The sequence below is a fragment of the Schistosoma haematobium genome, chromosome 1 (assembly GCF_000699445.3).
Source record: "Schistosoma haematobium chromosome 1, whole genome shotgun sequence".
Classification (NCBI taxonomy): domain Eukaryota; kingdom Metazoa; phylum Platyhelminthes; class Trematoda; order Strigeidida; family Schistosomatidae; genus Schistosoma; species Schistosoma haematobium.
The window spans coordinates 67,583,988-67,656,076 of NC_067196.1; the positions used below are offsets into that span (position 1 = coordinate 67,583,988).

General features: G+C 35.3%; 2 protein-coding genes across 4 annotated transcripts in view; one reads left to right on the top strand and one right to left on the bottom strand.

Annotated features, from left to right (window-relative positions):
• ANK2_1 (Ankyrin-2) overlaps positions 1-4,180 on the top strand; it is a gene marked incomplete at its 5' end in the record, with an annotated part of 25,936 nt that extends 21,756 nt beyond the window's left edge. The window contains 4 exons of one of the 3 annotated variants that reach the window (XM_051209457.1): positions 573-755; positions 1,577-1,642; positions 2,310-2,430; positions 3,491-4,180. In XM_051209457.1, coding sequence (XP_051074912.1) covers positions 573-755; positions 1,577-1,642; positions 2,310-2,430; positions 3,491-3,645 — 525 coding nt within the window. Of the gene's footprint in view, positions 756-1,576; positions 1,643-2,309; positions 2,431-3,490 lie in introns of all 3 variants that reach the window. The other 2 variants (XM_051209456.1, XM_051209455.1) reach the window with 2 other exon arrangements.
• Positions 4,181-21,143: 16,963 nt separating this feature from the next.
• Positions 21,144-58,751, bottom strand: MS3_00001938 (uncharacterized protein). Its single transcript, XM_051209458.1, has 13 exons — positions 58,425-58,751; positions 58,066-58,290; positions 57,911-58,024; positions 57,540-57,865; positions 57,352-57,503; positions 56,866-57,314; positions 56,724-56,795; positions 52,008-53,369; positions 44,963-50,504; positions 40,817-41,560; positions 35,995-36,450; positions 30,712-34,275; positions 21,144-23,201 (listed from the first exon to the last, which is right to left on the bottom strand). Exons 1-12 carry the CDS (start codon positions 58,502-58,504, stop codon positions 34,141-34,143), a joined length of 9,657 nt encoding a protein of 3,218 aa, XP_051074914.1. The 5' UTR covers positions 58,505-58,751; the 3' UTR covers positions 21,144-23,201; positions 30,712-34,140.
• Between the last annotated feature and the right edge of the window lie 13,338 nt (positions 58,752-72,089).

A 72,089-nucleotide genomic window follows, 5' to 3' on the forward strand; every position in this document is an offset into this window, starting at 1 on the left:
TAAATAATCAAATAGTTTTCACTGTGTTCAGTTACATGATTTCTGTATAATATGTGTACTTTCACTCGATCACTCAGTTTGAATATAAAGGAAATTAAGCAACGTGTAGTTGTGAATTTCTAGTTTAAATTGTTTACCCTTTGTTATTCCAACTGTCTAACAATTGAATTTTCATCTACGCTACTCACTTTTTATATTAAAGACTGAAGTAAACATACTTTTCATTAGTATAGCAACTCTAGTTCTACAAAGAGCGAAATTTTGCTAGTGATAATCAAGTGGGAGTTGATGTAGAAAAAGGTATATGATGTTTTATTGATTCAATCATTCTTTATCCTTACTGCTCAGTTTTTCTGACTATCAAGCATTCAATCCCACGTTGATGTACAACATCTATGACGATAGATTCTCAGTAAGCACAGGACCAATTTTCTTTAAAAATCTAAGGTTTTTAAATATTAAACAAGTTCTACGGTAAAAATGTGAATACTTATAACTTACCCAACCATTAGTTAACCAAGTACATGACAGTTTTAATTAATCAAACAAAATTTTTCATGTATTATTTGTAGAACGAGAAACAAAGATCTGTATATGTCAGTCGAATGATCAATTTGAACCCAAACTCAAATGAATCACCACTTGTATCTGACACTGACCATCCAATTTTTAATATAATTAAACAAAATGATATAGATTCTTTAAATGGTTTATTATCAGCAAATGGTAACGAGGTTCATTCAACCGATGAAAATGTAAGGTACTTTTTCAAATCAGAATCGTTATTAAGGTCAACTTTACATTTTTTTTACCAAGTTCACATATAGTCGACTAATTACTTCCTTCCTAATGATATTACAAAATATTCTGTTCCGTCTTATAGGTCTCATCTTTGAATTATACATGTAATTTAATTTATAATGGATTACAATAAGGCAAAGTTAACCCACAATTAATTCATGTTTGTTTTTAAAATCTTATTATAGAAGAATTTCCAGGTGATTATTTAAAGCTAAATATTTATAGGTTTAAATAATGTACCTAAAGTTTGACAAATATTCATCACCTAAAATAAACAACCACTCTCAATCTCCCATTTTCTGCATGTACAAAGTTTTAGCCATCTCAAAGAGAGATTGTATTAGAGAAATGTGTTAAGAATAAGCAAAATTCACTATTCATTATTGGATATGTATATTTTCTTCTGGAAAAATTGTTTTACTATTACTGGACAATTACTGAATAAGAAATGAAATGTTGACTTGACAAACATTTACATTCAGAGTTTTGTTGAACTTTATCTGAATATGGTGTGTTTTTAATATTAAAACTAAAAGCATCAAGTATTTCTTGTAAATCTAGAGATTAAAACCTAATTTCAAGTCTGAATAAACCATTGGAATGGGTTGTAGTTAATATTGACCTTAGTGTATATTGTCACTCTTCTCTTGAATGTGAAAATAATGTACATTAATTAGAAACCGCCACTATTAAACCCTGATGTATCCATACTCCTGTTAAATTTATACAAATACTCGTCGGTAAACAAAGATCCCATTTCTGATTTCTTTTTCAGAATTTTCACTGTTGTAATGATCATATAGATTTACCTGTTTCGATCGGTTGCGTAATGTTAACCGTAGTAAGTCAAATGTGATAATAACTCATGTAGTGTAGAGGTGATCTGGTGGTTAAGGCTTTGAACTTTCGCTTACTAAGTTTCATGTTGAAATCTCTCCCTTCCTACCTGAACTCGGGAAACTGGTTAGCACTACCAGTCCTTGCGCACATAGTGTGGCCAAGTACATAAATCTATACCTGGTAAGGGAGAAACTGTTTGAACACAATCGTATATTAAGCTTTAAATTATAGACGTTATACGAAGGTCAACAGTGTTGCTCCATTGAAAATCTGTGAAGTGCTTAGGAAACCCATGACTTAGTTACTTAAAACACTAATGTTCATATTAGTTTAGGGTAATTAGTTTACAATCACATCTAGAGAAAAGTTACACACGTAATTATTATTCCATTAAACCAAATATTTTGTGGATCCACTCTCCATGGGTCCATATACTCCATAAAAAGTAATAAAAAGACAGCAAATTGTCTAAGGGACAATAATGAAACTCTTGCACTAACATTTATTAAGAAAATCGGTAAGTATTTCCATATTTCTAGTTTATTATCTTGCATCGATCACACGATTTCACCATCTAAAACAAACTCATTCTTCTGAAACAACGAAAATCATATATTTATTATCATTTTCTTATTATTTTCATATTTCCATCATACTAACCTGTCAAGGGAATGACTCCTCTTCATTGGGCATCGGATCGAGGATTCACTGATCTAGTTTCTACTTTGGTCAAATATAATGCAAATATAAATGCCAAAGATGCTGAAGGACAAACACCTCTTCATTATGGTAGGACGTTGCTTGTTTATTTATTTAAACATAAACATTGGTATAAGGAGGCACCAACACACAAATCATTCGATTTGTATGAGGGCTAGAATACTGCCTGGGTGCCCAAACCGAGGTTAAAATTTTCCTCAAAACTCTCGATTATGCAATGCTTTTTTATTAGACATTTGACCAAGAAATTAATTTGAACAATAAGTATACATCCTGCACTATGAACAATGCTACTGACCAACCAGGGCTGAACATCAAAAGCCCTAATGAGTTAATAAAATACAAACAGATACTGCCTACTTGTAAGCACAGTTATTTAGCTGGATGATTAATACTATTTCGTATTGAAAACCAGAAAATCCAGGATGTACTTTTCATTCTATTCAAAATCCATCAGTTAGATCTACTTTCATCTTCGTATTGATATCTTTTGTACCCAAAACGGAAAAATATAAACACTTATAGATAACAACAAATACCAGTGAAACAGTATTTTAGGTATGAACCAATCGGATTCAAGATAGGGATTTCTAGGTCATAACATACATGAAATAACAATACTAACTATAAATCCTTATTTATCTACTTTTAACTAGAATTTAATAGCTTAGTATTCGTAAGGCGTTGAACTAGTAAAAAAAAAACCGTTTCATGTGATTTTTGCGAGGAACGGAATGTAAACTAAGTTTAGGGAGACACGGTGAAATAATGACTTTATATAATATTGTGCTGATGGAAGTTATTGAGGAGAGATTTAATTCCGTTGACATACGTTCGGAGATTATGCTATCCTTAATAGGTACAGGCAGAATCATTGAACGGTTACCAGAAGAATGGTGTATAATAAGTGAAGTGTTAAAATACAGTGACCAAGTAGTAGTTCCTTACATTCACCCAAATAAGATCTCAGTGACGCAAGTCTGCATTTGTATACATTTTTATCTCATTTTTCCATTTGATTACCTTAAATCTCGTATTTTGTATAATTGTTTAATAATATTTTCCTTTTAAATCTGAATATTCTTCTTTTCAAGTATCGAATTAATTTGTTTATTTTGTATACTTACAGCTTGTTCTTGTGGTCATGATGAAGTTATACAAGTCTTATTAAAATCTAATGCTGATATCTATGCTAAAGACAATGAAGGAAATTGTACCTATGATCTGTATGATGGTGACTTTCATACATTATTTAACGATTACTTACATGGATCAACGTCCTAGTCTTAAGCTTGTGTGTGTATGTCTTTGTTACCATTTTGTTAATTTCATGATCACTTGATTTCAATAAATTTCATATTCTGATCATCCACTTCATATGCTCACCAATATTGTATTACTTATCAATAATATGAAATAAAATGTGTAATTATTTTAAGTATAGTTATTTCGTATAACTGTTATGATATTTTGATTTTCATCTCTTTCTCAATTTATTAATTTTCTACTATTGAACGTTGTATCTACCCATAATTATACGATTTATGAGTACAATTTGGCCTCAATATCAAATTATATACGGTAATTTATGTTCGAAACAATATTTCTTAAATCATATTGTCTCTTCGTATTTAATCAACCAACTAGTCTAGAGTAATACCATGTTATACTGTTGCTGTGCAATACATCTATTGAAACCTGAAGAATCCTGCGTACAATAGACAAATAACTCAACAGGAAATAATTATACACTATATCGTCAAAGAAATAACTTGAAATAAACTATTTACGATTCTTTTTGGAATCTATAGTCATTATTGGTTGACGATTATTTTAACTTGACAATACTCATTAACTGATTGTCTGTAACTAAGATTTAATGAACTTGAAGATCTGTCAACTTAGACTTGGAGCTATTCAGTCGGTTTATTTTGTGAAGCGCTTTATCTGATAGGTGTTAAAAAACAATCTGATTACTCACAGCATAACGACAAAGTTCGACTATATGAATGTATTACAAGCTGTCTATCATGATATAGTTTAGGTTTAAAAAAACTAAGTTTCATTTTTAATAATCAAGGTACTATATTTGTTAAGTTCCAATGAGTAGAAGCTAGATTTTTAACGTTTCGTGACTTAGAGTAAACCACTTCTTCACAGAATAAAAATACGTGAACTGAATTAACACAAGTTCAAGAGACACAAAGCAAAATATTTTTAATACAATCGAAATTAAGATAGGTCTAATCATGCAAATATTATTGTGTTCTCTGTAACAAGGTTATTTCCTATTGTGTAATACCTAGTTGCATGTAGTTGTGTGTGTGGAAAATGATATTTGTGATGTGGAAGAGTGGGGTTAGGAATATTTGTTTATTTTTCAGTGGCGTGAGATGTGAACAAAATCAGTTGTGTAAATATTTAATAATTGATCCACGTTGGATAAATCGTTAGGCCTTCCTTCCTCCTAAGCCCAGTAGGGTTTATCAAAACATGAAGGGCTTCAGCCACTCGCCTTTATAATTGGAAAATCCTTCATGAATAATTTTGGTGTTATTAATATTGGCTTGGTAGATGTTAGAAATAGCATGTACTGTTATTGCTGATTTGATTTGTAGGTTATCTGATTGCGCATAATCATTTGGAGGTCTTTTTGTGTAGCCTGAATGTTCACGAGAAGACTCCCCAGCATAAAATGCATCACAGTCAGTTTACACATCCTAGTCTGTAGACAAAATTCTGTGTTGAAGTGACAGGGATCTCATCCTTGATTTGAACTAAAGCCTTTCGAAATCAGTATTTTATAGAAAGTTTTAATTCTGTGTGATCTAAGGATTCGTTGTGGTCATTCTGTTTTTTCATGACGGTATGACAGAACTACAGTGCCAACCCATGATAATCCATTCAATTTATTATTGTTATTATTCATCAAAAGAACATTTCATCTTAGTATATTTTTGATAATATTCATGGGGAAGTTATCAAACAGTTGGATGTTTATATTTTTTATCACAATGTTTGACGCTCGTCTGAGTCAATTTAGAGACAAATGGATTTTTGCATTGAGTGGATGTACCGAGTTGAAATTGATACATCGATTTGTGTTAGATGGTTCGATTTAAACTTCTATTTGAAGTTATTTTGACTAAACAGTATAAAATTGGTAGTTTCATTTGTTTTCAAAAAAAATTGTTTGACCGGAACAGAGACTTAGTACGAAATAATCAGCAACTACAATTTAACTTAAAAGGTGTATTGTCTAACTAATAAAGATCATTGTAATGTACATAACTAAATATATATTACTGATATATTTCTTTATTTGATAAAAATTTGACTCTAATTAGAGTATAGATTTTTTAAAATTTAAACCCAACTCGTACGAATCTATGTTCCATTGTATAACGTGATAAGACGTAATATCTATGAATAATAATTAATTCAACTAGTTTAAGACTTTATTAAAAAAATAATATTTTCATTTATAACTCTGTTCCCTCGTAAATCTAATATACAACATTCATTCCTATCTTTTTCATAAAGTCATTCAAAGATTGTAACAAGGAATAAAAATCGTAAAATAAGTTCATCGAATAATTTATTTACAAGTGGATAGCTAATATTAAATTATATTTACTATATGATAATCTATTGAAATGTCTCATTCTTGTCAAACCTTTTAGCTTGACGTAAAAAATATAATATAATTATTGGAAGTATTCGAATTAATGTATTAACTAAGAACTCCCGAAACACTCAAGTTTAAGGCAGGTAGGACTAAATGAACACAAACTCATCGCATTTTGTATTCGTATTCAGCGGGCAATGAAGTACAGAATAATCATCAGTTAGTACAAATACCACAAAGAAGGGATTTTTCGTCTACATGATGTAGCCTACTAAAGCTGTACAATCGTATTTAACGTTATTTACTCAATGTTGACCTCAAGCATAGTATATCTGAAGCCTTCCTTGTATGGGTATCGGAATGTAAATACGCGTCAGTTAAATGTTTCACGTTTTACTGTCTAATCAATTGTCTCTATTAAACCATTATTTAAACTTATCTACAAAGTTAAACTGGCTCAAAGATAATATGATTTATAAATTTACACAGCAGAATTGTTAGCAATTTAAACCTGGTCATTATGTTCAAAAGAGATATTCAGTTGTTTATTTTATGAATTATTACTAATCATCCAGTGAACAATTATCTTTCACATTTATTATTATTATTATTTTTACTCTGCTAATATTACCTTTTCATCTTCTGTCCGTTATTTGAAATATTTGATAATAACCTAATACCTTATTCTGTTATAGATTAATATGTAGAAATTACTCTAAATAAGATCATACGTTTAAAAATTGAGGCCATCGAACAGAAATTCTCTCTGAACTATTTTTATTTAACTTAATAATATAATAATTACCAAAAAAGAGTGAATAATTAGACACTTAAACGCTTATTACTGTAAGATAAAAGGCGGTTATACATACTAATTACATCATTATAAGTTGGTTTTACATGAGTTATAAAAGGCTTTATCGTGCTTAAAATATAATCCTGTTTTATGCTAATAATAAGCCGTGGAGATAACGATATGTGAAAATGAGATAACATTAAGGGCCATATTTTACTAATGACCTAGTCACGATCGTGAATATGATTCTAAAATAAAATGTTTCGTTATGCTTACTAAACAGATAGAAAATAAACGTGGTAAATTATTTATAGATAGTGTACATATTCAAATATGATTGCAAATATGTGGTGTCAAAAATAATCTTCCACTTGTTTGAACGAATCTTGAAATATACTCCGTCAAACATAAATTCTAATTTCAGAAATTTCTGTGGAAGATTAGATACACAGAATAGTAAGTTATGAATAAGGCAGTGTGAAGTACGCTATCGAAAGACTAGTACTTTTAAGTTGACTCGAAATCGGGCTATCAAAAGATGAACACTACTTAACTCTTTATTAGTAACAATATGCCATGGATTGAAATTGCTTGGATACATAAAAAGACATCAAGTAAATCTGGTACGGTAAAAGTCAGATCCTTTCAAAACCGCCCGCCGTTGCGTTTCAGCGACATTGAACGGCCCGAAAAGAGGCGGTCATTCAGTATTACAATTTGTTGGTTTGTTGGGTGTCCTTTGGGTTACACGAATATCAGGTGATCTCATTAGTTAAGTTATCTTTTGCTGAAGCAAAACCACAAAATCACTGTGAAAAACATTGATTTAGCTCTCCCTGTCTTGTGGTGCACACCTTGAATAGATTGTTGCTTCGTAACTTCCAAATCTCCCTATTTCGGGGAAAATTTTGTCCGGTTTGGATAATTTTTCGAGATAATTTCGGTCGAGAGCGTCCTGTTCTGTTTGCCTGAAAGCGAAAGGAATTGCAAGCAGATGCAAGCCGGATGGTGGATAAATTGTGACATGCAGGTGTCACTGCCATCATATGCTACTGGCATACATAGGAAGACGAACTCTCGATCCATTAAGAAATGTAAACTGTAGAGTTCATCATATTCTTAGACATTGCAGTCGATGGAAGATAGATAACACTCACACCTTCAATATTAACAACACTTTCACTACCCAGACGAAACAAACAGTATGTACAGATTCAACGAAGCCGATTTTTCTTAATAATCATCAATAAGTAGGTAAGAATGTAGTTTCTCTAACGCTTGTCCTTGTGTAGTATTCTTTACGATAGAAAATATGGATCAAAATACAACAAAGCGTGGAGACATGACAGGAACTGTTTACTATAAGAATCTCTTTATAGTAGTATTGCGGTGTGTGCTACTTATATAGACATAAGTAGTATATGATGTTAGTCGTGAACAGAATGTCTGGCGACAAAGAGACAAGAGGACCGAACAGTAAAGAATGGAAACAGAATGCAATTTGTATGAAAATACAGGAACAATCAATTCTGAGTCATTTTGAGACAATTTATGGACATTTTGCAAATTAAGCATTTACTATATGGTTGTTAGATTTTACTAACAAGTCCTGTAATTTCGAGTTCAGTTGCCCTCACCCGTGTTCTGTTTACTACAGTATTTCTAACTTAACCATATATCCAACATGTAAACTGATTCCTTGCATCAAATGTTGCTCATCCTGTACCAGTAGTAATGCTGCGTCAATAAACTTTTTCTCAGTTTTTATTTTCGTCTTCGCAGTTTCTTGGAGAGTTATACCGATAATCTTAACGGGTAACTGTTTGTGAAGATTAAAAACTACTAAGTGTTTGCTTTATAAGTACCCGTTTAGTTATGAAAACTTTTAGTACTGCATCAGTTTAGACGTTTCGATAAGATGTTGCGTTGTATATATAAGTTTCTTCATTATGACAGTACATATTTTTCAGCTTTATTCAATATTATATTTTTGGTACAATATAAAATTCCCAGCATAAAGTATCCCCATTTTGGGGAAGCCGCTATAATAAATTTTGGGGAAATGAGAAAAAAAACCCAAAATTTCCCCAGGTCTGGGGAACTTTTGGGAAACCCCCAAAGTGAACTTCAGTTATTGGGAATACAACTGACTACTGAATTTTTGTAAGTAGTATAAAAGAATATACAAAAGAACAAATAACCTATGGTTACGTCTGTTAAAGCTTGCGAAGCCAGGTGAAAGGGAAACGAACACGATAGCTATATCATTTTGTGGAAGCTTCCCCAAACCTTTGGGTTTTCCTGGAAAACTGTTTTAACGCAAAAGCTTCACGAAAGCCTATCGACATCACGGAAGACCTAGGGAGAATGCTTACGTACATTTCTTACTGCGATGTTTTATTACTTTTCGTCAATCGCGCATTGCTAATCAAACCTAATGTTAACCGATTTATCGCGATTATGAAAAGACTGATTTATGAAATATATAAATGTTTATTACAGTTAATAAAATTACAAATGAATCATTTATACAAAGTTTTCCATTGCGTTGTAACAGCAACACCTTACGTAGACGTAGAACTGTCATTGATAATGTTCTAAAAAATAAATAAATAAATCATTTTTAGTGTATAATAACGTGTCAAGATATGTGAAAGGTTGATGATGTACCAACAGTATAACAATGTTCTTAATAATGCGAACAAAGAACTTACAGTTACGTCTGATAAAGCCTGCGAAGCCAGCTGAAAGGGAAACATACAAGAGACAAGTTATATCACTTTGAGTATTGATCACAAAGTAATAAGCTGTTACAGTAATTAAAGTACAGTGATTATAGTGATAAATACAATGATAATTAACATCCTGTGAATTTTGGGGAAATCCCCAAAGTGAACTTCAGTTATTGGGAATACAGCTGAATACTGAATTTTATTAAGTGGTATTAAACAATATACAAAAGAGTAGGAAGGGGAACGAGTAGGAACAATGTGTGACAAAGTTAATATATGTATTATAACAAACATATTAAGTAGTTTTAGCTCACCCCTTCTTTGGATCGCCATCCACGTTTATGTACTTTATCTCTTGCGTCATGCAAGAAGGCCTGGCTTGCTGTAGCCATGGCGTGTATTATTTCCTGTTCCAGGCAGCTTGCACTTCGGAAATGTGAACACAAAGCACCTACAAATATGTTAATACAGTAAAGTGGACTTACTTTGAACCGTCGAGTAAAATTTGTACTTACTAATACCAAATTTACTTCTGGTTCCGTGCAAGGTGTACGTGTTTGCCAGTTCCGGAGAAAGGAGGTATTTCAGACAGGCTTTTGCTGATTTCTGAAGATCATCACATAGTAGATGGTATAATCTCCCCATCTATAATTTCTTCAAACACCGGTTACAACTTACGAAATGATCCCGGAATTTTTTGTTCTCTAAAGCTGTCTCTAAAGAACGCAACTCGTCATGCGTTCGTAATGGGAAAGTGATTGCATCACTATCCGTATCTTCCATACGCCTTTCACTTACACCCATGACTAAGCGTTCGCATACAGCGATCAGTCTGTCCATCTTGCTAGATAGTTCAGTTACCGCTTTTAGGATATTTCTGAACATGTGATGTATATCACCGCTCAAACTTTTGTTATCAGGAATAAAGTAAATGCAACTTACGGTTTATCACCTTCAGTCGACGTACGTACGAAAACACTACTAACTAGTGGAGCTACTATGCGACCTAGGATCGGCCACAGCTGTTGGTTAGAGCTTTTGAACAAACTTAGACCATCGTAGTTTAACTGCAACTGCAATTCGTTGAAACGGATTCGCCGAAGCCAATGTCCTGAAATTCTCAAAAGACTGGATTTCAATCCTAAATGGTAATACGTTCCAGAATCTAGGATCTTATGCTCCACGTCGTTGCATCGACGTAGAACACTTCGGACGGACGTTGGGAGTTCTGGATACCGCGCACGAAAAATGTCCAATATTTGATCAGCCTTCTTTATGCTTATATAACCACCTTTCATCATTTCAATGACCACTTTGTCTAACTCGTCTTTCACCGAAAGATGAATGGCTGGGGACATTTCTGAAATCACACAACCTATAAAATTTTAATAATTAAACAGATACTACCGTTGATTGTGTTGTCTGAACACTGGACGTGACTACATGAAGCAGTAGCTGTATCTGTGACAATATTAGCCCACTGCTCTGTAGCTACGGTAGTACGCGATTCTGTGACGACAACTGGATTGTCTGTCTCTTCGTCACAGCTCGGTAACTGACACTTCTTTATAAACTGTGCTTTTATTTTCCTCAACCTTCTGTAACAGGTTGATCGGGAACAGCCAAACAACCTAGGGTATTTCGTGTCTGCTGCCCGCCTTTTCGCAATCTTATCGAGCTGTCTATTATTATTCTGAAAGAAATAATTCACTTAAGTAAAACTGAACATAGACAGCAACCAAATTTTCCGACCTGCACTGCTGACAACTCACCTGCATAGTTTTCAAATTTTGAGAAGGGCTTTAAAACCGACAACTCTTTGTCTACTGTTTGATTGTTGATGTATTAAAACAAGACCTGGAATTCGATCGATTATCCCTCATCAAAAGTCTGTATTGAATTAAAATGTAAATTTCTCTATTCAAATTTACTACTGTGAGGCTTATTTATATTATGTCGATGAAATGTTAGTGTGCAAAAATGCGCTGCGAAAATTTTGGGGATTTCCCCGAAATTTACCCAAAGATTGGGGAAGGTTTTTCACTTTGGGGATTCCCCCAAAATTTCCCCAGAATTTCCCCAAAATCCCCCAAAATTTCCCCGAAAATCCCCAAAATTCCCCCAAAGCTGGCAGCTTGGGATTTCAACAAGTTTCCGTTTCTTTCTTTTTGGTCGGTCCTGGCGATAAATATTGAGTGATCGCCAGTTAGATGTTAGCAGTTCAGTAAATTAACATCTGAATAATGTGCATTCTTTTCGTTGTATATTGCCAGCAACCACATTGTCTCTTATTGAGCTTTTTGTAACCTTGACGACGAAAGGTTGTACACTTTTCAGAAACGCAGCAGAACAGGTTATCCGATTAATAAACATAGTGATATATTATAACAAACAAAAATAGATAACTTGTTGAAATATCTGGATGTCAGGAACGGTAGCCCAGATGCTCAAGCAGGCCGCCCTTTATTCGGATGGGTACTTGTAGTGGCATTGTTTCGTAACCGCACAGCCATCGAAGCGGAGCATATAATGATTGAAAAGATGTATATATGGCATGTAACACTTGAAGAAGGTCGGTAGTGGTGGACTTGGAGATATTCATTCAATAGGATGTCATGGCTCAGCCTTGCAGATGTGATTATTATGTGTAACTTATTACTATTCACATTAAATATATTATTCTATCCCCAGCGCAAATGTGTTCTTCAGAAATACTAAGTATCATTGTTAATTGTCACGATACAATGAGTCAATGTAGATATTGATGCGACTTCCACTAAAGATCTTACAGATTAGGCAATCATATGATAAATTTGCCGTTTTTGGATTAGGTCTATTATCAAAGTAGTATTAGTACTGAAACAGACTATAATTATAGATACTAACAAGATTTATGATGCAAAAGAATGTATAGTTGTTATATTTATATTTAAATAACTCATTAGACGAATAAACGTGGAATTAGTCAATAGAAAACACAGTTGTCGTCAACCTGTAAATTGTTTCTCCACATAATCTTCCATATTCAGAAATTCACTAACACCGGTATGAAGTTGATTATTAGAAGGGTTTGAGTCTTTCAATTAGTTGACAGAAGCCATAAGGTGCATATCAGAAAACGTATGAAGGCCTTCTCAGCTTAATGCACTTTTGAAAAACAGAGAGTAAATCGTTAAACAAACGATTATACTTCGTTACCAGTATCAAATTCAATAAGTAAATAAGATAGCAGCTAACAGGATGCACCTACATGTGTCTTACTTGTAAACAGTGCTCTTCATTTTCTAACCCTCCCAGAATTTCACCTAGTTATTTGGTATTAACAAAGAAACGACAGGGACCAAATAAACGGATTCAAACACTTCAATTAGTAATATGAAATCCGAGAAATTTCTAATTACAGCGCTCGTAAAAATATTAGCGATTCAGTGTTTACATGGAATAACGACATCACTGGTAAGCACTACTTAGATATTGCTCGTCAATATGCATTATAACTTGGTTTATAACTTGGTCAGTGATTGCGGACTCTGTTTACAGAAATTCATCCGTAAACCCTATAACAGGCACATCGTAAACTAGTATTAATTAGGACATGGTTTAGTTACCATGGTGAAAACTTGTGAAGAATATGTGACTAAATAATGTGGCACTTGCAGTAATGTTACACGCAGTTTCTGTATATGTTCATAAAGCGGACAGAAAATGCTATCAACATCATTTGTTACTCATATAATTTTTCTCAGATACTTAACATGATAATATGTCAGTTCAGTCGAAAACGATGATAGTTATAATGGATAGAACTGTGTATGGCTGTATATTAGCAACTTATATTCATAAATAGTTTAACGCTTAATTGCTTCAACCTGCATTTTATAAACAACTACCAACATCCATGTTCATCACCACCATAATTATAAATGATGAATTTCACTTGCTTGAGTTTGCATTGTTACAAATAACAACATTAGGAGGACTAAACACTCACCCAGGTAGTGAGCAATAAATATTTCAAACTACTAATAAACTGGAATAAAAGCTACGTGACAAGTACAAACATTATGAAAATTGACATGTGATGGAAAAAAATGCTGTTAATAGCTGATAAATAACAACATCCAAAATCCTCGACAACGTGTAACATGTGCGTGACAACCCATGGCTTGACCTTGCGACTGTCCCGTAAATCCGAATTAAGCTTTTTAAATTATCTCCCGTGCCCCAACAAATATACAGAATTTTTTATTTATTCGTCTTCCACATACTTCAAAGGCTATTAGCATTCATATCCTCAGACCATACTTTCGGACCCGAAAGGAATTTATTCGACCCCTCTTCCAAACTTGAACGTCTTCATATATTATACCAGAAGAAGTCCTAACGGAATATTTACCCCTCTTTTTCCTTAATTTCTTCTGATTTTTTGTATTCCTACACATTTTTAATATTTGTATACCTACTCTTATGTAAATATTTTTTACTAAATGTTTGAATGGGGATTTTCAAATGTCTAAGATGATTATTATCAAAGTTGTGAAACCAGGCTTAAATTAGAACTTTTTAGACTATTCCATGAAAAACACTAAATTCACCTAATAAAAACCATACACATAGAATGACAAAATAAAAGGTAACATAAATCCAGTAATATTAGACTCCGGTAGTTAATTGTATAGTACTGATTAACATTCAGAAAGAAGGAACGATGAAACTACTTCTGAGAGGTTTGTCATATTTATGGTCACCAGCTAAGTTATTCTAGATCAATATATATATCCACTCATACATTTCTCACTTTTCCTTGTGATAGTGTGCAATTTATCTAGCTTTGCAGCAACATATGACATGCCTGGGGTCATCTGGCCTATCGTAGATGTAGGTATATGTAATGGTTGATATGCCCACAAAGAGTGCGATCCACTTTTAGTTTCACTACGTACACTCAACATTGTTTTGAAAGTCATTCAGGTAACTATCAATCTTCAGTTAGATAGCAATAACTTTTCATATGGTTGCATTCTTTAAAAATTATAATAAATATCGTTTACCGTTGAAAAAAGCAGTAATTGCATTCGAATGATGATAATTAGCAAGAAACCAAAAGAAAATTTGATTTTCATATGTGTTAGCACTCTTCATGTTCTACAAGAATCCAAATATGCACCAAAATCTACCTTAATTTAATGTCATTACAAATGAAAACATTTAATATGAAGTGAATTATAAATTTAATGTTGGACTAAATGTAGTTAATATTTAATCGATAAAATATTGAACATAACGATATGTTAATACCTGAATTTTATAACTAGTACTAAACCCAACACCTAGATGAATTAATTTAAACTTTATACGCCACAGTTTCTGTATTCTTTTTGATTTATCGTTACTCAGAAACCACTTTAGATTGTAATGTTCGTATTGATAAACGAACACTTGAGAATATTATTTAACAATTAATCTTAGGTTGAATCAATATTGTAACCAAAAGTCGGAAATTAAGTTGAAACTAGACTATTAATTGATAGACTAGAAATAGGGTTATAACTCTTGAATCTAAAAATGATTCCCGACATAAGTTGATTACAATTAACTGATTTATGTGAAACCAGTTGTATTAAGATTTTAAAACCTGTATAACTTAGGACTCCCAACTTCCACAAGTTTTCAGATTAAAATTACTCTGATAAAGCTAAATGATTGTGCTGATGGGATAATAAAAAGAAGCATTATTGTTCAAGATACATATGTTTTGACATAAACATTCTGAAACTACAGATTTTATAATCTGAAATACAAACGTCGAAATTTTTATCGATAATATTAGAATTCAACAACAACCACAATTCTCTTTAACTTCTCCCACTGTGTGATTACATAGAATTCCTTTTGTCAATATACTTCAGTGTGAATATATCTGGCCTGAGTTAGAAAACTACATTTGCTTTTAGAAGTAGTCATCAGTTCTTCATAATGTTGACATTCATGATGATTTCTCATAATACTACTTGATAGTAGGTTGGATATGATTGTATCATACTATCGTTAATCTAACTGGCATTTTACCCAGTTCAATGATTATGAAATGTCATAGAATGTTTCTGCTTAAATCTAGATTAGGCTTTTCAATTATAGCTTTAGTTATCTGATCTATTGATTGACTGTTATACTGATGAGAGTTATACGACTAATCATATTTTGAAAAATTGTTTGCTTATTCACATTTTCCACTTCTTATTTGAGCAGACAGAAATTATTTAGAATGAACAGCTAGACTATAAGGTTTAGCCGCTATTGGGATTCTGTGTGTCACGAAACTCATCCCAAACAAGCATATTTCCTTATTTACATAGTAGTTGACTTTAAACGGTATTCATTCTTCTGAATCACGCACACTTCAGTTTGTGATGATGTCGTTCAGAAGGACGATGAAAGCTCCACGACCAAACCATCCAGCTCAGAGAGCGAAACTCCACCAAAATCATCTACCTAAGCTACAAATCTCCACCATCTCAAAATCACAATTCGTTCCATAAAACTAGGTAGTATTACTGGCCTCCAAACCAAATCGACGTAACTCAAAGTCGAGTACATAAGTTTGTATTTGATTACTGAATTACGTTTTTTCATTAACCAAAAGTTTAGAAATAAATACACTTTGTTCTTAAAACCAAGAGTTTAGTCGAGATAGAAATTATCCTGTTATAAAAGAAATGACAAAAAGTCATACCATAGTTCTCTAGCGAGACACATCACATCTAATCAACAATTACACTAGGAGATGTAGCCGTCAGTTGTTTGTTAACCAAAGCGAATTACCTGAGTTATCAGACTCTTTAGATCTCAATAGAAAACCTGTGATCGATTCAAGAAAGGAAGAACAAAAACAATGCAATTAACAACAGTCGAAGAAGAACGGAGATGGTCAGGGCACAAGCTGAGTACACAAAGCAAACAAACAGGTGAAGAGGAGCATTAGAGTCGACAGGAAGAAATACATGGAACACCTAACAACGACGGTGGAAAAAGCTGTAACACAAGCAAATATCAGAAAACCGTATGGCGCAACCAAGAAACAAGAAGGGAAATAGAGTAAACCAGAGAGACCGATTAAGGACAAACAAAACAAGACAGGAACAGATGGGTGGAACACGTTGACGAACTCTTGAATAGAACAGTTCCAAAGAACACAACGGACATCGAGGCAACACATACACACATTCCTACAACTGTCACTCCACCGACGATCGAAGAAATCAGGATGATCGGTCATCAAACAAATCAACTGTGGGAAAACATCAACAGCAGCAGAAGCAGTCGAACCTGACAATTTACCAACTGAATCATTCAAGTCACACGTTGAAGTAACCACAAACATGTTCCATGTTCCATTCAGGAGGATTTGGGAGGAGGAACAAGTGACGACATACTGATAGACACAGACAGACAGACAGACAGATAGATAGATAGACAGACAGACAGACAGACACTGGAAAGAAGGATATCTCATCAGGATACCAAGGAAAGGAGATCTCAGCAAGTGTGAGAACTGCACAGGCATCACACTAGTATCGGTACCAAGAAACGTTTTCAACAGTGTTGCCGAACCAGATGAAAGATTCAGTAAACGACCAGCTTCGAGATCAATAGACCGGATTCCGTGTAGATAGGTAGTGCACAGACATTACGGATCATCGTTGAACAATCAATTGAATGGAACTCGTCACTATACACCAACTTCATTGATTATGAGAAATCATTCGAGGGTGGATAGGAAAACCTTATGGAACCTTCTTCCACACTATAATGTACCAGGGAAAATCATCAACACCATACGGAATTAATACGATGGACTACACTGCAAAGTTGTGTATGAAGGACAGCTCACAAACCAATTACAAGTCAGGACCGGAGTCAAACAAGGCTGCTTACTTCCTCCCTTTCTCTTTCCTCTGATGGTTGACTGGATTATGAAGACCTCGACATCTCAGAGGAAGCACGGAACACAGTGGACAGCTCATATGCAACTAGACGATTCGGAATTCGCAAATGACATGGTTCTTCTGTCCCCCCACACACACACACCAACAAATGCAGGTGAGTACAGTCAGTGTGACAGCAGCCTCTACGTCAGTAGACCTCAACATACACAAGGGAAAAACCAAAATCCTCAAATACAACACAGAGAACATCAAACCAATCACAATTGATGGAGAAACTCTGGAAGAGGTGGAACGCTTCACGCACCGATTTGAACAGCATCATCAATGAACAAGGAGGATCTGATGCATATATGAAGTCAAGGACTGGCAAAGCATGTACATCACTCCTAACAACTGAAGAATATGTGGAACTCAAAACAACTGTCTGCAAACCAACATCAAAGTCACAATCTTTAACACGAACGTCGAGATAAGTCTACTGTGTGGAGCTGAAACTTGGAGAACTACTGCAACCATCATCAAAACTGTATGAGTATTTATAAACAATTGTCGGCACAAGATACTCAATGTCCGCTGACCGGATACTATCAGCAATGACCTACTCTGACAGAGGTCAAACCAACTTCCAGATAAAGAGGAAATTAAGAAGACACTGGAAGTGGAAATCACCAAACTGCATTACGAGGCATGCCCTAACTTGGAATCCTGAAGGAGATGGAAAAGAGGAAGACCAAGGAACACACTGCTTCGGGTATTGGAGGTAGACATCAAAAGAATGTGTAGTAACTGGAAACAACTGGTATGGATTATTCAAGACAGAGTTCGATGGAGAATGCTGGTTATTCTCCATGCTCGTCCATGAAATTTAATAAGCGGAAGTAAATGTAGTAATTCATCTGCTGAATGACATTAAACATTTAAATTTAAAATTGTCCGTAGATTTTAAAATAACGTTCATAAAGTGATGAACTACTTTATAGTAGCATAATGTGAAAATTGAACTTTTTCACTTTCGATGGTACGTTATCTGCAATTTTCCCGTTTCGGATGACTTCTCTATATGTTATACTTGTTTTCACTTTTCTGTATATGTTTGCTCATTTATTAATAGTCAACGTGTCTCAATCGTTTTCAGTGGTTAAAAAGAAAACGATATTCGGTCTAATTCATACATGGGCCATATTTAAATGGGGTTGTCTTTGTGATTGTGAAAAGAAATCATGGAATCTGTTAACGTCTTTATTCTTTCGCATTTGGTAAACGGCGAACACTAGATCCAAATGGATGAATCCTTCTGTACAGTGTATAGAATCCCAAAGAATCTACGTAAGTGACCAAAATACCGCTCTTGTACTTAATTAAATTCATGAGGATCAGTTTTGAAGAACTAAAATGTTATGTTCTTTGTCTTCATACTTAATGATCGAGAATAAATGGATTAAGTAAGAAGGGTTTTTGTGGATATTATAGTAATTTCAATAGTTGAGATCATGAGTCGATTGAAGCTAGACCACCATGGAAAACCTGGAAGCACTGGAGTCCCACAATAGGACGAAACGACCGTCCAATGTTTCCAGGTTTTCCATGGTGGTCTAGCTTCTATTGACTCATGATCTCAAATATTGGAATTAAGGACAAGAATACAAATTTTCCTCAAAATATATTCAAGTTATTGGATTACATAACGATTACAACAACAATAGACAACAGTAGTATAATGGGACACAGTAGACATGAATGGACTGAGATAAAAGTTGTAATGCAATTGCACCAAAAATCAGACCTCTTAATAATTTAATTAGATTTATTTCGACGTTGTAGTTAAGGATCAACAGAAAGTGTATAAAAATAGAAGGAATAGTGACAATAGAATATACACAAGTTGTAAATTAGTAAAATAAATACAACAACGCATTAGATTAGTTCAAACTGAATTGTAAAGAAATAAGTTCAAACTATCCAAACTGTTGATTAATCAGCATATTTTAATCACTTCACATCAAGAAAGTAATGAAAAACGATGAACGGAAAGATAGATTAACTGATTAATAGAGTGATATGCAGTCAAGCAATCGAATATCTGAAGGACTTACACATAATATATTCGATTCAATCACATATTTGTTCACAGTTTAACCGACAGAACTGAATTGATGCATTTGACCCTCAGATGGTCAGTCACATATCATATTCCAAAATGAATGCACATATATGTTGATTTAACATTTCTGTATTAAATGCCATACAAAGTTATATATTCAAAAGAGGTCTATTCTTTTGTCTCTTTACTAATGTCCATGATTGGGTAGACCGATGCATATATATACAACATAAAACATACCTCCCCGAAACCATTTCATGGTTTTCTCTTCTCTATCTTATTCTGAACTTGCACTTTTGTGTCTCACTTCACATGAATTCCTCCCGATAATTACCCGGATGACAATTCTGTTTCTACATATTATATCCATACAACTTTATTATTATCTCAACTAACCAGATATAACATTTCTCCACGTAGGGTCAATGAAATATTACCAAACCCTAGCCGGATTATCCGTTAACATGAACGCACCCATATCATAAAAGACAGGTCACTGAAAGTTGAATGGTTTAGTGAATTTCGTTTAGGTCAAGAGTGAATAACGTGGATTGATTAATTATTAGCTTGATTCTTGTATATACAGCTATGTAGTCACTGTCTATGTAAATTAATTAGTGTTAGGCAGCTCTACTTAATAAAGTACTCCACTGTTAATATTCTATTTATTCTCTAAGGAAAGAGCAGAGTAAACTAATTATCACGTTAGAGTAGGGGAGGATAGGTAATCATTAAATGGTATGACTTCGATTTGAGCTTACTTCAGTTCGAAAATCATATCATTACAGTCCAACTTCAGTGGATTGAGGCTATTATTCGAACGACATAGATAGGTTCACTTATGATGATAATCGACCCAACATCTACATCTTATTTTGACTTTTATTAAAGCGATTATAACTCGAAACTTTACAATAGATTTTGCAACTCTATTATTAAAGGACCTATTAGATACGTTTGGGATGCATCTAGGTCGGAATCGATATAAAAGTTTACTGTTTTAACATTTTCCTATTCATGTACTTATATGTGCATTGTAATCCAACAATTATGAATTTAAAACAAGTGGAGCTTGATAATGAAGTTATCAAGAATTGTTCACTCAAATATATTTTTTATTTATCTTTCCCAAATAGTACGTATCAGAAAGTTGTCTTATAATTTGTGTTTAGTGTGTTAGAGTTATCTATGTCTTATCGTTTTAGTGACTAAATTTTCGAATATTCAGTAGCGTAATAATTTATTTTGCGTATCAATTTCTTTTAGCTGATATCTGATTACTTTATTCAAAAAGTCAACGTAAATTTGCTGTCTGTGTTTTGATACTAAAACCAGATACGGAGATGTGAATTTTTACTTCTGTTCAACCGTGATGTCCATGCTATTCTCAGTTGAATTTTCCTTCTCGATCTCTAGAACATTCATTTACTTATTATTATTATTATTATTATTATTATTACTATTATTATTATTATTACTATTATTATTATTATTATTATTATTATTATTATTATTATTATTATTATTATTATTATTATTATTATTATTATTATTATTATTATTATTATTATTATTATTATTATTATTATTATTATTATTATCTAATAACGCTGATTCTACAAAGTTACCAAAGTGACTATTTCCCAGGACGAGTACTCTAAGTTAGGAAGTAATAAACCTATAGTGTGCAAGCGTTCATTGATCTATTTCGCAAAAGCACTTTTTAATCAAAACAACCTGATGGCCTACACTCTAGTGCCTTAGGTAGTTAATTATTTCCCAAGGAACTTTTTAATAGTATTCGTTTTGAAAAAATATCTCTGTTTGGAAGGCTTTTCTATGAGTTTACAGTAACAAGGTGGTGACAACAATTTATTTATCACTGTGCTCGAAAACGCTGTCAAACCTCCACATTACTAACATGGTGTTGCCACTGAATTCTGATAGTCCTCCAGAGACGACGGTGATCAGACCCAAAGTCGTTTAACACCACCAACTGAGAAAAGACAGGTCTCATCAGCATACAATAAAACTGCTATTACGAACATGCTGTAGAGCAAACCTTTTGCAACTAGACTCACATCACGACGGTGCCGAAAATCGCCTAGATCTGGTTTTCATTATAAGTAGACTGATCTTCCTCACCACCAAAATTAAGAAAACGACGGATACACAAGCTTTCCAAACAATTTGGACGGTTCATCACAGAGTATGAGTCCCAGCAGAGGCTTCTGCCAATCTTATACAAGTATTTCTGCGCTTCAAAGGCGCAAAACACATGTTATACTTAAGAACACTAATTGCCAACTGTGACTCGCATAGGTTGTATTATCATACAGTAAGAAAACATCATCCACACACTCAAGACCGTAGTCTTTATCATATCACTAATACGTACTTTCAGTGTATTCCAGAATGTCATTGTGGCAAAGTTATAAAGAAACTGTGAGATCGGGTAAATCTGTAATACCTCACTGCTAAAACGGAATAAAGGAGGGAGGTGAAAGTAAGTCCTCAATACTCCTGGTCCCCAAAGCTGTTGATAAACTTCTCAGGCACACACATCTTTGACAGACAATCTAAAAGTACAGTTCTATCCAACAAATCGCAGAACTGATATTAAGAAGCATAAGATAGTTCGCTTGCAAATTTGACGTTTCGGAATTTGATGAAGTGTGATGTGACCAATACATCTACAACACGATTACAGATAACGCGCTCATCACGTGTCAGCCTTCGAAAGGTTCCGAATAATCAATGAAGTGACGGAAACCGATATTTTGGACGTGATCGACAGTAGACTTATCCTCCAATAGTTACTGCAAAGAATCTGTAAATATTGAAACGATGATGTTTTCATTCATAGCTGTTGAAACGCCTTATTTTTCCAAAACATTTTCAAACTATCCACTCAGCTTTCTGTCCGAAAGCTCGTCAACATCTTTAAGAAGACTTAAAGGTATGTCGTTTAGGCCCGTTAGCCTGTGACTCTTGAGAAGGTAAAACTCCTTGCTGACCTCCATTTCGTTAGGTGGGTCGGTAATCAATGGCGAAGCAGGACTAAACAGCCTTATCAATGTTAGTGGGGCAAACAGGCTAGTTGAACTGTCCCTCAAAAACTATGGCAACCTTTTGAAAAGACGTTGGATGGTACTAATTGGTTTTATAAATTGTTTCACTCAAACTGCACTTCCAGTGGCTCAGATTAATTAAAACAGCAACTGCTTTTTCCACCTCGTTAGTATACTCTGACCGCCAGGTTTCTAGATCCTTAAGCAAACTAAGGAAAAGTTTCCTGCAAAGGAACCTACGTCTATTATCAAACTCATTGACCAAAGTGAATTAAAAATCAGCCTTGAACACAGCTCAGTTTAGTTACAATGAAAACCGATTCGTTTAAATTAATCGATTCAAGATAAGACGTTTGCTGACCTCCGAAAATTAAGATAACTTTAGAGTAAACTAGGTCATGATCAGAATTCAGATAAGTACACATCCATACCAACGGTAGCTGACTGTGATGTGGGTTTCGATTTTATTTAAAGAGGGAGGAACCTAGATGACAGTTTCAAGTGTTGGTGCTGAGGACATGTTATGATCTGAACAAAATTGCACAAGTCGATCACAGTTATCTGACCTGTATCCCAAATGATTCTCCTCAATCTCTAGACACCCAACCTGTCCAATTCTAACACAATAATATCTATCGTATAGGCTTTATTGAAGACATTTAATTGGCGTTGGTGATCATCCTTTATTGAAATCAAGGATGCAATCAGTCGCTGTGTAGATGAATACAGCGAAGCGATAAAGTTACCCACTCCAGTTTCCGCATTGATATAACAAGTAGGCTCCTAAAATTTAGTTCAGTAAGTAATGTGCACGAATTGCATAATCAAGCCTTCTGCATGGCATAATTCAACATTGAAAATTCAAGGATTCGTCTATGATGGGTCCATTATGTCACCAATTATCATGAATAGCTATCTCAAAAGCAAACCTATTTGTCTTCTTTTAGGCTTCTTACTACCTTCTCACCTACACTGATACTTCGACAACTAATTTCAGTGTTCTGCTCAAAGTGGTTCCGTATTTTGGGTAACAGAAGGATAGCTGAAAGACAAACATTCCTTCATTGTTCTGTAAGTAATCAGAGTTATGCTTAGAATAAATTAATGGCCTATCAAAGACAGTCCCTAACTGTCGACTTTTTTAATCTGTATATCTGATAACGTCGTCTCATCACTTGTCATCCAGTTATAATTATTTAACTTCCATTACGGTACAAGACCACATATCATAAACACAAATTATCTGCAGCGAATAATCGCCACAGTCAGTTACATCATTACGAACCCCTTTAGTACGATTACATAGGAATTCGCACGCTCGTAGAAGGTTAGGAAGCCTTCAAGTATATTCGATATTCAGAAGGATCTGAATTGAATGTTCTACGCTTCTGGGATACAATAAGTTTAAATCACAGATTGTTGTTTGGATTCCAGTAACCTATTAACAACTACGTTGAGGAGGTCCTGAATAGACGAGCTTCAATGAACACAACGGACATCGAGCAACACATACACACATTCCTACAACTGTCACTCCACCGACGATCGAAGAAATCAGGATGATCGGTCATCAAACAAATCAACTGTGGGAAAACATCAACAGCAGCAGAAGCAGTCGAACCTGACAATTTACCAACTGAATCATTCAAGTCACACGTTGAAGTAACCACAAACATGTTCCATGTTCCATTCAGGAGGATTTGGGAGGAGGAACAAGTGACGACATACTGATAGACACAGACAGACAGACAGACAGACAGATAGATAGACAGACAGACAGACAGACACTGGAAAGAAGGATATCTCATCAGGATACCAAGGAAAGGAGATCTCAGCAAGTGTGAGAACTGCACAGGCATCACACTAGTATCGGTACCAAGAAACGTTTTCAACAGTGTTGCCGAACCAGATGAAAGATTCAGTAAACGACCAGCTTCGAGATCAATAGACCGGATTCCGTGTAGATAGGTAGTGCACAGACATTACGGATCATCGTTGAACAATCAATTGAATGGAACTCGTCACTATACACCAACTTCATTGATTATGAGAAATCATTCGAGGGTGGATAGGAAAACCTTATGGAACCTTCTTCCACACTATAATGTACCAGGGAAAATCATCAACACCATACGGAATTAATACGATGGACTACACTGCAAAGTTGTGTATGAAGGACAGCTCACAAACCAATTACAAGTCAGGACCGGAGTCAAACAAGGCTGCTTACTTCCTCCCTTTCTCTTTCCTCTGATGGTTGACTGGATTATGAAGACCTCGACATCTCAGAGGAAGCACGGAACACAGTGGACAGCTCATATGCAACTAGACGATTCGGAATTCGCAAATGACATGGTTCTTCTGTCCCCCCACACACACACACACCAACAAATGCAGGTGAGTACAGTCAGTGTGACAGCAGCCTCTACGTCAGTAGACCTCAACATACACAAGGGAAAAACCAAAATCCTCAAATACAACACAGAGAACATCAAACCAATCACAATTGATGGAGAAACTCTGGAAGAGGTGGAACGCTTCACGCACCGATTTGAACAGCATCATCAATGAACAAGGAGGATCTGATGCATATATGAAGTCAAGGACTGGCAAAGCATGTACATCACTCCTAACAACTGAAGAATATGTGGAACTCAAAACAACTGTCTGCAAACCAACATCAAAGTCACAATCTTTAACACGAACGTCGAGATAAGTCTACTGTGTGGAGCTGAAACTTGGAGAACTACTGCAACCATCATCAAAACTGTATGAGTATTTATAAACAATTGTCGGCACAAGATACTCAATGTCCGCTGACCGGATACTATCAGCAATGACCTACTCTGACAGAGGTCAAACCAACTTCCAGATAAAGAGGAAATTAAGAAGACACTGGAAGTGGAAATCACCAAACTGCATTACGAGGCATGCCCTAACTTGGAATCCTGAAGGGAGATGGAAAAGAGGAAGACCAAGGAACACACTGCTTCGGGTATTGGAGGTAGACATCAAAAGAATGTGTAGTAACTGGAAACAACTGGTATGGATTATTCAAGACAGAGTTCGATGGAGAATGCTGGTTATTCTCCATGCTCGTCCATGAAATTTAATAAGCGGAAGTAAATGTAGTAATTCATCTGCTGAATGACATTAAACATTTAAATTTAAAATTGTCCGTAGATTTTAAAATAACGTTCATAAAGTGATGAACTACTTTATAGTAGCATAATGTGAAAATTGAACTTTTTCACTTTCGATGGTACGTTATCTGCAATTTTCCCGTTTCGGATGACTTCTCTATATGTTATACTTGTTTTCACTTTTCTGTATATGTTTGCTCATTTATTAATAGTCAACGTGTCTCAATCGTTTTCAGTGGTTAAAAAGAAAACGATATTCGGTCTAATTCATACATGGGCCATATTTAAATGGGGTTGTCTTTGTGATTGTGAAAAGAAATCATGGAATCTGTTAACGTCTTTATTCTTTCGCATTTGGTAAACGGCGAACACTAGATCCAAATGGATGAATCCTTCTGTACAGTGTATAGAATCCCAAAGAATCTACGTAAGTGACCAAAATACCGCTCTTGTACTTAATTAAATTCATGAGGATCAGTTTTGAAGAACTAAAATGTTATGTTCTTTGTCTTCATACTTAATGATCGAGAATAAATGGATTAAGTAAGAAGGGTTTTTGTGGATATTATAGTAATTTCAATAGTTGAGATCATGAGTCGATTGAAGCTAGACCACCATGGAAAACCTGGAAGCACTGGAGTCCCACAATAGGACGAAACGACCGTCCAATGTTTCCAGGTTTTCCATGGTGGTCTAGCTTCTATTGACTCATGATCTCAAATATTGGAATTAAGGACAAGAATACAAATTTTCCTCAAAATATATTCAAGTTATTGGATTACATAACGATTACAACAACAATAGACAACAGTAGTATAATGGGACACAGTAGACATGAATGGACTGAGATAAAAGTTGTAATGCAATTGCACCAAAAATCAGACCTCTTAATAATTTAATTAGATTTATTTCGACGTTGTAGTTAAGGATCAACAGAAAGTGTATAAAAATAGAAGGAATAGTGACAATAGAATATACACAAGTTGTAAATTAGTAAAATAAATACAACAACGCATTAGATTAGTTCAAACTGAATTGTAAAGAAATAAGTTCAAACTATCCAAACTGTTGATTAATCAGCATATTTTAATCACTTCACATCAAGAAAGTAATGAAAAACGATGAACGGAAAGATAGATTAACTGATTAATAGAGTGATATGCAGTCAAGCAATCGAATATCTGAAGGACTTACACATAATATATTCGATTCAATCACATATTTGTTCACAGTTTAACCGACAGAACTGAATTGATGCATTTGACCCTCAGATGGTCAGTCACATATCATATTCCAAAATGAATGCACATATATGTTGATTTAACATTTCTGTATTAAATGCCATACAAAGTTATATATTCAAAAGAGGTCTATTCTTTTTGTCTCTTTACTAATGTCCATGATTGGGTAGACCGATGCATATATATACAACATAAAACATACCTCCCCGAAACCATTTCATGGTTTCTCTTCTCTGTCTTATTCTGAACTTGCACTTTTGTGTCTCACTTCACATGAATTCCTCCCGATAATTACCCGGATGACAATTCTGTTTCTACATATTATATCCATACAACTTTATTATTATCTCAACTAACCAGATATAACATTTCTCCACGTAGGGTCAATGAAATATTACCAAACCCTAGCCGGATTATCCGTTAACATGAACGCACCCATATCATAAAAGACAGGTCACTGAAAGTTGAATGGTTTAGTGAATTTCGTTTAGGTCAAGAGTGAATAACGTGGATTGATTAATTATTAGCTTGATTCTTGTATATACAGCTATGTAGTCACTGTCTATGTAAATTAATTAGTGTTAGGCAGCTCTACTTAATAAAGTACTCCACTGTTAATATTCTATTTATTCTCTAAGGAAAGAGCAGAGTAAACTAATTATCACGTTAGAGTAGGGGAGGATAGGTAATCATTAAATGGTATGACTTCGATTTGAGCTTACTTCAGTTCGAAAATCATATCATTACAGTCCAACTTCAGTGGATTGAGGCTATTATTCGAACGACATAGATAGGTTCACTTATGATGATAATCGACCCAACATCTACATCTTATTTTGACTTTTATTAAAGCGATTATAACTCGAAACTTTACAATAGATTTTGCAACTCTATTATTAAAGGACCTATTAGATACGTTTGGGATGCATCTAGGTCGGAATCGATATAAAAGTTTACTGTTTTAACATTTTCCTATTCATGTACTTATATGTGCATTGTAATCCAACAATTATGAATTTAAAACAAGTGGAGCTTGATAATGAAGTTATCAAGAATTGTTCACTCAAATATATTTTTATTTATCTTTCCCAAATAGTACGTATCAGAAAGTTGTCTTATAATTTGTGTTTAGTGTGTTAGAGTTATCTATGTCTTATCGTTTTAGTGACTAAATTTTCGAATATTCAGTAGCGTAATAATTTATTTTGCGTATCAATTTCTTTTAGCTGATATCTGATTACTTTATTCAAAAAGTCAACGTAAATTTGCTGTCTGTGTTTTGATACTAAAACCAGATACGGAGATGTGAATTTTTACTTCTGTTCAACCGTGATGTCCATGCTATTCTCAGTTGAATTTTCCTTCTCGATCTCTAGAACATTCATTTACTTATTATTATTATTATTATTATTACTATTATTATTATTATTACTATTATTATTATTATTACTATTATTATTATTATTACTATTATTATTATTATTACTATTATTATTATTATTATTATTATTATTATTATTATTATTATTATTATTATTATTATTATTATTATTATTATTATTATTATTATTATTATTATTATTATTATTATTATTATTATTATTATTATTATTATTATTATTATTATTATTATTATTATTATTATTATTATTATTATCTAATAACGCTGATTCTACAAAGTTACCAAAGTGACTATTTCCCAGGACGAGTACTCTAAGTTAGGAAGTAATAAACCTATAGTGTGCAAGCGTTCATTGATCTATTTCGCAAAAGCACTTTTTAATCAAAACAACCTGATGGCCTACACTCTAGTGCCTTAGGTAGTTAATTATTTCCCAAGGAACTTTTTAATAGTATTCGTTTTGAAAAATATCTCTGTTTGGAAGGCTTTTCTATGAGTTTACAGTAACAAGGTGGTGACAACAATTTATTTATCACTGTGCTCGAAAACGCTGTCAAACCTCCACATTACTAACATGGTGTTGCCACTGAATTCTGATAGTCCTCCAGAGACGACGGTGATCAGACCCAAAGTCGTTTAACACCACCAACTGAGAAAAGACAGGTCTCATCAGCATACAATAAAACTGCTATTACGAACATGCTGTAGAGCAAACCTTTTGCAACTAGACTCACATCACGACGGTGCCGAAAATCGCCTAGATCTGGTTTTCATTATAAGTAGACTGATCTTCCTCACCACCAAAATTAAGAAAACGACGGATACACAAGCTTTCCAAACAATTTGGACGGTTCATCACAGAGTATGAGTCCCAGCAGAGGCTTCTGCCAATCTTATACAAGTATTTCTGCGCTTCAAAGGCGCAAAACACATGTTATACTTAAGAACACTAATTGCCAACTGTGACTCGCATAGGTTGTATTATCATACAGTAAGAAAACATCATCCACACACTCAAGACCGTAGTCTTTATCATATCACTAATACGTACTTTCAGTGTATTCCAGAATGTCATTGTGGCAAAGTTATAAAGAAACTGTGAGATCGGGTAAATCTGTAATACCTCACTGCTAAAACGGAATAAAGGAGGGAGGTGAAAGTAAGTCCTCAATACTCCTGGTCCCCAAAGCTGTTGATAAACTTCTCAGGCACACACATCTTTGACAGACAATCTAAAAGTACAGTTCTATCCAACAAATCGCAGAACTGATATTAAGAAGCATAAGATAGTTCGCTTGCAAATTTGACGTTTCGGAATTTGATGAAGTGTGATGTGACCAATACATCTACAACACGATTACAGATAACGCGCTCATCACGTGTCAGCCTTCGAAAGGTTCCGAATAATCAATGAAGTGACGGAAACCGATATTTTGGACGTGATCGACAGTAGACTTATCCTCCAATAGTTACTGCAAAGAATCTGTAAATATTGAAACGATGATGTTTTCATTCATAGCTGTTGAAACGCCTTATTTTTCCAAAACATTTTCAAACTATCCACTCAGCTTTCTGTCCGAAAGCTCGTCAACATCTTTAAGAAGACTTAAAGGTATGTCGTTTAGGCCCGTTAGCCTGTGACTCTTGAGAAGGTAAAACTCCTTGCTGACCTCCATTTCGTTAGGTGGGTCGGTAATCAATGGCGAAGCAGGACTAAACAGCCTTATCAATGTTAGTGGGGCAAACAGGCTAGTTGAACTGTCCCTCAAAAACTATGGCAACCTTTTGAAAAGACGTTGGATGGTACTAATTGGTTTTATAAATTGTTTCACTCAAACTGCACTTCCAGTGGCTCAGATTAATTAAAACAGCAACTGCTTTTTCCACCTCGTTAGTATACTCTGACCGCCAGGTTTCTAGATCCTTAAGCAAACTAAGGAAAAGTTTCCTGCAAAGGAACCTACGTCTATTATCAAACTCATTGACCAAAGTGAATTAAAAATCAGCCTTGAACACAGCTCAGTTTAGTTACAATGAAAACCGATTCGTTTAAATTAATCGATTCAAGATAAGACGTTTGCTGACCTCCGAAAATTAAGATAACTTTAGAGTAAACTAGGTCATGATCAGAATTCAGATAAGTACACATCCATACCAACGGTAGCTGACTGTGATGTGGGTTTCGATTTTATTTAAAGAGGGAGGAACCTAGATGACAGTTTCAAGTGTTGGTGCTGAGGACATGTTATGATCTGAACAAAATTGCACAAGTCGATCACAGTTATCTGACCTGTATCCCAAATGATTCTCCTCAATCTCTAGACACCCAACCTGTCCAATTCTAACACAATAATATCTATCGTATAGGCTTTATTGAAGACATTTAATTGGCGTTGGTGATCATCCTTTATTGAAATCAAGGATGCAATCAGTCGCTGTGTAGATGAATACAGCGAAGCGATAAAGTTACCCACTCCAGTTTCCGCATTGATATAACAAGTAGGCTCCTAAAATTTAGTTCAGTAAGTAATGTGCACGAATTGCATAATCAAGCCTTCTGCATGGCATAATTCAACATTGAAAATTCAAGGATTCGTCTATGATGGGTCCATTATGTCACCAATTATCATGAATAGCTATCTCAAAAGCAAACCTATTTGTCTTCTTTTAGGCTTCTTACTACCTTCTCACCTACACTGATACTTCGACAACTAATTTCAGTGTTCTGCTCAAAGTGGTTCCGTATTTTGGGTAACAGAAGGATAGCTGAAAGACAAACATTCCTTCATTGTTCTGTAAGTAATCAGAGTTATGCTTAGAATAAATTAATGGCCTATCAAAGACAGTCCCTAACTGTCGACTTTTTTAATCTGTATATCTGATAACGTCGTCTCATCACTTGTCATCCAGTTATAATTATTTAACTTCCATTACGGTACAAGACCACATATCATAAACACAAATTATCTGCAGCGAATAATCGCCACAGTCAGTTACATCATTACGAACCCCTTTAGTACGATTACATAGGAATTCGCACGCTCGTAGAAGGTTAGGAAGCCTTCAAGTATATTCGATATTCAGAAGGATCTGAATTGAATGTTCTACGCTTCTGGGATACAATAAGTTTAAATCACAGATTGTTGTTTGGATTCCAGTAACCTATTAACAACTACGTTGAGGAGGTCCTGAATAGACGAGCTTCAATGAACACAACGGACATCGAGCAACACATACACACATTCCTACAACTGTCACTCCACCGACGATCGAAGAAATCAGGATGATCGGTCATCAAACAAATCAACTGTGGGAAAACATCAACAGCAGCAGAAGCAGTCGAACCTGACAATTTACCAACTGAATCATTCAAGTCACACGTTGAAGTAACCACAAACATGTTCCATGTTCCATTCAGGAGGATTTGGGAGGAGGAACAAGTGACGACATACTGATAGACACAGACAGACAGACAGACAGACAGATAGATAGACAGACAGACAGACAGACACTGGAAAGAAGGATATCTCATCAGGATACCAAGGAAAGGAGATCTCAGCAAGTGTGAGAACTGCACAGGCATCACACTAGTATCGGTACCAAGAAACGTTTTCAACAGTGTTGCCGAACCAGATGAAAGATTCAGTAAACGACCAGCTTCGAGATCAATAGACCGGATTCCGTGTAGATAGGTAGTGCACAGACATTACGGATCATCGTTGAACAATCAATTGAATGGAACTCGTCACTATACACCAACTTCATTGATTATGAGAAATCATTCGAGGGTGGATAGGAAAACCTTATGGAACCTTCTTCCACACTATAATGTACCAGGGAAAATCATCAACACCATACGGAATTAATACGATGGACTACACTGCAAAGTTGTGTATGAAGGACAGCTCACAAACCAATTACAAGTCAGGACCGGAGTCAAACAAGGCTGCTTACTTCCTCCCTTTCTCTTTCCTCTGATGGTTGACTGGATTATGAAGACCTCGACATCTCAGAGGAAGCACGGAACACAGTGGACAGCTCATATGCAACTAGACGATTCGGAATTCGCAAATGACATGGTTCTTCTGTCCCCCCCCCACACACACACACCAACAAATGCAGGTGAGTACAGTCAGTGTGACAGCAGCCTCTACGTCAGTAGACCTCAACATACACAAGGGAAAAACCAAAATCCTCAAATACAACACAGAGAACATCAAACCAATCACAATTGATGGAGAAACTCTGGAAGAGGTGGAACGCTTCACGCACCGATTTGAACAGCATCATCAATGAACAAGGAGGATCTGATGCATATATGAAGTCAAGGACTGGCAAAGCATGTACATCACTCCTAACAACTGAAGAATATGTGGAACTCAAAACAACTGTCTGCAAACCAACATCAAAGTCACAATCTTTAACACGAACGTCGAGATAAGTCTACTGTGTGGAGCTGAAACTTGGAGAACTACTGCAACCATCATCAAAACTGTATGAGTATTTATAAACAATTGTCGGCACAAGATACTCAATGTCCGCTGACCGGATACTATCAGCAATGACCTACTCTGACAGAGGTCAAACCAACTTCCAGATAAAGAGGAAATTAAGAAGACACTGGAAGTGGAAATCACCAAACTGCATTACGAGGCATGCCCTAACTTGGAATCCTGAAGGGAGATGGAAAAGAGGAAGACCAAGGAACACACTGCTTCGGGTATTGGAGGTAGACATCAAAAGAATGTGTAGTAACTGGAAACAACTGGTATGGATTATTCAAGACAGAGTTCGATGGAGAATGCTGATGGTGGTTTATGCTTCTCGACGAGGGGTAACAGGCGTAAATATGTAAGTAAGCATTGAAATTTGAATGTTCAATATATTTTGTTATATTGCCTAAACTCAGTATCTTATACATCTCAACGGACACATGAATTCTGTTCGTTAGATCGATCGGCAATCGTAATATCCTTAACACTACCCATCTCATAAATCAACTGTATTTACACAGACATAATATTCAGAGAAATCAGTTAATATTTAATTCTCAACCATTAAAAAGCAACAAGGTAAAACATTTTATCCGAATCAACATATCATTTAAAAACAATCTGACTAGTCACGCCACTGAACATATATACATAAGCTTGTTGTTCATTTAAAACAAATCAATATGTGGAAAACATCGATATGTACATACATAGTATATCAAAAATTATTGGTTTAAGCTGCCTCATATAAGGTGAAGGGATCATGAACACACACACACAAACATATACATTATATATACAATCAGTGACATTTTGAAAATAAGGTCAAGTAAAATAGAGAATCACAGTTAGTGCGTAACTTTGGATAGGCGATTAAAATTTTATCTATCCTTATTATGATTTAGAACAACATATCCTTATCAGGCGAAAATTCGGGCAGAATATTTGCATTATGCTACTCAAACCAAGAAACAGGCAGACTAAACATAATAACATGAATATGCCAGGGAACAAATAACTTCAGAGAAGGATTTACTTCAAGTTTATTGGCTGCCACAAGGTCTGAGAGAAGAGAAATATAGATTTCGATAGACAGGCACTAACTGAGACACCCGTTGATTAGTTCATTTATCGGAATTAAACTTGGTCCATTATATTGAACAAAGTGATAAAAGGACATTTCAAAACCAACTGAGGAAACAAATCGGGAGTTAAATGCATCACGGTCATACTGTTGTGATCACAGTTAATACGTGAGGTATGGAATTTTCCGCTAAACTGCGATAAAGAGCAGGAGCACATGCTTGTAGCTGGCAACGTGAAAATTCACAGGGAGGAAATATATGGATGACATACAAGTTCTAGAATGTAAACAAAAACGATGGAAAAAAACTATAGTCGAGAAAATGCACAAATTATAATTAACAGTTACAGAGAAATGTTGAAGTCTAGTGAACAATCGCTGCATCTTAAAAATGGAACATTGTTTGTGCTATATTCCCAAAGAGTAGAAGTATCGTTGAAAATGAAGCTATATGAAAATATGATTATGCCGTAATGAATTGATGAAAACAAATATATAAATTTCTATGCAAAGATGGATAGTGGCTAACAGGACCCACGTTTCGTCCTATTTGGGCTCGTCGGCTAGATGTACCTGAATCTCAGAGTTGATGTCCACTCTGGGACTCGAACCCAGTACCGTTCGCCTCACACGCCACCGCGTTATCCACTTAGCTACTGTGTCCCGATAGCCACTTGCTTGTGCAATGGGGTGAAGTTTAAAATTACTTAGTGTTGTTTACTTGTATCTTCCCATTGTTATTAAGAACTGCAATTGATCAGTCTCATGTTGGCATATGTGCATACTGTGCGTACTGCCTCGATATAACCTTAATTCACAAGCGTTATATGCAAAGATGGATAGTGGCTAGGACGAAACGCGCGTCCTGGATTCCACTGCTAGCCACTATCCATCTTTGTATATAACGCTTGTAAATTAAGGCTATATCGAGGCAATACACACAGTATGCACATATGCCAATAAGAGACTGGTCAGTTGAAGTCCTAAACATAAATGGGAAGATTCAAACAAACATTACCAAGTGAATTTATATAAATTTCTACTTAACTCTGTTGAGAAATACCTTGAACCGAAAAACGTAGTCATTTACAATCAAACTTATAAAAGTTTGATGTACTGGAATAACTTATTCACCAAGAGCAGATTTGTGTAATAAGGTGTGAGGACTAGTGACATTATCTAGAAGCTTAAACGGGAATATGTGAACTGGAGCTCGAATTCGACACCCAATAATTGAAAGTACATAAATATTTTCGTTCTCGATAATAAAAATATTTATCAAAAAAGTCAGTTTCAGGCGACGGTATTTTCTGACTTTTCTATCAAAAATTAGGGCAATCACCAAAAAAACTAAAGTCAAAATATGGCATAAGATAAGCAAAAGCTTACTTCTGTGGTTGATATTGAGTGACCGATCATTCTTAGTCTTACCAAACAGCAGTAAGAACCAATAATTTTAAAACAAATGATCCTATATATATATATATATATATATATATATATATATATATATATATATATATATATATATATATATATAATTTCGTCTATGGCACTCTCATATTGCTTAACGAGAACAATATTAGTTCGACCATATTCATCAACCAATTACATCGACTCTATCTATGCTAAACCCTCTATAGCTTTCTGTAACCTTAAATGTTTATAAATTTAAATAATTTTTAAAACAAATATTTTGATGAGACTGAAAAATCGTTTCATAACGAACTGAAATCCTAACTCTCAAATTAAGATTCATAGAAAAGTACCAACAAATACGGAAACCAACATGTATGCATTTAGAATATCAAATATGGATCAAAGTAGAAGCTAATGGCAATCCTGGTGTAGTTTCTATGTTTGATGCTCTAATGTATTAGAAAATATACGTGCTACGAATAGATCATCACAGAAGTAATCAAAGTTCATAAAACAAATACGATCGAATATCTGTCAGTAGTCACATGAAGTAAACGTAACCAATAAATTATCTTACTTGTTGAGTGCATGGATGACAAACATTTATTATTCCAGCGGCACCCTTTTCAAGCATGTATTTGATAAATCCATCACACAGTATTCTGTTCATCCGTATTTGTTCATTATTCAACGAAGCATCAGGTGTTAGTGGAGGAGCAGATGCTAAGGTAAGGCACATACAAAAATCATTTAGTTGTCGCAATTTCCTCTGAACCCCTTCAAGTTGAGAAGCTTCTAAACGCATCCGCTGAACAATCTTCAAAGGTTGGTGTGGAGGCCCAATAGAATCCCCTGTCATACACGACCCCAACGAACTAGAACTTGTAGCAATGTTGCTAAGAGCTACTTGTTGTTCTGTTATAACACCCATACAGCTTTTCAGTAGATCTTGATTACCACTAACATAATGCATATTAACAAAAACCTCTTCATTTTTCAGGGAAAGACGTCCTCGCCAAATAACTGAATATTCCTAGAAAAATTAAAACTGATACTGTTAGGTCAGAACAGAGGACGAAACATTAGAAACTGCAATATACATTAAAACACGCCCTTATGCAAATACAGACGTAGCTCAATCTTTACAAATACGTAGCTAGTGATTCGTAAATTCGTTTCGAAAATCGCTGTTAGGTAAACCGATGAACATCAAAATTTCACAATACAGAAAAATCCAATATCAAAAACTCGAAAATATCTTCGAACTTAGGATACATGAAACACGTAACTTTTTTAATTTAGAAGCTGAAGAAATGATTATGGATTCTGTCTAAACATGGAGCCGTGAAAACACAAAATAAACATGGACACGTTACATGTAAACTTTCATAATTGAGTAACAAACATATTTCAAAAAATGAGTTTTTAGTAACAGTATTTAATACACAATCTCAATGAGAATCCCAATATACATTATGATGTGTGAGTAAAAATTGTTGATATATATATAATCAGTAGTGCTTCAACAAATGGATACTTAAATTGGCGAATAATGTTATCAAATATTAAAATGAAGCAGCTTACAAATAACCTTCACTAAATCAAGTAATAGCACTATGAGGTTTAGCGATCTGATTACAACTATGTGTTAACAAAAAATATGACGACTTATGGTTTATTTGAAAATTGTCACTTATTTCAGAATGAAAGCGTCTGGTTTTAAAACCAATGGATTTAATAAAGAAGACAACATATATTTCATTGCATCCCAATGGTTTGAGGAAGGATGTTATGTCATATACTTGATACTGATCCATTAAATATAAACGTAGTGAAGTTCCTAAATTAAACAAGAAATAAGAAATGGCTAGATAAGAGGCGATTTACTCTATTTTCCGAAATAATGTGCCGTAAAAGAAAGCAAGCAACTGAGAAACAGGAATAGAGCGTTTATGAACTGCTTATGATACAATTTTATTCAAGAGACAGAACTATGAAAAAGATATTTTGACGGTGCTTTGACAGCATAACGAAAAATACTGTACTGCATAGTTGAACGAGCGGAAATGATGTTCGAAGATATTCAAAAGTTTGTGACACTTTTGCCACTGCAATAATTTGGATCGAGGGAACAATTTAAGATATGAGCATAACATAGCATTAGCTTAAGGCGATGCATTTAAAAACGAATATGAAACTGACCAAAATACACTAAGCTTAAGAAAAGTAGATACAAAACAGACAGATAAGTAACATTTTGGAGCAAGATATATTTTGTATCGGTTGCATAAAACATGAGGAACCAAAAATATATGAATAATAACATACTTTGAGATACCACCATTTTCTAAAGAATACCTAGAAATTTAAAAATGAGGATTTCCATTTTCCATTATTAGGATTGGGATATTTAGTCCCTTAAAGTCATACAGAAATTCATTATCTCAAGCAGCAACAACTATTAATATTTTTCAGAAATGTTCGCAATCCCTAATTCTGCTTTAGCGAGGGTATTGATAGAGACAGCTATCTATATTCGACTCGTTTTAGGGATTGATTGTTTTACTGAGGGTCCTTAAACAGTCTATATGAACGAGGAAGAAAGGGTGTTACAACTTTTGGAGAAAACACTTGAGACTGAATGGTCTGCTTTCCGATTTGCATGGGTTAATCATCTACAGAATTTCGGTAAACATACAAGTCTTGCGTATTGCGTCGACTTTCGTTAAAGTGTAAATATTTGAATGTCTACGAACTGCCAACTGTGTTGACTATAGATAAGATTCTCAAAATAATATATATATCAACTCCTGGAGACCCAAAGCGACAATAAAAACATGGACCCCAAAGGCATAGGATTCTTGCACAACTCATTCCTAATCTTAAACATTTCATAGCTCCTCAATTATCTACCGCCATCGGTCTACTTCATCTGTTTTTTTTAAATATCAAGTAGTTCAAAACACAGAAGTCCGCAGACTATTTCTATGAAAAGCATTGAACATACTTTAGCTAAAGAAATGGTGCCTGTAGCTCTTCTAAAAGTGTACTGTCGGTCCCAAGCCCACACAAAGGAAGAGGGTTCAGAATCGCGTCAGCAACCCTATCATGTAGAAAACAACCTTGCAAAAAATCGCTAACCACAATAAACAGGCTAAACCATCTAAACTCTAACTTCCCAGCTGAAGCATCTTCATTCAGAAGAATTATGATGTCACATACTGAAACCCAAGATTCCTCGGAAGTCATGAGGCCGATGACCCATCTAACAAACAAAGAACGGAATACAGTGGACAGCTCACATGCAACTAGACGATTCGGAATTCGCAAATGACATGGTTCTTCTGTCCCCCCCCCAACACACACACACCAACAAATGCAGGTGAGTACAGTCAGTGTGACAGCAGCCTCTACGTCAGTAGACCTCAACATACACAAGGGAAAAACCAAAATCCTCAAATACAACACAGAGAACATCAAACCAATCACAATTGATGGAGAAACTCTGGAAGAGGTGGAACGCTTCACGCACCGATTTGAACAGCATCATCAATGAACAAGGAGGATCTGATGCATATATGAAGTCAAGGACTGGCAAAGCATGTACATCACTCCTAACAACTGAAGAATATGTGGAACTCAAAACAACTGTCTGCAAACCAACATCAAAGTCACAATCTTTAACACGAACGTCGAGATAAGTCTACTGTGTGGAGCTGAAACTTGGAGAACTACTGCAACCATCATCAAAACTGTATGAGTATTTATAAACAATTGTCGGCACAAGATACTCAATGTCCGCTGACCGGATACTATCAGCAATGACCTACTCTGACAGAGGTCAAACCAACTTCCAGATAAAGAGGAAATTAAGAAGACACTGGAAGTGGAAATCACCAAACTGCATTACGAGGCATGCCCTAACTTGGAATCCTGAAGGGAGATGGAAAAGAGGAAGACCAAGGAACACACTGCTTCGGGTATTGGAGGTAGACATCAAAAGAATGTGTAGTAACTGGAAACAACTGGTATGGATTATTCAAGACAGAGTTCGATGGAGAATGCTGATGGTGGTTTATGCTTCTCGACGAGGGGTAACAGGTGTAAGTACGTAGTAAAGTAAGTAGCTGATCAGTAGTGTAAAACGCATACAACTAGCCAAAACGTCAGTCAGTCAGTCACAACGTAGAACTTCGTACGTACGTACATCAGTTCGAGTTGCCACACCACATTAGCACAGAGATGCAGTTGTCGATTCAAATCCCGTAGTGGTAGAGGTAATAAGAGTATAAGCAGTAATCGGAAAGATTAGCGTTTGGAGATGTTGTTTAAAGAGTATAATCCAGTGAAATAAATTTGGGAAGCGAAAAAAGAGACAAGGAGGAATCATGAGATTGAAATTTGGGAGAACACAAAGAGTGTATGCACCTACGCCATTGCAAACGATTTTGAGCCATGTCATTCAGGGTCTCTAACCATCGGTTACTATCATCTCGTGGTCCCCAACCAGGTGGTCTACACCTACTAACATGGCTCAGTCCACTTGTCAGTGACTTCATGGATTTGTGCCATGTTTTGGTCTGACCGCCCCTAGATTTCTTCCAACCTACTCCTATACCACTGAACATCGCTCATCGAGGCAGTCGGTCGTTGTGCATACGTAACACGTGTCCCAGCCATCTCAACTAATGAAGTTTCACTACTTCATCAATTGATTTGCCATCCCTACCTAGTACTAGTTTCCTGACAACTGTGTTACTTACTCGATGGTCCCATGATATACGAGCAATGTTTCGAAGACACTTATGATCAAATACTAGTAACCTACGAATATCCTCTACTCTTACCGGCCATGTTTCACTGCCATAAAGTAGGACGGGACGAACTGCTGCACAGTAAACACGTCCTTTGGTTGATAGACGGATATCTCGCCTACGCCATAAATGACGCAAGTTGGCAAAAGTTAGTCGAGCCTTCTGTATCCGTGCTGAGATTTCGTCACACATCAGACCACAAGGGCTGATGAGACTTCCAAGATAAGTGAAGCGGTCGACATACTCAACTACTTCACTCCCTATCATTTGTTCGGGTGTCGAAGTAACCCAATCCTGAAGCAACATTTTGCATTTCGAGGGAGAGAATCGCATCCCGAACATGCTTGCATTGATGCTCAGAGTGGTCAGAAGACTCTGTATTTTGTCAGCGTCTTCACCAAATAAAACTATGTCATCAGCATATTCTAAGTCGACAAGTGAACCTCCCGGTAGAAGTTCAACCCCTGGAAATCTAGACGAGGAAAGTGTTATCTCTAAAGCCAAAACGTAAGATAATGACAAACGTTATCAGAATATGGAAAACCACATAATCTTAACATAAAAATATTTTTGAAAAAACCTCACTTGTATTCCTAAATGTGCAGTTGACATGTGCAGGAACTGGTTATCTGATGATATCGGTTTGGAATCAGAATAAGATACAGAAGCCACAGTTTGACCAAACGAAGTCATATCTTGAGTTGGTCCAGTCATAGCGGCCATAGCAGCCATTGTTGCTGCAGCTAGATAGTCCGCTGTGTCTCCACTAACAGACGCATTTGGAATAGACAGATTTTTTAGTTTTGTAGATGAACATATTGGCAACGATATATTGTCAGTTGAACGGTGACAGATAGAATCAGCAGAAGATACCGATGGGCTAAGAGATGGACTAAGCTGTTTTTGTGTTAACAAAGAATAGAAATACGTCGTAAAAGGATTATTAGCAAATCGAGCTGCAAACTCTTCAATTCGAGTATTAGTTGAATCGGTAGGCAGTGAATTAGAAGAATTCAGGATAGGTGTATATGCTGCAAGCGGAGTCATACTACCAATATTATCCAAAGTAGAACTAGATGGATTGGAAATCGATGGTAAATTATGCGTAGAAGTCGGTAGGTTGGATGATGATTGGGACGAAACGTTGGGACTTATTGCGGTGGAAGTGGGTACATGTTGGGACGTCGATGTTGCGGCACCAGCTGCAACAAACGTCAATACATGCATAGGCGTTAAAACTGCTGAAGAATGATTCATTGAAATAATAGAATCAGTAATCTCCTTGCTAACAGACAAGGTGGACGAAGAGTCAACACAGATGTTGACAGCCTAAAATGAAAATATTGAGAACAAACAAAACCACAAAAATGTAAGTACATTAAGAGAACCGAAAAAATACGCATAAAATAAGTATCGTAGAGTGGTTATCAATCATCGAGGAAAAATGTTCAAATATTTTCAACACGTCTCGAAATACTTTAGACTATCTACAACGCAACATTTATAAATGATCAAAATAAGTTAAATTTTAAATAGGAGGACTTATGATACTATTCGGTAGCTTAAATCAAAGCGAAGCGGAGTTTGAACTAGGGGTTTAACAGCCGATGTTCGAACTCCTTTAATTACTAAACCACTGAATGATGGACAACGATAAAATCAACTAAAGGACAAAGTGAAATTGGGTTTGCAGACATTAGATGACTCCCTATCTCCATATTTTCTAGAATACTAAACACTTGGTTACCAGTGTGAGCTAAAATTTTCTCATTTCTTATTACGACCTGATCTGCCAAGTACGGGTTTCACTTCAACTACATATTGTTTGTGTGAGGGCTAGTGATATTACCTGATGTCTGAAACGACGTCAGTAAAGTGGACTTTGAATATGCGGCATATTTGTCGAGAGTCAAGTGTTTTATCCATAACGCTTTCAAATTGAAGAGCCCTACTTACAATATCATACCCAACACAAAAACCTAAGAGGTTAATATATACTGTCTTAAGTACTGGCACTCACGAGTTATGAGAGGAATGGCGATTCGAAAATTTTGGTCACTATCGTCATGATGATAACGAACAAACCTTATTTGATGAATAATATAAGTTGAATCATAGGTAAAAACTTGGGGATGAATTTAAGTTTACTAGGTATAATGATCCTCTCAAGCTATGTCGGTTGGAAATATTGCTCAAAAACATGCTTACAACAAGTCAATAAAAGGAAATAGTGGATTTCAAAATCAATTGTAGGGTTATGTTATTGACTTTACTAGAGTTTAACATTAAGATATTTCTCCAAGATGGCTATGATTAAGACCTTCGCAACCTTCCGACAACCACTAATTTCGATATCTCAAGCAATTATTCACGTGGACTCAAGTGATTAATTGCTCAACTTTACTCAACAACTTAAATAGCCACCTAATTTTTAACGAAAAGGTTGCAAAACTGTTGCGAGAAAGGGGATTGTAGCCTGGACAACTAACTCCAAGGTCGTTAGTTTCGGGTCATACGTAAAAATTAATGTGCCGAAAACTTCGACCGTAATTGCTACCTTGGCGTGGTGGTCAGTCTGCCTATCGAGATGACTCCATTGAGCTATATTAGCTAGAATACTCGTTCTTTAGATCGTACTATGCTCGACCAGTAGACTGGAGAAAGACAAAGCTAAACGCTGCAAAAATAAAGTTCAATGAGGATCCAAACTGCGAACTGTTCTGCGGTGTAACGGCAGTAAGGTGTTTGATTAAAAAAAACTAGCAACGGAAGAATAGAAAAAGTCGACCCTAAAGATAGCGCATCTCACCTTGTCCCATTTCACTAATAAAGTGAACGTTTATGAGCAGAGTTGGACGGTGGCTAGCAGTGAAATCAAGGTTGTGCGTTTCGTTCTATTAGGGACCAGTAAGCTGGATGTACCTGCATTCCAGAGTTGACGTTCAATCCGGAACTTGAACCCAGTGTCGTTTGCCTCAAATGTCATCGCGTTATCCATCTGGTTATTGAGTCCAGATAGCCACTGGTCGGGACCTAGATACATCCAGCCGACCGGCCCTAAATAGGATGAGATACGTGTCCTGGGTCCTACTGCTACCGACCATCTAACTCTGCGTATAATGCCTGTAACTTAGTGGCAATACAGAAGCAATCCTAAACATCCACAGGATAAATTAAACAATTAATACAAATAAAGTACGCGTCTATTTAATAGACTATGAGACCCATTTATCAGTGCGAGGCCTAACTAGTCATCATCAACGTAGGGCCTGGAAAAGATTTGCGTTGACTAGTTACGAGATGAAATCGAGAAGATATATAACAAGAAAACAGAAAATAATGTAGCAGAAACGAAAATGCAAAAGACTCAGCATTGAAGATAGGATTCAAAAGACAGAGAAGATAAGTCTATATGAATACTGGGATTTGAAATCTAGAGGAAGATGATGAATGGATGCGTCTACACCATTGTGAACGGTTTTGAGCTAAGCCACCTGAAATATTCAGCCACAGATCTCTGTTATCGCGCGGACCCCAACCAAGTAGCCTGAACCTACTAAAAAGGCTCAGAACAACATTCAATGACGTCATGAACTGACGCCACGTCTTAGTTTGGTCGTTCCTAGCTTTCACTCAACATACTATACCAGAAAACATAGTCAGATACTTGGCTCCCGAGCAGAAGATGGAAAAGATCCGAACATGTAAACCAATGATTAAAAGCCGAAACAGTTGGTCAGTCATGCCCAACGTAGAACCAGACATATGTATACACTCGTTTATGCTATCAAAATTGATTCACAAAGTGAGATGCGGCTGTGCATTAAACGCGAATTTATTATTTATTCATTTGGACATAAACATTGGTACAAAGAGGCACCAAATACATATGCGCCACACGATAACAATGAGGCCAGAATAGTTATCATTGATATGTGTGAGCGACGTGATACTTCCCAGGTGCCCAAACTGAAGCAGGTGGCTTTCATAGTGGGTTACACCCCAAAGCTTGTGACGGAGGTGGGATTAAACGCGAAGCTACTTCTCTGTTGGCTACACCTTTACAGTTGAATAAACAATAATGTAGGTGAGAGAAAACTTGATTGCAAAAGCAAGATCATTAATGTTCAGTATAACAACTTTAACAAAACTTAGTTCAAGGTTTAGATTAACGAAACTCCTTCAACACAGAGCACTATAGGTCTCGGGTCTATACTGGTGAAACTTATAGATACGTTTGACTACCTAACTACTGGGCATAACACGGAAGTAATCCATGTTAGACACACATAGCAATCATTTTAAATAAAATGTATTTATAAACATAAAGTTAGATACGAAAATGAAAGCAATTATATTAATGCCACAGATTCTTAAGGGTACTAAGCACTAAATTTTGCCGTCTGACAGACCGATATTTGGGCAGTTAGAAAAAATATTTAATGGTTATATATAATGTGAGTTATGGACTTGTCTGCTGAGACTTTCCAAAACTAGTTCTGTCATACATATCAACAAGTCTACACAAGTGGTTTAGTTAGATAAACCAAAACTTGAATTCATAACAAAATTCATGAGTAAAATATAACCATACGATAAAATATCAGATAAACATTAGCTAAATAATTTTTTAAAGTAGGGTTCTGAAGCTAATTCCTTACTACTGAGAAACTGTTCAAGCTAAATTTAATGTGCGGAGAGATTTTAACTGACAGCTCAAAAACAACTTACAGAGCTATTAGATCGCGTACAAACAGCCTCTGAAACACCAGATTGGTGATAATCGCTTTTTATTCCAGAATCATCAGGTACCAATGTGAAAATATCAGGATGACTGGAAGGAGAACCAATGCTACCGGATAAGGTATGACAATGGCCATTAGGAGTAAAGTTGCCCTTCGATAACTTCAGTACATATTCTTTCTCGTCAAACTCTCCATTTACAACAGCTTCGATCGTTTCATCGACTGGATCTCGTGAATGAATGTCATCAGTCAAGTTATTACATCCAAGCACGTAAGGATTTTGTTCGGTGGAGGCACTTACAGCGAGTTGCTGAGAGTGCGAAGATGTAATGGGTGGTTCTGAAATGTTAGCGGATTGAGGATTCGGACTGTTTACGTTCTTAACAATACGGGAGAATGAGTCTTGAACAACGATTGAGTTATTTGCAACGCACATAGGAATTGTCACATTTTTATCATCAATGTTAACCACAACTGGTGGTTTAAGTACATCAGCAGTTGGAATAGGAGCTACATTTGGTAGATTTATAGGTGTTGGGGATAAAACTCCAGAACAGGTGACAGTAGCAGAAGTATTAATGTGATTCGTAGTTGTAGATGTTGCCATAGAAGGCGTTGAAACAGAAGTATTTCTTTTAGGACGTCTCATTTTCTCTCTTTGCTGTAATATTTCTTCATCTTTTTCTTGCTTTACACGTTCAATTACACGCTGGACATACGAAGTGTAATCAGATGGATCAAAGGTTGTATTACAGGACTGAGAAACTGATGATAAACAAGTATGAGATGTAGGAGCAGTATTATCTAATGAAGCAGCAACAGCAATAGGGTTAGTAATTCCAGTAGTTGGTGGATGAGAAGTCACGTTTTGTAACTGTTGACCATTTAAAGCAGTTGTGGATGAACAAGTTATTGATAATGAGGAACTTTCCAACTTAATAACAGATGAAGTGGTGGTCACATTGGTAGAAGATTCTGGCATGAGAGAAGACACAGTTACAATTGAACTTCCCGGAGACGATACGGTGGTTGTTGGTAGTATGACAGCAATGTGATGTTGAGGTTTAGAATTGAGACTAGATTGTACAGATGAACAAGGTTGTGATATGGAAGCTTCTTCATCAGCACATAGTGCACTGTTAGATGGACTTAAATTAGTAGAGGACACCGAAGAGATGGTTACCAACATGGATTGATTCATAGTCTGTACTTCATAAGGTTGTGAGGTAACATGTAGCGCAGAGACGGGTGTAAATACAGTTGGTTGAACAGACACGCTGTTTGACGACGAAGTGATAACAGGAAGAGTAATTGGTGATAACACGTTTGGAGAAAAATTATTAGTCACACTACTTAGATCAATATGAAGAGAGTCAGTTATGTCCACTAAAGCTTGATCTAATCCTGTTTTTACGGTTGATTCTATCATACTAGGAGAAGAACCGGACAACGACTTGGGAGAATTTTTACACGAGTCACTCTTTTTTATAGATTTATTTATTGCAGGATGACTTTCTTCTTGAACAGCCACTTCCAAACCATCGTAAATAACTTCTTCTATAATATCTGGGACAGTCCCCACAACTACAGGCATATCTGAATAGCTGAGTTGGTGATCAATATCCGAGACTACTGGAGGAGGTAAATCATCATCATTATATCCATTCAAGCTTTCAGCACGATTATTAAGACTATCACTTTCATGGAGTAAAATAGATGATTCATATGGAATGCTTACTTCATCATCATCATGCTTCTCTAACGATGGCAACTCATCTTCTGTATCATACGAAGTTTCGACAGTAGAATTTACTGGAATTTCATTACTTTCAGCGGCAAGCCCAGAAGCCGAAGATAAATTTTGGTGTATATTATCATCTTTTATTGGAGTTGACTGTTTGGCTAACGAAGAAAATATGTTCCAATCACTGTGATCACGATTTTGTAATTTAGCAGCAGAGATACCATTAGACTGTTGATCACCACTGAAACTTGAATCAGTCATTGGGAGTGTGGGCGGTGTCGGCTTTGAATCCTCAGAACTTGGTGAAAACTTTACATTTACATCTGTACTTTGAGGAGCATTGTGCCTGATAGCTGAAGTATGCGATGGATCAGTTTTAAAACAAATAAATGGTGCAGTGAAAGCTCCGAAAGTATGACGTATTGCTGCATCTGCCCGTAGATCTTCGGGACTACAAGAACGACTAAGTTGAAGCGTGGGAGACTTGGATTTGATAGGTTGATAATTGTCCTCTTGGGTAATTTCCGTCGCACTTACTTCCTCTTTCACGGACAAATCAGAAACCTGGTTATTAGACAAGTCGTCATCAGAAGATTCAGATATTACAGATGAAAGCGAAGATGAGTCTGTAGAAGCAAATACACGACGAACTAGACTACGACGGGTATTCTTTATAGAAAGAAGCTGCTTGTTTACAGCTGAGATAGCTTTCCGCTTTTGTGTCTTCGACCGACCTGTTAAATTTACGCGCCCCGAAATAACTTTACCATCGTTCTCATGTGCGGGAACATTTTTTTCTTTTACGCAAGGTTTCTTGCGACGAGTAATTGATCGGTAATTCAAAGTAGTTACAGGCCCTTGCTGTTCACTGCTCTTATGATTACGTCGTACCTGAGCAGTCAGTGACTGTGCTTTGTTGGAAATGTTAGATTTCTTCGCTTTTCGACCTCTAGCTTTATGTGAAGGTTCCTTTAATAAAGACACTTCGGAGTCGGTGACAATTTTCTTCCGTTTAGGTGACACAGAAGAGATGGCTTGTGATTTAGCCCTACTAGTAGTTGGGACTTTGTGCTTCACAGATTTTGATCCTATTTCATTCGATAAAGAATTTGTCTTTGTTGTGCGTTTAGTAACTGGATTAGAAGCATCACCAGAGTGAATTGATGAACCATCGCTCAAACATTCATCTGTATCGGAATCAACTAGAGACTTGTGCGAATTCGGTTTTTTAGGTTCCTTACTTTTGTTTTTTAAAAAACGCTGTAAAACATCTGGCTTCACAAGAGAGTCAGTGGATTTTGCTGTACTTTGGTTAGTTCTGCGCTTAATCTTATCATACATCGATTCGTAGCGAGACTCTGATGAGGAATCTGGGTCAAGTAATTCGCCCGACTGATGTTGAGAACTATTAATTGTATTCGGCTCCCAATCAGAATCCTCACTATCAATAACTTTCTTCTTGAAGTCCCGGACACTTTTTCTTTTCTTAGAATGAGGTGAAACGGGTTTTTTCTCAGGACAAAACAAAGAACGATTGTTAGAGCTGAATACAGACTGGTTACCGTCAGTAGTCAATTGGAGTTTGTTATTTAAAACAGAATGCTTTTTGAGACTGTTTTCAGATGCTGATCCTGGTTTTTTAGAAACACTTTGGCAAGGAATCTTCTGAGTTTTACTTTTAGTCAGTGATACGTTCCCCGACACTGTTTTGTCTGCATTAGAGGCTGGTATTATTTCTTTCGATTCAGAAGTAGTAGATGGTTTTCGTTTTGTAGGTAATATTGAACTAGGTGTATCGGGGTGCGGCTTTTTGAGTTGGTTATTTTTAGGTATACTACCTACCAAAGAATTCTGAAAGACAAAGTCATCCAAGATAGGCTTCGCAGGATCATGTTTTTGTGCTTTCTTTACATTTGCAAGTGGTATATTCAAGAGGGAGGTCGGTTTACATTTATTACTACTTACAAAATCGTCTCGTGGTGAAGACTTTTGGCAAGTAATGGTTTGGTAAGTTGGTGTTTTTTGACTGGTTTTATAAAAATCATTAGATGATCCCAAAAGAGGGGAAACACCATGTACACCAACTTTATTGGACACATCAACACACTTTTGATTATCGTTAACATAAGACGAAAGATTAGCGTTAAACTCTGTTGAGGTGTTATTGAGTGAATGGGATAAAATCACAGGTTCACACTTCTCAACGTAATCGACACTTTCTTTTAACGTGTTGAATTTAGTGTCACCTTTTCCTACCAAATTATCTTCAGGTTTTAAAACATCTGACCCACAAAAAGGCTTTACTGACGGCATCCTAGTGGCCACACCAACAGGTTGAGCCCCAGACAATGAACTATGCTCCACATTACAAACATTAGAGTGAATACGATTGTTATTTGGACTTTTTTGTTTCCCGCAGGAAGAAACAGATGATTGGATAAAACTGGTTGCTGATAAACTATTACTAACACATGATCGAGGCAAACGTGTGAGAAACGAGTTCTGACATAATGGAATTGAAACTGTATGTCGATTAGTAGTTGCTATTTCGTTTGAGAACATATTGTTGGATGTATCACAAGGTGTCGAAGGAGATGGCTTAGAGAAGGAGAGCATACTTTTGACAAACTCCGAGGTATCAGCTGGTTTGACCAGATTTAAAAGTGTTGAATTAGAGAGAATGGGAGAAGTCGATCCAATATTAGATGTACAAGAAACAGGTAGGCTAGAATTAATCATGTCTATAACTCCAAGTTCGCAGCGAGTGGTAATCGAATATGTCGAAGTCAAAACAGGTGAGTGAGGTGTACAAGAAGTAACAGACACACCAGTAGTACACTGCGTTGGATTATTAATTTGGGTGGATTGAGGAGTTGAGTTGGATTCTGCTTTACGTCTGATGCGAAATTTACTATAATCTACGGTAGGTCTAGCCTTTTCCGACTTCATAAGTTGAACATCCAATAGTCGAATACGCTCATCTAGTGAACATCCGCTTGGGTCCTGAATAGAGACATCAGATTCAACATCGCAAAGAGATTTTGAGAAGTGAGGAGATTGTGTTCTCGTGACAGAACTTGTTAGTGAATTGGAAATCATGATCTCTGTATGAGGTGAGGTATCGACCCACAAAGGTAATTTGAAAGTTTCTGGAGGAGGTGGAGGAACATCATTGGAGAGCTGAGTATGATGAAAAGCCAAACGCGGATCTCTACTAGAAGAGTTTGCAAGAGAAGATATGATAGATCCGGAAGTTGAAGCAGTCAAAACAGAAGACGAAAGAGAAGTGCTTAGTGTTGAAGCATACGATGATTTACCCATTATCATTGGTGAACTAGGAGGTGAAATGTGTATCATCGGTGATGTGGATTCGGGTGCAATGACCATCCTTGGAGATGACGTTATTAAAGCAGGTTGCCGACTGCCCGACATATTTAAACTATCAGTGACGATAGCAGGAAACACAGTTTCGGATCTAGAATTACTATGTATATTTTGAAAATCATGACCTTGGGCAGTTTTTGATAAATGGTTTCGCCGACTGGATGACGCAACATCACTAGTATTCAGATGGTTATCAACCGCCAAAGCTAAAACATTCTTATCAACAACACCCTGTTTAGAACCAGAAAGTTCAGACTTAGAATCGTGTGAAGCTGTTATTAGTCTAATAGAATGAGAGCTGGAAACAGATTCCCGAAATCCAGGACTCATCAAATTATCACTCGTGAGCGTAGGACTTTGAATGGATACTAACTCGCATTTACTGCTATTTTCGACGCACCTAAAATATAAGAGATCTAGAGTGAATTTTACTATTACGTGTACAACGATGAAACAGTTTAAAATATTTCGGAAGTAATAATAACAAGTATCTGGTGTTATTTTCTGAGAAAATCGTAACCGAGTAAGTTTTCCAAATAATGAGGACACTACATCATAAGAGATGAAAAACTAAGAAACCGGGAAAATGTAACGAGCCACAATTACATCACGTTTGCATTCAATATCATAAACAAACAGTAGTAAGAACTTCAGCTGACCTCATTACTATAGTAAATCTGTTACGCAACTTCGCAGCCCCCAAATGCCCTGGTACGGCTGAGAGTGGGGAGAGTCCACTCTCCCTCTCCAAATGCTTTCACATGGCCACGCGTATATAGCCTCTGCCAGGGAAGTCCTACTCACTGCCTTCTCGTGGCGGGGGTGTTGTTTACGAAAATGAGAGGACGAAAAGTGAATGTCCGGCGCTTTAACCGGATCACAAACCAATGGTGCACATGGGCTCCAGTATCCTGCGGGAACAAATGGCGTATGAACCAATTGTTGGTCACCGGCTTCCATGGGACTGCATCTCCTAACGATGCTCCACTGCCTTGTGGATCAGACCTTCAGGTCGAAGGCTCGGGGTGTGGCCCCCTAAGAAAACCAACTCCTTCGGTTTGGGCACCCGGGCAGTATCACAGCCTTCACACATCGAATGAGATTTGTGTGGCGCATATTTATTTGGTGCCTCCTTGTACCAAGATCTATGTGTTAAAATAAATAAATAAACGCAACTTCGCAGGAGACAAATATGCAGACTCAGATTTATAAAATATTTTCAGGAGCATACTACTTCCGAAGTAATGTTTTTATTCCCTTCCTTCATTCTAGTAACCATATCATAGTAAACACAAGGAGTGGATGAAGTGAGAATTTCTGGGTTGAATCTTATACAAGGTAGAAGATGTAAGCAAATAAGGAATCATTAACTTAAATAGTTGGTGCTGTGGCCATTGTTTTCAACAACTATTGAACCAGTATCAGTTCGTGCTAAAGATGTGTAAATTGATTAAATGTCAATGAAATCAATTCAACATACCAAACAGCCGGTTCATTGTGTGACCCGATAACGACACGATTACAAACTAATTTGTGAACCCTTTTTTGATAACCGATAGTCTATATCAATGAATAAGAAATTTTACCTATTTACAACAACGATATACTTATTATTAGCCATATTTATCTGGCTCATTCTCCTTAAATTACAAAAAATGATGAACATTTTGGATACACTGTATCATAATGCGATACGAACCGAGAACAGCAATAATCGTATTCAAATAAACTTTTGTCTTGGATATGTGTTAGCTTTTGATACTTCGTGTTGCGCATATATAATTGGTGCCCCTTTGTACCAATATTTATGTGTTCAAATAAATAAATAGTTTTGATACTTTCTACTTTTAAAATACATAAACCAAGTTAAAGATAATAAACCGATGATAATTTGAAAACTCACTTTAACTTTGGTGAAGGAATATCATTAACAAACAAGGAGGACGGGGCGCGCTTCCTATTGGAATTACCCATATTTATTGTAACGCTGCCTGTTTTTCCTCTGCTTCCACCAATTACTTCATTATTTAATAGAGAAAGTTCTCTCAGTAATTTCGCTCTTTCCATTTCAAGTTTTGTAAGAGTATCATGAGACTTAACTCCAATTGGAATATCAGAACAGGCGCTGTTAGTAATACGTCCATAAGCTCCCTCTGATTCATTATATGGTGCATCATCGGGTGATATGGGACTTACAGTAGAAGTGTTTGCTCGTCCAGAATATTCAACATCCTTGTATGTCGACGCAACTTTCGAAAGCATAATCCGCTTAGACTTTGTTGAGTAATTTGGACTCGAAGAATCAGCATCTGGGAGTTTCAGTAACGTTCGGGCTCGTGAAAAGAAACTAGCATTACTGTGCTTTTGGTCAGTATTTTCTTCAAGACATTCCTGACTACTCTGCCTGAGATTCGAATTCCTATCAATAGCCCAATGAGAGCGGTGTTGAGATGATGTTCGAGACCTACCAACGGACAATCGCGTTGAGGCAACTCGAGAATGAGGACTTACACTTTCTCTTGCCTTCTGAGTATATTTCTTACTTGATGAGTAGGAAGATTCATCAAGGGATTCTATCTCATAATGATTTGAGCGGGAACATTTTTGAGGAAAATCAGTATCTACATTTTTTCGTTTATCGATGTTCAAAACATGGTCACGAATCACATGTGACGGTAATTTAGACATTGGTGCTGAGCACTCTGAACTGGTGTTGCTATGTTTTAAAGAAGTTTCAAAAAAGCTATCATCATTTGTAAAGTCTGAGGAAAATGAACCGCTACTGATATCATCTGTTTCTTCAAGAAGCTGCCCCCTGCTACGTAAGTTTGACTGATCTACGTGTGTAAGGGAATTAAGATTAGATTTTCCTTCAGTATGAGATAAGTAACGAGATGACTTTAATTTGATAGGAATTTGATTATGCTGATGTCTTCTGTGAGATAGAAGACTTGACCTATCCTCGCTCTGCACATTTTTTGTATCGGATTTCCCATGGTGTGAGTTCCGATTACTATGTGAACAAATCAAGTTACCAGATATCTTTGAGTCATCGGGAGAACTAGTAATGAAAGTTCGTCTGCGATCAGATGATTGATGAGACCGCTCGTGTGGAGAGACCGATGATCCGCACCTAGTTCTATTAGAAGACTGTTCATACTTCATAGAATGATCTACTGGACTACTACGGAGACAATTTGACCTGCGATAGGAAAATTTTGTATTCCCACTTGCGAAATGATCCCGTTGGTTGTCACCAAAATACCTTGAAACAAAAAGTAAACGTCATCTGAACAAGATTTCTACATAGATGAGTTAAGATAGACTGCTAACCTAAGACAATCAGTCGAATAATTAATAAAATTCAAATTAATCTTGTGGTTGCACTACGAAATGCTCTCAACACCATTCATTCACAGAGCTATAAGTGATTACAGTTGGGATTTAGGGAAGATGAAGACTTATGTAATAACGAGTTCAAGTAAATACGAAATATATGGAATCCGTAGTATTTCAGCTTTACGGAAAGTTTACTCAATCCAGGAGACTGAACCGAAGAATAAAATACTTTGGGGAATAGTTCAACTGGCCTTCAACAACACTCCATTTACACACCATCTCAAACCAGCCTGACTGGTAAGCTGACGTACACCCTCCAAATTCTAGTTATGTCGAACAATCTATAGGCAACCAAAAGCAAGAGAGAGCAGCAGGTCTAAATGGATTAGCTCAGTATTTTTAAAGATGATGGTTTTAGCACCTCGACTGATCTAAGTTAGGATCTGAGAATCGAACATAATCCCTTCCAACTGGTCTAGATCGCTGATCGTTCTAGTTTACAAGTATAAGTTACAACCACAGAGGAATCAGTATGATTAATATGATATTTAGAGCACTAGCTTTAATAATAGTCACATGCTTGACTAGAGCTTGTGAAAAACAAACCACAGATCAGAATGGTTTTGAACCTGAGAGAGGACGTGTAGACCAAATATCTGTTCTTCATCAGGTTCTGGAACACAAATTTGCCAACCAACTTTCGATCACGACTGTATTTTTCGACCTTAAGGCAGTATTCAGCTCTGTTGATAGAAAGGTTTTGTGGTAGTGCTTGTCATTTGAAGGCATAACTAAGTACATTAACATAGTACAGGTTATCTGCTCGAACACTACTGATGGTCAAAATTTGTAGTGGACTGTCATCAGAATTCCCAGCCTCAAGTTGGGATCGTCCACTTTACCTTAACTTTCTTTAAGAAATAACGTTTACGTCGACGAACTTCTTAAGGACTGATCTTCCACTACAAGATTCACTCGTTGACTTAGAGTATACATAACAGTTCTGTTAGATAAAGACGCTGATATGTAGTCATTTGCAACAGGTCAAGCACTTTTGGGATTTAGTTCTCTCCCTCTAAATATTACTTCAACACCTAAACTAACGATAGGGAGTGAAGTAGTTGGGTGCGTTTATCACTTTAATTAACCTAAAAGTTTCATCAGCCCTAGTGAAATGGTGCCTGACGAAAAATCGAAACCATTCAGAAAGTTCAGTTAGAACTTAACAACTTACGTCATTTGTGCCGTAGCTCAGATATCCGTCGTCCAACTAAGATGGAAGCATAACATACAGCAATTAGCCTTGTTCTACTTTCTGGATGTGAAACGTGGCCTTTAAAGACAGGGTATTTGCAAAATACTAGTATTCGATTACATTTGTCTTTGAATTGTCGCCTAAGTGACAACGTTGAGACTAGGCATGAAGTAGTAAGAATGGCGAATCGGGTGATGAATTAATGAATATTCACCAACTAACATAATTGATGGATGTATTACGCATGCCGAAATATCGCCCACTTTGAAGAGCAATGCTTACTAGTGCGATAAGTTGGAAGAAAGCCTGGGGAGGCCAAATCAAAACGCAGCATCGCCCGATAAACTTTGTTGGCATATGTTCTAAGTTATGTAGGTAAGCCCAAAACTAACTAGTTAGAGTCTGCATGATTAACATAACAAAGTCGTTAGACTGTAGGTGCAGGTTCGTTCACACATTGTCTTCCCTTAAGTCCTAAGTTTCCACATTCTTAACAATTTCTGTAAATTGAATTAGCTTATGTCTCCTCGAACCGTACCTCCGATGTTTAACCTTTTCGATTACCATTAATACTGTTATTATCTCTACTACTGAGATTCATTTTGAAAATTTTATCACGCTATGTTAATGAAGTATGCAACTCAAAACGATGTGCATGGACCAGGCTCTACGTTGTCTTTAACTGAGTCGATGAGAAGAGTAATCAAATAAAGAGCGAATTTCTGGGAATGGATAATAAATGGAAAATAAACTCAGTATTTATAGGACGGTCATATAAATAAGTTTCCAGAAAGATTACTATTAGCCTGCTATTTGAAAAAAACCTGAACTTTCTGATACGACTCAGACTAATAGTCTATGATTTAATGGACTGATGCTTTTTATTGGTTCGACCACTACAGATATGTTTATATTAATAGTGGTTAACGCGACGTATGTAAGAAGCGAAAATGCAAATAATCACAGTTCCAACTAAGAGGGATCAGCATTTGATAATATGGTTCCAACAGTTAGCGACTTCATGAACTAATACATTTTGATTTGGCCTCCCCTAACCTTCTTCCAACCTACTCCACTAGCTAACGTTAACCGTCGAAATGGATGACGTTCGGGAATATCTATTACGTGTGATTTGCTACCATTCATTAATATCCTGAGTCTAACGACAGTCCTCTTTCGTCGGAATCAAAATACCCGAGTGGTGCCTCGAAGATACCCATAAACATATTGGTGACCACTTTACAGAACACGATTCACAACCACAAAGTAAAACACCAATTACCACCCCGTACAATCAACGTTCGATTTGTAGACGTACATCTCGCCGACGCCAAAAGTGACGCAAGTTATCAAGTCAGGTGACCACTCAGAATCAATATCGAAATTTCGTCAGACACTAACCCATCGGGACTGTCGAAACTCCCAAGATAAGTAGTCGATGTGTTCAACTAATTAGTGCACATATCCCCAAGCTAAGTTCGTCAGTATATTAAACATACCATTTGTGCCAGAAACAACCCTTAATAGAACCCACTTTAGTGAACCCAATTAATACTTATTTTGTCATATTTAACGAGGATATTGCGTACTTACATAGTTTGAATAAATTTGGCAAGTGTGCTCATTTGATGAATCGATGTTACGGTTTCAGATGTTATGAAAAGTGCCTAGATTTCCTGAAGTGAACTAATGAGATGACAATTAAGAACTATGGCTAAATCACGGTATTCCTAATCTGTAATAACATTTTACGTGGTTGAACAGCATGAGTACACAATGCGAGTGCAAAAACTAATTATAAACCATCGACATAGTCCGTAATTTACATCGCTACTGAAAATTTTCAAGAAGTTTACAACAGCCAGGTTATATCTACTATGAGTGACTGATTGTGAACAAATGTAATTCCCTCCGGATTAATTATAACAAACACAAATCTATCTAATGGAAAAACGCCACAAATAAATGCATGACAGTATCCTTCATTTTAATGGATTCTGTCTGATCATTAGATTTCCAACTTACCTTTGTCGATCCCCGAGATAAGGGATAACACTTCCGTAAGGCAGGAGTGACAACACTTCTTGCAACCGTTCCCTAGACAAGAAACAAACATAAGTAAGATGTTGACAAAAAGTATGAATCTAATGTAAGTCAGGAAACTCACTTATAGTTTTCGTAAACCTGTCCAAAACTATCGTGCTTAGACAGCTTTTTCATGAAAGCAACTTGACACTCGTATCCAGCATAATCAATTTGAACCTTACGACCAACAAGAGCACGATTACGAGTTTCGTTTACTGCATGCTGTGCAACCTCAACATTATCAAAATATAAAAGAGCTCGCATTGATTTCCTATCCAAAACAACATGGGTCAGCTGACCATATCGGCCAAACTGCCTTGTTAAGAAAGCCTCGTTAATAGTAGGCGACAGGTTATCTAGCCACACGACATTCGTTGGCTGGCTTTTACCAAAACCCAATTTGACAGGTTTCCCGTTGACGCGAACAGTTTCTTGTTCTTTTAAAGCCCGCACTACACTTTTTATATCCCCATATTGAATGAATGCATAGGACGTTCCTGGCTGATTCGCTTGAATCTTGATATCTATTTCCTGTTTGAAATTAGATAGTTATTGAGTTAACACTTACAATTATTTCACCATAACCACGGAAAGTGCGGCGAAGTTCATCTTGAGTAATTGTACCCGAACAAAGATTCCCAACGAATAAAGTTTTTGTCGCCTTAGGGTGGTATTCATTCAAAGCATGTTCAGGAGGACATAAGTCAGGGTCTTCAGAACCTAAATTGCATACCTAGTTATTAATATTGGACTTACTTAACCCTTCGTGTGGTTGAACTGATATTGGCGTACCAAAAAACACCTTACCCTTAGATGATGCGAGCGCCTTCTCGGCATCCTCACTTTTTTTGAATGTGATGATGCAGATACGCTCTTCATCTTGTCCGCGTACAAACACCGAAGTAATTTTCCCATGCTTTTTGTATTCATGAAATAATCCTTCGCGCAAATTAGTGTCTGAAGAACGAAGAGGAAGATGACTAATCTTTAATCCACGATGTTCATTTTGAAAGCGAGGACTGGCATTCATGTTAGTGGTTTTGAAATCTTTAGGATAATTCCGTTTCGTTGTGTGTGATAAACTATTTTAATAAAAGCGTCAATTAAGTGGATTTTGAGAAAGCTACCAAGTGTCAGTTTGTTCGTTGTTTTCTGGATCATGAAATACAGAACTAGAATCACTGACTGTACTCACAGATCGACTTTTATGTCGTGAATAATTTACATCCGACTGCAAAAGGCTGATAAGTTAATGTTAATTATAGGCATAGAAACAGTTTACCTAGTGTTGCTAGTTTGAGTATAATCCAATGGTGTAGCAAGTTGATCAGAACTGTTAGTTCCAGGTATACCAGATGATTCACAATACTGAAGAGATAGATTAACCTTTCTTAATCGTATTGTGCTTTCCACTGCTCGAGTTGCAGACTTAGTGTCAACGAATGCAACAACAGCACCATTATTTCCTTCGTGCTCATGAATTCGAACACTTTGGATTTTGCCATGACTGAAAAGAAAACGGAGCAAAATATAAATCCGTGCGCCTAAATCCAAATGGCATGCATAGGAAACAGTAGTGCACAACAATGAAAACAGTAATATATCCACTTTAAAAACTTTCCGGATTTTGAAATAGACTACCTTTGTAAAACATCACGAATATCTTGTTCAGTAACGCGATCAGGTAAATTGTTAATCCACAAATATCGTGTTACACGCATTATTTGTCAGTTCGATTCAGAGGATAAGTCAAGAATACAAAGCCAAAATCCAAACAAAACATCAGATCGCAATTATTAGCAACCGCAAAACAGAAAGCCTGAAGTCAAATGATTAAGATATTTCAATTCAATATAAGCCTGCGTTGTGAATGGATAGAGAAAAATCGATTGGTCTCCAAGACAGGGGTTGCCGGATCATAGGCTTTGCAACAGACATACGATGAATTTAAGCAAATCCGAAATAAATTTTCCCCAATATGTTTATTAAAAACTAATGCTTAAATTTATCGAAATTATTGAAATTGCCATTGACCAGCTTATTGATTTTTTATTGACTGCCTTGTTGTCTGAAATTCTATTGGCTAATATAAGTGACAGGGCTTAAAACGAACTTGACTGCCTTTGGTTAAAAAAGGCAGTCTGGACTGATTAACATCTTAGCCAATGCCATGTTAGTAAGCAAGGACAATTAACTGGTCCTACTTTCTTTTCTTACTAGCCTGTGGTTTTCATGCCTCGTCCTTACTATTGTATTGCCCAGCCGTAATTGGATTTAAACAGCTTATCGTCCTAAATTATTTGGTTTGAACAAATCATGGTAAAAACAAGCACGAGACCCATACTTACATCGACTTACTTGATGGATTGATTAATTGATCTCTTACGGCCTATATCTCTTTTATTGGAGTGGAGTTTTAGTTACTACCTCATGGTCAAGAATTTCGACATTCACAAGTTCTATAAGTTTCATTTCTTAAACTTCCACATTCGGATGTCTAGCTTTAAGGTGATTTGGCCTGTCTATTTGCTGTGACTTATGATGATGAATCATTAAATTAATAATCGGAACTAAATTAAGAACACCATTGTTCTTTCCCAAGCTGGTCTTTTGTACTATTTGGTTAAACCTCTCACGGCTTTCGAAATACATATTTTACTTCGTTTGATGACCAGATGCAAATGTTTATTAAATAATTTTATCATTCTCTGAATGCATTCCTAGCAACGTATATGTTTTCGAAGTACAAAAGTTTTAATAATGCATAATTAACTTATGCCTATTGCTGGTGTTGAGAATCTAATGATGTAAAATCTTGTTACATATAAGAGAATATATCGGGTCGGGTTTTTAATAACTTATATTTCAAAACCTATTTTGTCAAGTGATTCTGTATTTGAGACTCAAATTTTCAGGAGCGATGCTCACGACTCTTCTTAGAACTGCACTTAACTCACATTCTGGCGTACCTATTACATCTGAAGCAGCTTACTACAAATAGAGTTAACAAAACATGTAGTGTTTGTTTGTAAAACCTAGGATTTTTCAAGTTGGTAACATCTCATTAGGCGATACTTTTGACAATACTGGTAACATGGAGATTAAATGAGCATCTGCTGAGCTCCTACACGAAACTCAAAATTAGTCGCTTGCGTCGTTTTTGCCAAAAATTTTAGTTTCCTTACAGAGTAAACTCGATTCGAATCCTTCCTGTTCTCTATGTGGATAATAGAACTTTCAATCGAATGTTTGGATTTCACTTTGATTCACAAACATTAGTTACTAGGGCATATTGTGATTAACTTTTCTTTATAACCCTTAAACTGGATTTAAATGGTGATTTTTCCAATTACATGAAGATAGAGATATATATTCAATTCAAAAATGTGCAGATTATTGTTTCTAACAATAAAACATGTGAGCAAACTATTGGATTTACAGTCTTTATATAATTTAATTGCTTCAGTTATTGTGTTTAAAGTACATTAATGGATTAATGTGTCATCATATCCTTCTAACTCATTTGCTTCACATATGGATATGTAATCCAAACACTTCAAATTACGAAGAAGTCTCCGCTACTGCATAGTTAACGTACGTGGATTTTAAATTACCTTTAAAAACATCTATGGTTTGACTGGGATACTATCAACTCTAATGTTGATTATGGTTTGTTGACGAAATCATAAATTACAGTATTTTACTCTCCCATTTTAAGTGATTAGTTATGTTCAAGATTGTGATTATTCATTCCTAGTTGCACAAAATGTTTCCCTGTTTTACTCGGCTGTCATATAGGATTAGAACCTGTTTTGTTCCACCTGTTCTTGATTTTTATTCTTTAACTTTTAAATATTCCCCTGAATAAAATGATTCTCTGGTAGTATAGGTCATTTCATTTCGTGTTAAATATTACTTCGGATTCCAGTTTTTGTCATTTGATAGTAGGTCAACACAGACGATTTCCCCTTTAGACCATTGGTGATTTTCAGAGATTAATCTTTCCTTTAAATAGTTCGAAATTATAGTCCATTTTCATCAATGAAAATATGGGTTGTTAGAAATCCCGTTGAATCTTAAGAAGCGTAATCTAATCTCAACTGACTTGAATCTCTCCCCAAATAAAGACATTTGTCAACAAACTTTATTCTAACCTTGTGTTTAATACAACACCATAAGATTCACACTACCTATGAAATGATACTTCTCATATATTCATTTTTTTAATTAAACGAAAGCTAAGTTATTGTTACGTCTCTTCTGATGGAAACCTGAGTATTCCTGGTAAAATACATTTTTTCGGGAACGCGTTATTACTACAGTTATTAATTGCTTATTAATAAAAGTTATCAACTTCGTCTTGTAGCGGTAAATAAATCCCCAAAATAAATAGCTCTGTAAGTTTTCGACATTAGATGCTGACCACATTAGTTATAATGGACTCACCTAGCTGAAGGCTCTCGGTCATGTAACCGCACCAGATCACAAGTGGGAAGGCCGTGCTCAACAACTGCAATCGCTAGCCAGATTAGATCAAACGATCCTCGATATATTGATAGCCTATCAAATATATCTTCGAACCTCCTCGCTTCTGACTTTTGATTTCACTTGGTGGGCAAGATTCATATTAGGTGTTACTGGGTAAAGCGTTGTCAAACTCCAAATACCTGTGGCATCTTCATTCTTACAGACTTAACATCGGCCTAAACGAGAAACTTTCACATATTGGAATGTCAAATCAGGACATACTTTTTGTTGGATCCATTTGGGAAAGTGAGAACTTACTGATTGACATCCTTGGGATTTTAGAGATCAAAGTCACACAGATGCATTATTTTTATAATCTAAATTCTGGTAATTCCATTGCTCTCCATCATTGTTTTCTCTATCGATGTTCTCTCTTTGCTTTAATATATCCCAGTTTTTTCTTGATTAATTCCCTCATTCTGCGTAGTCACGTAATATAAAAACATGAATAGATAACAGAATTGAAGAAGTTATTCATATACTTCGTGGTTAAATTTAGATTTCATATTGACGATATGTTCATGTGATAGCTAAACTTTATCACTTGATCACGATATTGTCCACACATCTTTGTTATTCAGTAAAACAATTTGTAGGTACCTTAATTAAAGTATTACTTAGTAAAGAAACTTGATTTATGTGAATTTTACTTAGTTACTTTCAAGAATTAAAGTGTTACTTCTCTATGAAATTTGGAAAAAATGTGTCGGTTCGAAAAGGTAATTTCTACACCACAGACTTTGATGTAAATGTCTGGTCAACCATTGAAAAAAACTGTTCAGTAAAAGAGTTTATTTCTGGCACGTAGCATTTCGTTTAATTATCCAAATACATGTACAGTTGGATGGCGTTTTTGTAAACTCATAATGTATTCATACAAATTCTTTACTAAATCACTCTGAAAACCTCGAGGTACGTAAATATTTAATGATTATTTTGTGTGACTCTAACGTTACATATTGAATTATCTTGTATAATCAATCTATTTAAACCATACAACACATTTTAAAGATTTGTTTTCAGGTTATTATACTTAATATTACAAAATTTCCAATCTAGTAATCAGAGTCTGTACTTTTTACGAATAGGTCTCAATCTGATATTCCATTTGTGTATAAAAAATTACTTAAACCACTTTATCTTTCCATTTGACTATCTTGCTCCTCAATATCTCTTTAAAAAGTAAGGTTTCAAAACACTCTTCAATACACTACTTAACATATCATACCTTATTGTTCGAAAAAGTTGACGCACTTTCCAAAGTACTGAGATTATTCAAAAATCATTCTCATTGTTAGCTTTATTTGTTTTATCTTAAAGAAATAAATTTCCTAATGTCACAATTTGGAACAGCTATGTTGAAATTAAACTAACTGACATTATTTAAGCCACGATTCGCTAGCAATTTCTAGGCTAAAGAAAAATGTTACAAATAAACTTCGAAACACTGATACATCTGTTCAATAGATTTTAACTTTATAATCTCTTATCTTTTGATGAATAAATTTACATGATCATTGTAATTTTTCAAGTTTTGTTTTGTTGGAGTACTCAGAATATGCTTCCTATGATAATTAATTAAACGTTTGTTTAATTCATCTTCATGCATACATAACATCTTTTTCCATTTGTCTCTATCATATAAGCTTGACGTTCCTAGTACGTAGTTGCCTTATTTGATAGAGTCGTCTTCTTATTCATTTTGTTTAAATATCTGTCAAATCTTATTTTAATAATAGTAACTATTCATTGGGTCCTGTACTGATTCGGTTAGGGCCATCAATCTCCTGTTGATTAGGTTACAGACGTCATTATTTGATTATACACAAGTGAATCACATGAATTTAAACCAATGTTCTCATATCATGCCTAAAACAAACCAAGCTAAACGTCGTCTTAACTGCACAAAATGTGGTCATAATGCATGATTTTAAACAAAAATTTGTTCGATAAACTAGCCGATACGTTTTATGCTTTAATTATTTATTTAAATGAAGAGTAGAATATGAAATAAAAATAGAATAGTAAAACAAATGACTGCAATTAAAAATATGAAGCAAAAGAAATGATAGGATGTTTCATAAAATAACAGTGATCATTTCACTTATCTTTGTGAAATCTCACTGTAAGTTTGATCATACTTAATGTACACATAAATTTCAGTTACGATACACCTTTATTGAAAATCAGTTGGTTATTTTGAAAGGATCCGTATAATCTCATAACTCTCTCAGCAAAAGCAAACTAACTGAATTCCATAGCGTTGGAAATACTACTTGCGTCTTACTTAAATGATTATTTAAATAAAATAATTTTTCATCTTATATAAAATCTAAAGCTTAGAATAATCTCAAGATACTGTAGTGACTCACATTTATCACGAGAACACGACTGGTTTAATAAAAACAATTATTATTATAACCAACTGTACCAGTGCTTGTTTTAATGTGCTTTTGTTTAACTGTGCTAATTATAGCCATTTTGTGCTTCCATTACCTTCCATCATTGTTCCGCGGTTTTTGGTACTGTTCGCACGTACTCCTGTCTCCTGCTTCCACTTGTACCATTCCTTGGCACGATCTCGGTATTCGTTCAATACCACGAGATCGCCAACGAAATAAACCTGGTTACGTTCGACCTTCGCCTTCTGATTTACTTGGCACGTGTTTCTTGGTAGCGGTGTTCATAGTTAATCCCAACTCGACGCCACGCTACAATACTATTAACATTAATTCACATGAGATTTTTCTACCCTATTTTGAAATGGTAGACGATTGTTATTTGTTTTACAGAACTTATGTTCAGATGTAATGTACTATGTTGTCCGAAGGAGACTAAGTATAATCACTGTAATTGTTACTAAATACCGTCAATCATAGTTTTATTAAATAATCAAAATGTATTCTTCTTATATAACATATAAATTAGATATTTGAAAATCAATAAGAAGGTTTTTTTAATCTGTATAATGTCTATTGATCAATATAATTTGGTTCATACTAGAAAGAGTTTTGTGGATATTGTAGTAATTTCAGTGGTTTAGATCATCAGTCAATTGAGGCTAGACCACTGTGGAAAACCTGGAAGTATTAAATGGCCGTTTCGTCCTATTTGATTCACAAATTATTTTGAGAATGGGTTTTATGGAGAGTTTTAGAAATTTCACAGGTTGAAATTAGACATTAACACCGTTGGATGCCGGCTCAGTGGTCTAGTGGTTAAGTGCTCGCGCGCGAAGCCAGTAGGTCCTGGGTTCGAGCCCCGCGTGGTGCGGGATCGTGGATGCGCACTGCTGAGGAGTCCCATATCAGGACGAAACGGCCGTCCAGTGCTTCCAGGTTTTCAATGGTGGTCTAGCTTCAACTGACTCATGATTTCAACCTGTGAAATTATCTTGAGTTGATCATTTTTGTTAATTTATGGTTTTGAACCAAACTTTTTTTCTTCTATTCATTATTTATTTTGAAATTTAGTATTATTAATGCATAATCATAATGAGTAGTTTTCATGTTATATTGATCAAAACTCTGACCGACATGAAATGAACAGATACTTATTCATCTGATATATACATTATCAGTAGACGATAATTAAAATGTTAGTTGAAAGTAAAACAAATGAACTTTTGATTTTTTTTTTAGTAGGACTTTATCTGTAGTTATAGATATTTTTCCACCATAATGATTAGTGATTAGTTACCACTGTTCTGTTTTTCTAATCTTCACTGTTCATTGAATTCTATTGATGAAGTTACGATATGGTCAGTAGTTTAAGTCTATGGCAATAGCGTTCATTTTGTTTGAAATACAATGGTTGAATATGATCTCCAGGATACCTTAGATCCTGGTTGGTTAGGATTTGTCATTAAAGCCTGTTTGGAGTCTTGAAGTAACTGATACTCTCTTTGAGTTCCAGACACATATCACAGTTATACAGAATACCGTTAGTCTATTCACACTGTGAATAATCTTCTGAGTAGTAACTAGTGTCATATTATCTAGTCCATAGTGCTAATAGAATCCTGTCAGTCGGTTTTCTATGAGGTTACCAGGTTGGATGATTCAGCGTCTCAGTTAGCTAATCTGGATTATCGGATGCAAAGTTTGATGTTGTGATAGATCCTACCGCGATTGAACAATAATAGGAAAAAGCGAGTGCAGTAAAACTGCAAACCACTGTAAAACAACTGTCCAGTGGCCTGCAATTTTTGTTGACTCTATGACTGATCCGCTTCCTGAGAAAAAGTATCTTCAAAATGAAAATAATTTGGTCATATCAATAGTTGCTCTTCCAAATATCTATTAGTTGTGTTTTACATAGATGACATAGATACATTTTCACCTTTCGATCATAAACACGTGATATTTTTGTAATATAACAGGATTATGACACATTTTTACTTAAGAGGCATCAGTTTGAGCATCCAGGTAAACATAAATGTTTTCACTTATCATTCTCACTTTTGTTATATTATGAAAGTAAACCTCATTATCTACTGGCTTTATACAAGTCACTAAATGCTATAAGTGTATCATATAAACTTGATGCAGTTTTTATTAATAGATGTTTTAATAACATATTGATGTTTGCAAAACCCACTGACATGATAAGTATTTGCTATTCCAACAACACTATTTCGATTTATATGAAATCAAACAATTCCAAGTGAGTGTTTTAATAGCACACATTAAATAAGGTCACCATGATGTACACGGTAACACCTAATGGTTTAGATATTATCTCACTATGTAACTGATTCAATAGTATAAACACCAGGTTTAACTTGATACTTTTCTAAATAGCTGTTCATCATATATATAAATGAACGCTATGAATGTAGGTTAGCCAGTAAAATCATAGTTGATACTTTCTTTTAGATTCAGCTGCTTCATTTGGGTATATAGCTTCTAATCCATTCTCGAAATTGCCATTATCATTACATTTCAATACAAATTAAACAGTTTTTGAAAGTATTAAGACTCTAAACAGCCTTTTAGTGTTATGACCTGTCATCTTAACAAGTAACATGAGTTTATCAATCGAAAATTGTTTGAAAATTTTGGAACATATTTTTTATTAATTACATCTTATTTTTTCTCTTGGATCTTGTTTTTCTCTATAATTTAGAAACACAGAGCAACAGTAATTTCATCAATGAAGTCACTTTTCTAAGAGTTGATTTTTATTGACAAATGATGAAGACAATTGAAGGAAAACTTTGATCAATGTTTCATGGGAAATAGAAATTTCAAGATTAGCGTTTTATAGTTCAATCGACGTAGTCTTAGATCAATAATCAAGATCATAAAACATACGAATCCTGTAATTTTATGATTCATCACTCGAAATGACTTATTACTTTTTATAAAAACAGATAGTCATCCTGCCAACATAATTTGAAAAAGACTAATCAATTACCAATTTTAAATAAATGTATAATTATCATTTCATTATTGTTTTTTTTAACGTTTTTGTAAAACTAATTTGAAATGAACTTCAAAAACTAATTTTAAATCTAGTCTGAAAAAAAATCAGACGTTCTAACATAATTTTGGAGAGAACATAAAAAAATAATTGGTCAATAAAAGCATGATACTAAAATGGTGTAACATCAGTTCAATGATAAACTATGATGTATTTCAGTCAGTCAGTCAGCTACAACGTAGGACCAGGCACATATATGCATCGGTCCAAGTTGCCATACCTCATTAACACAACAAGATGAACATCAGATTCATAAAAGTAGTTAATTCACAGGTGGTAATATATAAAAGAAAGATTGCAATAAGGATATAGTACAGGAAGAAAGAATTAGTTCGTAGAAGGAAAGATACGAAGAGATTTTAATCTCTTAGTTTAAGGTAAGGCAGAGAGTGTATACACCGACGCCATTGTGATTGATTCTGAGCCATGTCACCAAGAGACTCCAACCATTGGTTACGATAGTCACGCGGACCCCAACCAAGTAGTCTGCATCTACCAGCATGACTCAGACTAGAAGTTAGTGACTTCAAACACTTATGCCACGTTTTGGTATTTAAAAAAGGTATATAGTTTGACCTCTAAATGTAGCAGACAAAATGGTTAAAGCCAATGATACTAACAGAAAAGTAGAAACTGAAAGTAGGTAAAGGATTTTAGAAAACTAATGATAATAAATGTGCATCAGTAGTGTATAAACAAATTCAAGTCAATGTTGTAATTTCCTTTCATATTTCTAGCAGAATTTCACCAACAAAGTTTTATTGTTCTTCTATAGCTAAATGATCACAGTTGATTACTTTTTATCCTAATTATTCATTATTGTTGGCAGATGATTTCCAAAAAAATTCAAGTCACCAGTCGAGCCATTGAGATTCCAATTTACTGCAATATATCTACAGATTATACTCACCATCTGTAGATAAGTGAAGCCAACTGTACTAAATAATCTTGTATTCCCAATCAATTCCGTTTGTTTTTGTTTATCTGTCAAAAATTGACTATAGGAAAAAAGCAAATCAGTCGTGGAAATAATTATTTTCTTAACTACTTTGCCTACCAAACTTTAAAGCGGTAATTCAGTTAAAAATCTGAGAGTAGGCAGGTAAATACAGAAATAAAAGGAAAGCAACTAACGAAAAGACAAGGAAGAAATATAATTAGGAATTAAAGTTATGGACTAAGTGAAAATTAAATTTGGTACGCTAAGTGATAATAAGAGAAAACAATGAGGAAGTAAAGAGTGACAGTAATATGCACAAGAACAAACTGTAGAAATAATTAGAAAGTTAAATCTAGACAAGAGAAATAATATAATTGGTAACAGTAACATTGAAGAAGTTCAAAATAGATTTAACTTCAAGTTATGAAGAAATGATAACTAGAAAAGATGAATTCAATTGAAACATATTTGAAAATAGTTATGAGAGCATTGATGTAAGATAAACTTTTGTATTTCCTTACAGAGAGGTTGGTAGTTTGTCGACACATTATTATAAATGAAGGTCAAGTAATTGGTAACTGTAAGTATCAATATTAGTGTTTAACATTAATAGGAAAAACATTTCTGAAGAGAAATTTCTTGATTCTTCCTTTAAATAATCACCTAACCTTTTAACAGTCTTAATTAACTATGTTTGTCAGTAATCACAGGCTAAACAATAGGTTGATTAAACTCTTATTTACGCATAGCAAATTGTAAAAGATGAAGTGTGTTAATTAATATTCGAACGACCGAATAATCATGAAGTTAGGAATGCTAGCTTAAAAATTACATTAAGGTATCAAAATCACTAAAAGTATTAGTGTTTTCTTGGACCCAAAATGAAAATAAAATTAAGTAAGAGAACTAGTTAAAACTTTATGATCACCTAGTAAATTACTGAGTAATTTAATCTATTATTACGATCATGTTTGTCTACATTTAAATGTTTAACTAGTCAACCGATATTGTTAATTACAATGGATTCTAGTGAAAATCCCCCAGTTTGCTTATATATAATTATACTAATTGATTATCCACGAAAACAATAAAACCTTATTCTTGAACTATTTTACTCAGTTATTATGTGCGAATTACATGGGTTCAAGATTTCTCTTATGAATCCTTTATTTAAACACATCTGTGAGAGTTTAACAGTCGTCATACAAAGGAAAACAGTAAACTGAATGAAAGATTCAGTGGACACTCAACTTCAAGTTTAACAAGCTGACTTTCATAAGGATCGATTATGTACCGATCAAACAGAAAAACTGGTCATTTTTGAACAATTAGTCGAGTGAAACTCATTACCATATATCGACGTCCTTGACTATGAGAAAGTATCCAACAATATAGGTAGGAAAAACTTGTGGAATTTTCTTCGACACAATGGAATACGTGAAAAAATCAGAAAAAGACCCTAAATGTAGATAGAATACACGTTGCAGAGATCACTAAAGTGCATCACAAAACAAGGCTTAACTTGGAAACCTCTAGGTTAAAGTAGAGGAGGCAGATCAAAGATCATGGTCTGCCAGATATCAAGACCATGAATACTAGTGAGCACAACTGGGAAGGGAAGCTAAGGACAGATTTGCTTGGAGGTTCCTGATGGGTGGCCTGTTTCCCATGAAGGATACCAGGCTTAAGTAAGTATGTTTAGTAAATAATCTATTTAGACACAGACTTGTGAATATAATACTTCCATCTTTTATTTCATTATTACAAATGAACAGTAGAATTAGAACAGCTATTTAATAATAACTGATGAAATATTGTGTCAACAATTCTATTCAAATAATTACATGATACGGTGAAAAACAACGATCATCAACTTTAAATACAAAATACAATCCCAATCAATCTTCATAAATGGAAGTTCATAACCGTCACTAGTATCCTTAATACAAGATTTTTTGTTTGGTCATGTGATTTATTGAATGTCATGTTCTGCATAATACTATTATTTGTCGTCATCGCAACTTAAATGATTAGCTGGCGCTAAAAGTACTAGTCACGGTAGTATAACTAGTCAGGAAATATACTTCACATTGGATGAAACAATTAAATTTTACAACTATCAACAATATTCTGTTATAAACCATATTTGTATTTTTAAAAAATGGTTTAAGTTATCGCAATTAATGCGGAAACATTTTTTGAAGAATTGAAATTACAAAAATCATCCAAAAATCTGAACGTTGGTGATTGAAAGTGACATTGATTGTTCGTTGATCAAGCTTCTGATAGACCATATATGTGAATGTATAGTAGGGACAGTTACTGTAATTCAATTTCAATAGGCTCTGATACACCTTTTTATAAACTAATGGAATATATATTTACATTATTACCAAGGATTGTGTTTCAGTATCTCTTTCATTTCATAACGTCAACTCTCAATTATAGTAACTTGAATAAATGAAAAAGTCAGCAGATTCAAACATTATCCTAAAGTTTTATATTGTGAAATCATACTCACAAAGTAATGCTTTCTGGGGACAGTTGTTTCTCCTTGACAATATGACTCCTTAGATATACACTAGTATGATTATTCATAACAGTTGAGTAATGTAACATTGTTGATCTGCCTTTTGTCAAACAGGGAGAAAGCAAGAGTCAAATTCGAAGGTTTCACTAAAAAGTGTTTAGGATTATAGATAAACTAGTAAATGATAGCCAAACAAGCTAGCATGTAACTTGAAACAGGAATGTAGTCATTCATTCATTTATTCATTTATTCAGTCAGTCAAACAAATAAATAACCAAAAATGTACTTTCAAAGTTTATGTTAAATCTTTAAATTTACATTAAAATAAGACTTCTTCATGCTTTTCAAACATGTCCATAAATTTTTTTTAAGCAATCACCTACGTATTGTGTAAGTTTAAAAATAATCAATAAGAAATCTTTTTAGTACATTGATACATTTTGTTAAATCGATTTATTATCGACTCCATTGTTTACATTATGTTGTATTATAATTTAACTTAACAAATATCAATCAAATTTGTTGTAATCAGTATCAAGTTTATCACATTGTTTATCTAATGAATTAATCATAAAAAGTTACTAATGTATGATAATTTAAGTCACTCGATAAATTGTCAAAACTTCATTATGTATTACTTAAGAAAGCAAACTCAATAGGTTACACTATTCAAATATCTTACATATAATAGATTGTTTTGCTAACTAGATATAAAACGACATGAAATTTACCTTGATTAATTTCATTGGAAAAACTTACTCATATCATCAGAGAAAGGTTAAGCAAGATATTGTAAGATTAATTATTGTTTCATAATTCGAGGGGTACTATACAACTTTAAGAAGAATGATAATTTTCTAAATAAATGTCCCTAGTTTTGCTAATCTTATCTATGTACATAATCACTAATTATGAGTACATCAACAGGTTGGATATAACAATCTTACTAATGCCTCCGTTTAAATATTTTGTGATGAGCAATGTCTGAAATCTGATATTGATACACGATGTGCTACGTATTAACCCTTCAACCGATTACTTGAACAAGAACACAAAAGTGGATGAAAAAGTATATTAGGTTACCGATTAGAATGTATGAATACTCTCAGCAGTTGAGATCAGGAGTCAATCGAAGCTAGACCACCATGGAAAACATGGAAGCACTGGACGGCCGTTTCGTCCTATTGTGGGACTCCTCAGCAGTGCGTATCCACGACCCCGCCTAGCGAGATTCGAACCCAGGACCTATCAGTCTCGCGCGCGAACGCTTAACCTCTAGACCACTAAGCCGGTATCCAACGGTGTTAATGTCTAACTTCAACTAGTTGAACCTAAAATGAATATTATAAAAATCTTACCCCCTCTTTTTTTTGCTACCTCTATCTTCATCTTCACATCCATCATTCCCAATTCGGTTATCGTAATTACCTTGATAACACCCCCCTTATTACATATCATATTCACACAACAATCTTATTATTATCTCAATTGACAAGAGGACATTCCCCTACTATGCACTTTATTCACAAAATCGTTTTGCATTTTCAATTTTGCTATACTACTTATTGTGACTGGACCTTTATTGAATGACCTTTCTAATTTGCAAACAATAAAGTTTTGAAGTATATATATCGTAACAGATGCGAGCGTTTACCATTTTTAACACATAACATTGTCAAATTCATTAATACATGTCTTATTTTTGGCCTTCGTAAAATATCATAATTATGGACTTATAACTGTAGAGCCTGGTAATGAAGTTATTGAAAACAATTGTTCGCTCAAATATTCTTCATTTTAGAATAGTATCTCTTTAAAAAAGGTG

Coding starts and splice junctions, on each gene's coding strand:
- MS3_00001938 (XM_051209458.1), bottom strand. CDS start 58,504: ATGCGTGTAACACGATATTTGTGGATTAACAATTTACCTGATCGCGTT. Junction 57,504..57,539: donor TCAACCACACGAAGGGTTAA/GTAAGTCCAATA, acceptor TATGCAATTTAG/GTTCTGAAGACCCTGACTTA. Junction 53,370..56,723: donor TATCTCGGGGATCGACAAAG/GTAAGTTGGAAA, acceptor TTTTGTTTCAAG/GTATTTTGGTGACAACCAAC.